This window comes from Rhipicephalus sanguineus, chromosome 2 (genome assembly GCF_013339695.2).
Source record: "Rhipicephalus sanguineus isolate Rsan-2018 chromosome 2, BIME_Rsan_1.4, whole genome shotgun sequence".
NCBI lineage: Eukaryota > Metazoa > Arthropoda > Arachnida > Ixodida > Ixodidae > Rhipicephalus > Rhipicephalus sanguineus.
In genome coordinates this window covers 147,257,069-147,329,157 of record NC_051177.1, presented here as the reverse complement: position 1 = coordinate 147,329,157, position 72,089 = coordinate 147,257,069, and the positions used below count along the sequence as shown (strand labels likewise).

General features: G+C 45.8%; 1 protein-coding gene across 1 annotated transcript; it reads left to right on the top strand.

Annotated features, from left to right (window-relative positions):
- The first annotated feature begins 40,638 nt into the window (after nt 1–40,638).
- On the top strand, nt 40,639–71,111 carry LOC119383781 (THAP domain-containing protein 5). The gene is made up of 12 exons (XM_037652081.2): nt 40,639–40,867; nt 45,248–45,400; nt 45,631–45,741; nt 45,822–45,908; nt 45,995–46,054; nt 46,164–46,292; nt 55,007–55,078; nt 55,156–55,236; nt 67,825–67,896; nt 67,988–68,068; nt 68,341–68,662; nt 69,886–71,111. Exons 1-12 carry the CDS (start codon nt 40,715–40,717, stop codon nt 69,945–69,947), a joined length of 1,383 nt encoding a protein of 460 aa, XP_037508009.1. The 5' UTR covers nt 40,639–40,714; the 3' UTR covers nt 69,948–71,111.
- The last annotated feature ends 978 nt before the right edge of the window (nt 71,112–72,089 follow it).

Below are 72,089 nucleotides of genomic sequence, written 5' to 3'. Positions count from 1 at the left end.
ACATCGCGAGCATGTCACCGAGGGTGCGGTTGAATCGTTCGGTGAGCCCGTTAGTCTGCGGATGGTATGCCGTGGTCCGTCGATGAACAACGTGGCATTCGGAAAGCAGAGCTTCGACGACTTCCGAGAGGAAGGCTCGACCTCTGTCACTAAGGAGTTCCCGAGGTGCGCCATGTCGAAGGATGAATCGGCGTAGGACGAAAGACGCTATGTCCCGCGCTGTGGCACTTGGCAGCGCAGCAGTTTCGGCGTAGCGTGTCAAATGGTCCACAGCGACTATGATCCACCGATTGCCATCCGGTGTCATCGGAAGTGGGCCATAGAGATCTATGCCGACGCGGTCGAAGGGGTTGGCAGGGCACGGAAGTGGCTGCAAGGCTCCAGACGCGCGTGAAGGCGGTGATTTGCGACGCTGACAGTCAGGGCAGCACTGAACAAATTTTCGTACAAAGTTGTACATGCCGCGCCAGTAGTAGCGATGGCGAATACGTTCATAGGTTTTGAAAACTCCGGCATGGCCACATTGTGGATCGTCGTGGAAGGCAGCACATATTTGTGATCTTAAGCTGCGGGGAATGACCAAGAGCCATTTACGGCCTGCGGGAGCGTAGTTCCGTCGGTGTAGCAGCCGATCACGAATGGCGAAATGGGCAGCTTGGCGTCGGAGAGATCGGGATGCAGGAGTGGTCGATGCTCCAGAAAGATAGCCGAAAAGAGAAGCGATCCATGGGTCACGGCGTTGTTCAGTAGCAACGGAGTCAATGTCGAGAGATGTCACTGAATTTGTGCAGTTCGTTGCGCAGGCCGAGTCTGGAGGTAGAGGCGAGCGGGACAAGGCGTCCGCGTCAGAGTGCTTGCGTCCGCTGCGATAGATGACGCGAATATCGTACTCCTGAATTCGGAGTGCCCAACGGGCTAGTCGGCCAGACGGATCTTTCAACGTGGCGAGCCAACAAAGGGCATGGTGATCCGTTACCAGGTCGAACGGGCGACCGTACAGATACGGGCGGAACTTGGTAAGCGCCCATACTAGAGCTAAGCACTCCTTTTCAGTGACGCTGTAATTGGTCTCTGCTTTTGTCAGCGTGCGACTCGCATAGGCGAGGACGTATTCGGAGTAGCCGGGCTTACGTTGGGCGAGGACAGCGCCAAGGCCGACCCCACTAGCGTCTGTATGCACTTCAGTTGCAGCTGTTGGGTCGAAATGGCGAAGGATGGGAGGAGAGGTGAGCAGACGACGGAGCGTAGCAAACGCGACGTCGCACTCAGGAGACCAGGAGGAGAGGTCTGTGTCACCGCGTAGGAGCTGGGTCAACGGCGACATGATGGACGCGAAATTTCGGACGAAGCGCCGGAAGTAGGAGCACAGTCCGACAAAACTTCGAAGCTCTTTAATGGTAACAGGCTTCGGGAACTCGGCGACGGCACGAAGTTTCGCAGGGTCGGGTAGAACACCGTGCTTAGATACTATGTGGCCTAAGATGGTCAGCTCTCTCGCGGCGAAGCGGCACTTCTTGAGGTTGAGTTGCAGTCCAGCATTGGTTAGACACGTCAAAAGCTGTCTGAGTCGATGTAGATGGGTAGGAAAATCGGGAGAGAAAACGACAATATCGTCGAGGTAGCATAAACACATAGACCACTTGAGGCCACGCAATGTGTTGTCCATGAGTCGTTCAAACGTGGCAGGTGCGTTACAAAGGCCAAAGGGCATCACGTTAAATTCGTACAACCCGTCAGGTGTAATAAAGGCAGTTTTCTCGCGATCAGCTTCAGCCATCGGAACCTGCCAATAGCCAGAACGTAAGTCTAAGGACGAGAAGAATTCTGCTCCTTGAAGGCTGTCAAGGGCGTCGTCGATGCGCGGCAAAGGATAGACGTCCTTTCGCGTCACCTTATTTAAGCGACGGTAGTCGACGCAAAAGCGAATAGACCCGTCCTTCTTGCGAACTAGCACGACAGGAGATGCCCAAGGACTGTGGGATGGTTGAATAACGCCACGGCGTAGCATATCTTCGACCTGGTCGTTGATGACGCGACGCTCTGCAGCAGAGACGCGGTACGGTCTTTGACGCAACGGCTGGTGCGAACCGGTGTCAATGTAGTGGTGGACTTCCGACGTGCGGCCCAACTGCGGCTGAGAAACATCGAACGAAGTCGAGAAGTGTTGGAGAAGTCGAAGAAGCGCGGCGCGTTCTTCGGCAGTCAGGGTATCGGCGATTGAACTCGTGAATAATTCACTCGACGAGCCCTCCGGTGTTGAAAGGGCAAGAAGGTCGCTCGAGTCAGTATGACACGATTCCTCTGGCATGTTCAGAAAGAACGAAGAGTCAAGCTCTTCCACTCGACCGAGACATTCGCCGACAAGCAACGTAACCGGTGCGGAGAGGGGATTGTAAACAAAAATATTGCTGTGGCCGGCAGCGATGTCAAGAGCAGCAAAAGGCAGTGGGACGGCTCTGCGGCTCAAGAAGGTGTCGGAAGGCGTGAACAAGACCGTAGCATCGTTGAGGCCACCGCAAAAGACAGGGACAACGGCAAGTGAGGCAGGCGGAATGTCGGTGTCCTCGCGCACGACGAGTTTAGGCAGCTGAACAAGAGCGTCGTGGAATGGCTCTGCACACAGCGGCGAAAATGCAACTTCAGCGCGTGCACAGTCGATGACGGCATTGTGACGTGATAGAAAATCCCACCCGAGGATGACGTCGTGCGAGCAAGCAGAAAGAACTATAAACTCCACGACGTACATAGTGCCTTGTATGAATACGCGGGCAGTACAGGCTGCGAGAGGTGTGATGTGCTGTGCGCTGGCCGTGCGTAGCGACAGTCCAGAGAGCGGTGTGGTCACTTTGCGTAGTGAAAGGCAGAGCTTGGCGGCTATAACAGAAACGGCTGCGCCGGTGTCTACAAGGGCAAACGAAGGAACACCATCGACAGATACGGCAACTACGTTAGCAGGAGAAGTGCGAGGACTTGGGCAGTTCGAAGATGGCGCAGTTCTTGCCTCTTGAACTGCGGCGTTTAGTTTTCCTGGTTCGAGGGTCCGGGTCGGCGACGCATTGGGGAGAGCGATCGCCGTCGAGGAGATGGTGAGCGGCGCGACGGAAAGGCAGGGAGGTCAGTGTAAGCATCCGGTGGTGAGGGTCGGGTAGGAGATGGGCGCATGGGATGAGCGCCGTATTGGAACGGCCGGATAGCGTCACTGGATGGTTGAAAGCGACGGCGACAATATCGCGCAACGTGCCCTGGAGTACCGCAGGCGTAACAAATGGGGCGATTGTCAGGAGTCCTCCAAGAAGTGCTCACTCGCGGCTCGGCCCAAGATGTAGGAAGAGGTGCAGATTGGTGGGAATATTGCTGCATAGGTGGGTAAGGCTGCTGGGGAGGCCTACGCACCACCTGGGCGTACGTGAGAGGTGAGGCCACGGATTGCATAGCCGGCGCATATGTAAGAGGCGCGGCCACGGACTGCTGATGGTGAGCGACGGGAACGGCTTGAGCGACCTCTTCGGCAATAACAGTGCGGAGCGTTGGCGGCAGACGAGAGGGCGGCTCCTGTGTGAAGGGGACCAAGGAAAGTTGGCGAGCAACTTCTTCGCGCACGAAGTCCTTGATCTCCTGAAGCGTCGGCGAGTGCTCGGGAACAGTACCAAGACTCGAGAGCGAGTCGGCGTGCGATGAAAATGGCCGAGTCAGGGCGCGCTGCTTCCTCAACTCGTCATAACTTTGACATAAGGTGACGACTTCCGAAACGGTGCGAGGATTCCTGGCAGCATCTGAAATGCGCCATCGTCGATCCCTTTGAGGATGTGCTGAATCTTGTCAGACTCAGGCATGGCGGCGTTGACACGGTTACAGAGATCGATGATGTCTTCAATGTAACTCGTGAACGTTTCGGCCGTCTTCTGTGGTCGAGTGCGCAAGCGTTGTTCGGCGCGAAATTTGCGGACAGCAGGTCGGCCAAACACTTCAGCGAAAGACGTCTTGAAGACTGACCATGTCGGGATGTCGCTTTTGTGGTTGTGATACCACATTTCGGCAACGTCAGTGAGATAAAATACAACATGGGTCAACTTGTCGGCGTCATCCCACTTGTTGTGCGCGCTCACCAGTTCGTAGTTAGTGAACCAGTCTTCTGCGTCGGTCTCATCGGCACCGCTGAAAACCTTGGGGTCCCTCAGCCGAGGAACTCCGGTGCCGCTGCCGGACTGGGCGGACGGGGCCGGTTGGTCGACGTTCGTTGTCATGACGGGCGGAAGTGTTCTGCTTCGCAGCTCCAGGTTCAGTTGACGGGGACCCTCAGCACCCTCCACCAATTGAGACGAGGTTTATTGGCGATGCGTTCCTGTGGTGACGCTTTGAACAAACACAGCGAGTCGGGGCAGAGCACCGTCCAGAAAGATGCCAGCGACCAGCAGCGCGCGGCGAGCGTTCGCGATACTGCTGACCGGCGGCGCGTCTTCTTCTTCACAAGTGTTATAAAATGATCTTATAGTTCTTTGATTTTTTACTGAACAATTGGCTGAATCTTTTACCACCTCGCCAACTTTAATTTGAAAGACATAACACAAACATACATGTCACAAACATAATAATAATTGTTGAGGTTTTACATGTCACAAACATAATAATTGTTGAGGTTTTACATGTCACAAACATAATAATAATTGTTGAGGTTTAACAAAACCACGATATGATTATGAAGAACACCCTAGTGGAGGGCTCCGGAAAGTTCGACCACCTGCGGTTCTTTAACGTGCACCTAAATCTAAGTACACGGGCCTCAAGCATTCTCGCCTCCATCTAATATGCGGCCGCAGCGGCCAGGGATTCGATCCCGCGACCTTCGGGTCAGCATTCGAGCCCCTTAATCACTAGACCACCGTGGCGGGTACATGCCACAACCAGTTAAATGTTTAATTAGCAAGGTAGCTGAAAAGCATTAGTTCCTTGTACATCATGAAAACAGCATGAAAAAAATAGTGCGGTTTTCACCACATTTGTTTGTGTTGTTTATTATCAGCTTAATCAATGCCAACAGTGCTTGTATGCAAAAGGAAATAAAAAAAGATCTTAAAACAAAGTTTACATATACAGAGCATAGAGGCGAGAAAAATGAGCTTAATATGAAAATACCACATCCCATCATTTACCAAACAGCACAACAGAGGGCACCAGCTACACCGATGCAAGAAAAGTAAAGTAACATTCCAGCTTTTTTACCGAATAAGTGGCTTGGTATTTTACGACCTCGCCAACTTTCATTTGAAGAGAAAGACGTAACACAAACATACATGAAGTTATATCACAATGTTCCAATGTGTTGTTTATCAAGGGGGCATTTGTTAATGACAAAATCACAAAACAAGATATGTGTGTAGTTGCAACTACAAATAAAAAAAGAGGATAATCAAGCTAAAAAACACAAGACACAGGTTATAATACTATGATGACCTAGATGCTTGCATTTGTCTGTGCACAATCTGAAGATTTGCAAAGAAGTATGGGGGTACCTAAACAATGTTTGAGATGTGTAAATGCTAGAGCACTACTTGTCACCAAAGTTAGTGTTGCGGTGAAATGTCACTGAACTCGTAGATAGTGATCACAGAGCCACATTGATCATGTCGTATTGTTTATTCGGTCTTGCAAGTCCTTTGCCCTCCAATTCCCCTACCCAACTACAGGGCAGCCATCTCAAGATCTCTGGTTAACCACACAGTCTTTGCCTTACTTTTCTCTTTCCGATAGGTTTTGGGTGGTGTGAGCGAGGTGACTAAAGAGCACACTGACACACTCTTTCCCATGTCGTGTGCGATCACCTCCTCTCTCCCCTGCATGGCAATGCTCACTGTTTTCATCCATTCATACGGTGTACTTTTCCTTCCCAAAGCTCTGCCCTCGCTTCTCATTCACTACTCGGGTGTGTGATGCAGGTGCACTCGCGTGCATTTAGTCGAGCTCCCACAGTGTACCGAGTGCAGGGTGCGATATGATCTATTCCTGTTTGGATCTTGTATCAAATACTACACCGACACTGAAATTCCACTTGCAGTGTCCCTATAATTGTTGTTGCAATAACACTTGTTCTTCCCGATTACCCAGAATGCCGTGAACAATGAAGCACAGATATATGGTTCCCCATTGATACCCGAAGTATACATAATTTACACCTGCACAGCTGGTGACCCACATGGTAGTGTTACAGTGCAACAACTTCACGTATCTTCGAGACTTGAATGTTGGGCAAGTTGGTGTTTCGACATTAAATTCATCATAAATAGTGCAACGAAATGGGACAACAGGATTTGCTTGTGTTCTTCCTTTCTGTTGTCTCATTTCGTGAGCTACTGACGATGAATTTAATGTGTTCGAGTGGCTTGCACAGAGGACTTGGAGTTGGTAATAGAGGTGTGATCGCGCATCAGCACAAATAAACCAAGTTTTTATTGAGCTCATAACACAAGAAATATCTGACTGCTCAAAAAAGAACGCCGTAAAGGAGCAATACAAAAGTAATCGAACAATACCACTACATTTTACTCCATGTATAACAATCCTCTACTGACAGCAACCAGTGCAATGTGCCTTTACAAGAAAACTCGAAAAGCACAGCTTGCACTTAAATGATCACTGACATTCAAGCTGATGCAAGTGTGTCTGGACATTTCCTTCACGCCTAAACATCCGAGTACATAAAGGTAAATGCTATGGTTGCCCGTCCGTACGGATGAGCAGGAGATTCTTCTATGTTACCCTTTATGAGAAGCTGTGTGGGCATAGGTGGCGCTTATAGCACTGCAGCACCTGTGTGAATGCGGAGGTGATCCTTCAATGTGGGCCTTTTGGACATAACTTCGCATCACCTTAGTGTATCTCAACAAACCAGGCAAATGTTCCTATAAAAAAAAAAGCTCGGACAGCAGAACATCCATGTAAATGGTCACTTGTGTTCATGTTGATGCATGTGTCTTCTGAGGCTGGAGTTATGCCCAAATGTATCTGGGCATAAAGGGCATTGATATGGTCGCTCGCCCGTGTGGGTGCGCAGATGAGCCTTCAATGTGGACCTTTTTGAGAAGCTCTGAGGGCAATGGTCGCATTTAAATGGACGCTCGCCCGTATGAATGCGCACATGTTCTCTTAACGTTTGCCTTGCTGAGAAGCTCTGGGAACAATGGTCGCATTTAAATGGCCGCTCGCCTGTGTGGGTGCGTATGTGTTCTGTTAACGAGCTCCTTGCTGAGAAGCTCCGTTGGCATTGGTTGCACTCATACGGCCGCTCGCCTGTGTGAACGCGCAAATGGTCCGTTAGTGAACACTTTACCGTGAAGCTCCGAGGGCATATGTGGCACTTAAATGGCCGCTCACCCGTGTGAGTGCGCAGGTGTTCAGTTAACGTTTGCCTTACCGTGAAGCTCTGAGGACATAAGTGGCACTTAAAGGGCCGCACGCCTGCGTGGATAAGCAGGTGTTTTGTTAATGAACGCTTCACCGAGAAGCTCTGAGGGCACTGGTTGCACTTATACAGCCGCTCGCCTGTGTGAACCCTGATGTGTGTCTGCAGATGGGATGATTTCAAAGTATTATATTCACAGAACTGACAGTGGTAGCGGTGTCCCGGATGTGGCTCCTCACCATCCGCAGCTGCTGGACTGCTGGAAGGTCCCAATGCTGCACAAACAAAACTATACAGGTTACTCAAATATTGCTTCTTATTTTATAAGAATTTAAACGATCTGGTGCAATGCGGAATTCTATACAAGTCGTGCTGTATAGCAGAAAAATGTGGATTAATTTATAACCGTCTTGGTTTTTCCAACATCTACCAAAATCCAAGTTCACAAGTGTTTCTGTATTTCGCTCTGATCAAAATGAAGCCATTGTGGCTGCAATATGCAATTCAAAAGATACGACACGAGACTAATTCTGATTAACACTAATCGAAACAGTTTTGACGACAGTTTTAAAAAATGCATAGGGGCTGTCAGTATTTTAGATTTGCTTGATAAACACACCTGATATAACTAAGGACCAGGTAAGCAAAATGCAGAGCTAAACTGTTACCAAGAAAATATATTTGCACACCAAGCAGCAGTCAAAGTGTTGGGGGTAAACACACTCGAGACAATACAAAGAAAGAACATGTCATTGGCCATTGGCCCATGACAGTGAATTCATGAACACCTGCATCTACATTCAAATAACTGTCACACAGCAATACGGTCAATAATGTTTGCCGGTTGGTTAACAAATGCACACAGAGGATGATATGTTTTGATGTTACAGAAGTGATGCCAAAAGTTTATAATCCTAACATAAATTTTCAGATGCCCTAATGTTCTCATCCCTGTCAATCACAATTCAACAATGCGCACCCAGGAAAGGACTCGCAATATTTTCCATAGCTGTTTGTTCAATAACAGGATTTCTGATGTGTAGACAAATCTTTGTGGGGAAAACATCATTAAAATTGTCAAGTAAGTGGAAGTGGTATGCAGAGCTATTGCATTTTGTCACTTTTGTCACTTTTGACGAGTCAAGTACGAAAGCCCATGTGTGTCGCAATATTTTTCAATGACAACATTTTTAAAAATAATTATGCACCGAATACAAACTGGAGAGAAGGAACTTAAATGTACCAATTTGGTGGCAAACGCACAGTATTCCTGTATCTGGCTTGTTTAACATATGTACAGAGTCCTTATTGCAGAAACTAGCATTTCTCGCCCACGTCAATATTTTCATTCAATTTAGTGGCATTCACAAAAGCGCATGCGACAGCGCAACAATAATAAACGAGAAGGTGATCTTATCAGAAGTGTGAAAGATCGAGTGTTGGCAGTGCAATACCAAAAAAGGCACTCTGTTGTCAAGCCTCCGATTAATTAAAATAGTTATTAGCGCCACAAGCGTATGCACACCAGATGTGCCCTATTTCAATCGACCATAAAAGAGCAAGTACAGGGTCGGGCAACTGAAACATGATACTCAGAGTGCGTAGCTCATGATGGTGAGGGTGAGAGCATTTGTGACGCATGCTGACTGCATCCAGTAGACGACCGTTTAGTCTGTAGTTCTTAGCGGCACCGGCGGAGTGCCGCTCGCTGCGGCTTCAAAACCCTGCGCTCATGTGCCGCATGGTGTGAAGCAGCTAGAACTAGCAAGCGAGCGTTATGAACAATTGCATCGATCTGCTGGCGCCACCAAGAACCACAGACTGAACGAATGTTTATTGGATGCAGTAACCATGCGTCACAAACGCTCTCGCTCTCACCGTTACCCTCACCGCCAGCAGCCACGCACACTAAGTATCATGTTTCAATCACCGAGCACATTACTTCTTTAATCTTAAAAGTGGTGCCAGCGGTCATAGACGATTGAAGTGCATTGTCCGCTGCTACCACTTACTTTCTTCCTCTGACAAGAACACCTTTGACAATGTGCTTCAGTGCCATAACACGTGAATAGCAAGTGCAACGTACCAACCATAGTGTTGTTGCCAAATGCACGTTTAGTGCAGGTGCAAAATGCATTTTACTCTAGACACTGGCTGAAATAAATGCAGATTTGTGCTTCGAAACACAGCTGCGCACGAGTACAATAAAAGGTCGTCTTTCAAAAATCCTGAATGTACAAGAGCACTTCTGTCGAAATTGCTTTTTTCAGCTTGCAACTGTCCGGACGTTTTCATGACTCCTTTCAGGCCCCTGTAATGCGTCCACATGTATACATGATCAAGTAAAAATTTCCGAATATTTATTTGTGCATAAAAGTCATGGGATCATAGAACCTGCCATTAGTGAGAACTTCTGCTCTTCAAATGAAATTTCTAAGTTCTCGTATGTCTGCATAAAGCTTCAAACAGAAAAAAACCACTAATAAGAGTGCCAGCAACAGCCAAAACCACAACTGAAAGTAATTATGGAATCAATAAGCCTACACAGATGACAGAATCTCTATAATAACAAATGCTGATGAAAGTTCATCCACTGGCAATAACCAAGGACACTATAGGGCTTATCAATCAACTTCCTTTGCAACATTAAGCATAATAATAAGCTATGATCTGATATACACTTTTTTTATTTAGTTAGCCGTACGGCATCAATACACTTTACACCAAATTATTTAAATAGTAACAATGCATAAAATCTCCGAAAAATACAGTAATTTATAAAGTGTGATGAAATATAAGTGACCAAGCAACAAATGGTTAAAAGCTGAATTGATGCAGTGCTTCAATACAACAGGACAATGAGAAAGCTAAAGCATAATAATAAAAGGCAATAGAAAAAAGAGCTCCTTAAAAACTCACACAAAACACAGAGGCAACAACAACATGAACATATGAAAAATATCATTCACGAAGCAACACTACCAAATGCACTAGTTACACAGATGAAGGAAAATATACGAAGATATAGATGAAAAGTAACATTCCACAGTCTTTCTGACCAAATAATTTGGTCCCTATTTAATCGCGAAACATTTAACTGCAGCTGGGATTTGATCGCACGAACAAAAGAAAGGTGAATAGCAGGGGTTCAGATGTAATGTTTCCCATTCACCTGTGACATCAGGGTCCTCTGATATCTGACGACATGCACCTAGGGAGAGAGAGAGAGGGAAACAAAATATTACCAACAACGAATAGAGGAAACAAGGTGACTTTAGGGCTCGTATTTCTTTGTTAGACACAATATTAATGAGAACTAACAGACAATAATTGTATGTTAGTTCTCATCAACAACAAATAGAATTACAAGCAAAATAATCAGGCCTACAAATATTGCTGGAATATAAAATGCAGTTTCGAACTGCACTTGAATTTTGAATCAGCTATAGTTGGGTACAACTTTAGAAGGCAACAGTATTTTTCACAGGAAAGCAGGTGTAACCCCTTTAGCACCAATGGGCAATCAACACTGGAATGACATCATGAGCATGATGCACAGTGCTGTCGAAGGCAAAAGGCCATTTTTATCCCTCTTTCTGCCATGTGCTATAGCTTTCCCATCAGTAGAGTTCCATGAAGCAGTCGTGAAGACAAAGTCTTATTTATTGGGGACAAATCCCACCCTGGAAAAGCTAGCACCTTCGTTGGCGTGATGTGCTAGGTAGGATCGCGTGGTCTACAGTGACTGCACCGCCTGCTTTCTTGGCTCGAAAGATGTAGGTTCTTCTTTTGAGGCCTGCCGAGTGACATACTTAATTTCTTCTCTCATCATTGTGACTTCATTAGGTTGAAATCTGCAATGTGAAAAGCACTGCTTCTTTGTAACTAAAGACAGCAAAAAAAACAAAAACCCTTTTCATTGGAAGTTGCAAGTCTAAATTTTTCAGTGCTCAGAATCTTGTACGTATTGATGACTAAACACCATGCTGGTGCTGCTGGAAAAACAGCCCAGTTGACATTTACTTACAAAATGCATAAACTTCATGCTAGGCAACTTGCACCCAATAATTACGCTCTTTTACATGCACTTCGGAGCATCCTATGCGTACCACACATGCGTATAAGCTTGTATAGACAGTAAATGCAAGTTATGCTTAGAAGTTCAACCAAAGGAAGGCATATGGGTGCCACCAACTTGGGCTGCTGAGTGAATGTTTCTTTATTTTTGTACATTGCAACGTAAATTTACAAGGTCATGAAAAGTCGAACGCACTAACCCAACCATTTTCATGCATGTGTGTCTACTGTAGCACTGTTCATTTAGTTCTTAGAAATACAAAACGGCATAGCTAACAGGCCAATATGGCGGCACCGTTACCCGCCCATAAAATATTCTATTGGGGGTGAAGAGTTATGGAGTTGCCCTCTATCAGACGCACCTCGATTGTGTGCTAGGTAGGATACCACCAGTGCACTCCCCGTAGGTTTTGCTGTTGGCGCTCTACAAAAACACCTCGCGGATGCCTTCCAGGACATTTATGAAAGTACTTTCGAAACAAAATATGTTCTCTACTGTCAAAATAATAATTTTCAACGAACAGAAAGCCCAAGATAGTTTACAGTTGCTGTCAGAAAACAGAGCACCCGCATCACGCGGTCACCGCAACGGAGGCCCCTAAACTGGCTTCTTGCGTGAAAGGTAGTTGGTCGCAGAGTGCAAACTATGCGAAATATCTTGTTAGAGTAGACTACCTGTACAACCAAGTGGAACGTAACAGAAAGAAGCCTCAAGCCAGCGATCCCACGGGTTCGCGGGGACCAACGGTGCTTCTGCATGTATCTGCATCTATGTCCAAACTGATGGTTTCGCTTTTGCTACGAGCACGTTTTGGCACCACGCTGTGATCTTTACACCACAAAATATGAGAATTTGTGAGTACACAAACAATGTCACAGATCGGCAAAATTTGTGACGTCATTTGACGTCGCATGACGACGTATTCACACGACATGGTCACTTTGCACTGCCTCTGTGATCAGCTCACCGATCATGGAGGCAGTACAAAACCATGTTAGGTGCAGAAAGCTTTTGAAGGGGAGGCAGGGGAGAATCAATACATCGACTGACAAGAAGATCGCTTTCGCCTTCCAGTCATCTAGGCGAATACATAAGGGACTCTCTGCGTTTTTTATAATCCAACATACTATCTAAACAATGACCTATGCATCTGCAGCCGATTTTCTGGACGCTGAGCACGGGGCCAATGATCAAGAGGCCACACGGGAAGGTAGTGTGATGGTATCGCACCTGGTAAAAGGTAGCGCTTTTTCCATCCTGCTGGAGATTAGCACTATTAGCCGGTGGCAAGCGCACGCAAACAATCGTCTCGGTGCGTGCTTTCTGCTTCTCACCATACATTGCAGCCCCGATGCAGTAGCGAAAGTCTTCGTCGTGGAAGTGCTTGTTGTACGCATGACTCGTAGCCAATGGATGCTTGCCGGTTCTTAGCTTCAGAACCCACACTACACGCAGTTTCTTGTCCCACGGGTACCGGTGCAGGCTGACACCGGGTTCCGTTGTGTAAGTCTGGCACTGTGGCACCGAGCAGTAGAGCACCATGTTCATTGCCTTCGGATAATAATAATATCTGGGGTCTAATGTCCCAAGACCACGATATGATTATGAGAGATGCCGTAGTGGAGGGCTACGGAAATTTCGACCACCTGGGGTTCTTTAATGTGCACCTAAATCTAAGTACATGGGCCTCAAACATTTTCGCCTCCATAAAAAATGCAGCCACTGCGGTCGGGCTGCGATCACGCGACCTTCAAGTCAGCAGTTGAGCGCTTGCCTTCGGAGGCAGCCACCCCTATTACAATTGATTAAATTGCGAAAACCTCCGCAATTGTGTTCAAAATGCGAGAAAATCTCCGCATTCGAACTGACTGCTGCATAGATGGAACTTGAAACTTGTTTTCAAAGCACGTGGCAGTGCTCCACAAGCAGCCGACGCAGCCGCTGAGACCATGTGATCCTGCCAAGCACGTCACGCCGATGGTGGCGCCGACGTTCCCAGTGTTGAGCCTCGCACATGTGTGACAGTGATGGGCCCTTCGACTAAGGCTCACAAGGACTCTGCCGAGCTAGTGCTGATCTCACCGACATGCTGGTATCCTCTTTAAGATTGCAGACTATTGCCTTGATTTTTCTCCAGGAGCCTGGTGCTGAGGCAAAGAAGAGCAAGGTTCCTGGCCTCAGTCCCAGAAGTCCTCCACCAATACGTCTCATAGTGAGCCTGGAATCATCAGCTGAAGACCATTTCACGACAACAAAGAGATGTCGGGCACACTTTCATGTACGCCGCACATGACCTGCAGTGGCAAAGAGAGCATAATTGAAAGTTGTTTTTTTGACGACAACAAACGTAATCACCCTATGGTTGTTGGGTGCAGAGGAACCTGTGGCACTGAACAATGGTGAGTTCTTATATTTAAGCTGAAAGCTGAGTGTGCAGCTAATAGAAATTTTAGTTCACATGTGGCATCAGCAGTGTGTCAGAACAGAATGAAAACAAAAAACTATCTTTTTGGCTGTAACAGAAATGTTATCACTTTGTTTCGGAGTCAGAGTGGAACCAAAATATTTTTTATCGGTTTTCGGTTCAAGGGAAACGTTCAAGGGCAATCCAGAACAACCGAGGTCATGCAACGTGAGCATTAACGCATACCTCAAGGAATAGTATCAGCGCATGTCTCAGGCAGGGATTCCAAAGATGTGTTGAAATTTTAGGAAGAATGAAAAGAGCGGCAACCAGTGCTGCACATGTTACGGCAAGTGGCAATTGGTGTGCTAGCCACAAGGGCAAGCGCTGAAGTTTGTTTTACCAGAATAGCGGTCTCGCCTATAAGAGAGTACACTTGACGTGTTTCTTCTGAGGTCATGCTCATTCCCTTGATGCAAAGCATTCAGCCTGCTCAGAGGATTCACAATTCATTTCTGAGGCAAAATAAATATTACGATTCTATCGTCACATTAACTTGAAATTGTTTTGTACGCAAATAAAGACCGCAATGAACTGCTATGGACTATTTTTCTTTTTCATTCTGAAATGTAAATGGGATGCAACTTTTTTCAGTAGAACGAAACTAAAACCAAAATGAAAAAAGTCACAATTATGTCGCAAAGGCGAAGCGATGAATGTGATAGCAACGAATTACAATTCACAAGAGGAACACCAAGCAGCTCGATACTTGCAGCGTGCCCATCAAGCGCAAAGGACTCACGAAAAGAACACACACAGGATGATCACGAACTAGCAACGGTACTCGCAGCGCGCTGCACTTCTCAAACACAACGAAGGACGCTCGAAAAGAATCCACAGGTATACACAGGACAAGCGCGAACTAATAACTGTCCCAGTTACTTATTCATGTTTGAGCGGCGTGCGACAACCCAACGCTCTTAGATATTTTTGTTTTCTTGAAAACTGTGGCGTGCGGAGTGGCCCCTCGCGCCTCCTGCCGCGCAGTGGCATTCAACGCATTGTTTACCAGGCATTCCACATCGCGTGTGGGTACAGAAATGGCCCACTTTTTAGTGTGCATCTCAAGGGCAGTTTTCAAACAGAAGCAAAATCTAGGATCGTAGCTTTAAAGCGCACCCTGCGGGCAATTCGCAGGTGATATTGCACACGCGGAAGCACCTCAGAGATCTACATACCGCCAGCGTTATATGGTGTATATAAATAGCTCGCCGTTAGTATTCTACACAACCGGTGGCACGTGGCCCAGTTGTTTAAAGCGGCAGGCTGAGGAGCCACGGGTCGCAGGTTCGAATCCCGGTGGCGCACTTCCGAAAAAAAATCTTCAGATTTATTTTTGTTTATTGGTTTTATTTATATATAAATACATATACATATCCGGGACACGGCGACGGCAAAAACCAGCTGAGAGTGTCTATATAATTGCTATCGCAACAAAACATTTCGCTCCGACACCCTGGGCCTCATTATTGTGGAGAGTACCATAGAGAAGCACAGACAACCATTGACGGTATTAAGAAATACCCAAGTAACTGAGTACATGATTAAAAGGGGCCACGTTTTGACTGTGCAGAATGTTAGAGGATGAAATGTCCAAAAATAATCTTCTCAAGTGGAAGTGGTATTGCAGCGAGGAAGGAAAGAAGGACTGGGATTGCCAGCCAGCATCTCCACCAAAATGTGACAAGGGAGGGAAGAGGTGGCAAACAAGGCCTGCATTTTGCTAATAAGGACACAAGACTGTAAAGAAGGACTGGGATTCGCAGCCAGCACCTACACCAAAATGTAACGAGGGAGGGAAGAGGTCGCAAACGAGGCTTGCATCTTGCTAATAAGGACAAAAGACTGTGCACTTTTAATTAATTGATTCGGCCCGCTCTAGAAGATACTTCAATTATATGGTATCCTCACCTCATAGGTCTAACGTGCTCAAAATGGTATAAAATGAAGCCGCTCGGTTCATCGCATCATCCTACTCATATTACACAAGTTTTCTATTACTAAAAGCAGAACTTAGCCTTGCTAAACTTGCCATGCGCAGGCGACATACTCAACTATCATTCTTTCACTCACTTTATCACAGCAACTCCTCCTTCACCCGGTCGTATATCTTTCCAACCACTCATACCTCAACCCACCTGGATCATGCACACAAGGTAACCTCTATTTTAGCGAGGATGCAAAAGTATCCAAATTCGCCATTATCACGCCAAAGCCAACATTACGCTTATGGGTGAGCTTGTGGTGCGCAACAATCTCATATATAAAGGGCAATGTCTGGTGATCCCCAAAGCTCAACCTGACTTGAAGGAGAAGCTACATATAACACATGGGCATTGACAGCACACTACGACGTGCACAAGATTGCATATACCGGACAGGCATCAACACTGAAATCAAATATCACATCGAATGATGTGAAATGCACCAAAAGCATGCCCCAACACAACAACAAAGCACACCTAAGTCTCATCCACGAGCAAATTTCCCCTGATCAATAGGTACCCTGGTAAAACAATGTGGGATTTGATCGCACAAGGTTCAAGTGGGTGACAGCACTATTAAGAATGAAAAAAGTGCACATTCGGAAAGTGCTTCAAACATTCGTGATAATGCACCTGCTAGTCCACACATCCGCCATCAGCAGACCGAGACACCAGAGGCCAGAGAATGCGTGGGGCAAGCTGCTGCGCTTACAGGAACACACAGGAGTTACAGCATCAGAAAGACCCCGCATCAAGTCCTTTGCGTCAAAGGCGGGTCACCACTCCACTGAAGAGGTTCAGGGACTTCATGGTCTATAACGCCGAATTTCAACCACACAGTGTTGCAACAATTTCTTTAAGCAACCCTCTCTCTAGGAGCCGCTCCCAGAGCTCTCGCATTGCCAGTGCTATACCAGTGCGCAGCTAGCCTCGTGGTCTCTAATTCAGGGACCATACTAATACCCTTTGTCTTCCCACACGAGCAACATATACCCCTTATTTTTTGTTTTTTTTTTTTTTGTCAATGCATACATTCTTGCTCTTGGTAGTACCATAGAATTCTGCCCTGTCAAAACATTCTGTTGTCCAGCCTGTTCAGGACATCACAAAACACACCATGTACAATCCCAACAGCCTCTTTAACAGCCTTTTTATGCATTGTTACCTCGTTGTTTTTGTCACCTTAAAGTAACTTCAACAAAGTTGCCCGCAGCACAGCAACGTCTTTTTTCGAGCGTGCTGCGAGCATCACGCTCGCTGCAGGTAGGGTGCCACCTGTCCGGTTTTAGACCAGCCTGGCTGGTTTTTTAAAGATAGCGGGCCAGTTGCCAGTCTGCACCGGCCACCACTGGCGGTTTTTTTCTCCATAATATCGCGATTATTTATTTTTTGGGGCGTTTTATAAGTGTCAGTTCAACAACTACCACGGTAAATATTTACTGTCAATCACCGGAACTCTTACGCTATTATTAGTCAAGCACTTTCTGGGATCCCTTCAAGTGTAGCGATCACTAGAATAGAGCATATTATTGTACGTGTATGGTACATGAATATCCATCATTTTTGTGGCATATGCACTCTATACATTTTAACATTCGTTTGTGTCTATAATGCCACTGGCCTGTTGGATTCAGATGCAATGAAGAGCTTTTTATGGGCGAAGTATTGCAGTTCCTTTTCAGTGCAGCATATTCACAGCAATAAGCGAAGCGTCATTTCAATCACGGGTATTTTTATGCCAGCAATTCGACTAGTCGGTTAGCACAGTGTGATGTTCTTGTTTGTGCATTAGGTTTATTTGGCTCAAGGAAAGCAATGTTACATTAAATGGCACTGCATGCCGAAGACTTGACACAGCATCTATTGTTCAACATTAATATAATCTCCTGTTAACCCATTCTTGTTTAGGGCCGGTTTTTTTTTGGGGTGGGGTGGGGGGGAAGGTGGCAACCCTAGCTGCAGGTGTCATTCGTGCAGGATGGCAAACCACTCCGTTTTTCGCTGGCTGCTTCCAGAATTTCATTCGCTGCTGTGTACAGACCTACGACATTGCCTTTTTTTTCAGTTACTAGTTTATTTATGATGTACCAGTGAAGAGAACTGCCATGTGCCCGTTTTGCCTTTCTGTACACTCTGTATGCCATGTTTGCCAAGCCCGGGGGTACGGACCCTGTCAAGCCTGATCTACGGCTTTTCTGCCTGTACCCACCAAGCTTCATTGAGCGTTTTTGAAGCTGAGAATAAATCTTGATTGATTGATTGAAAAAAAGAAAAGAATTGTTTTCCCCTTGTTGCACTTTTTCACACAACAACGTATTTCAAGATGCTGCGGGAAAAGCTTGGAAACGATTGGACGGCAGCCAGTCGCAATTTGTGCCGTCTACATTGGATTCCCCACAGTGATTCTCTCAGCAACTTTCGTGACGCATGCGCTTCAATGTGCCGGTTTCTCAATGCTCTTCTTGATAATAAACAGATCGCCCTTGAAAGCTCTCTTGCAGGCCCATTTACCGGACAATCGTGGCATCTTCGGAGTACACACCGAGGACACCGAACCAAACTGTGAGGCTTGGGCTACAATAACATGTGGCTCTTAGAGGCTTTGTAGTGGGTAATCAATATTCTGGCGTCGGTAAGAATGACGGGGCAGTTTTCAATCACCCGTAGCTTTGCGTAGCGTACTCTTCTAGGCTCTCGCCTGGGCCCAGTCTAATCTTTATAACGCGTTTCTGTCATTCAAAGGCGGCGCTCCACGTTTACCATGTCGGGTGATTATTTCCAAAAGCGAGGTGCCAATTTCAAACGGTGCCTCTGAGTTTGCTTGCTGCAATGAGGCGGGTGGTGGCCGTGCACCTCATGCGGCAACCTGCTGTACACGGCGGACGGGAATAATCAAAGCAGGCTTTCGATGAGGACAGGTCAGGCAGTGTGCTAATTGTAGTCGAGGGGCATGGGCATAGGCGTGCGCAGAGGGGGGGCAGGGGGGCGGCCGCCCCCCCTAATCATCTAAGAGGGGGGGGGGGCGCAGAATCTGCCCCATACATGGACTTTTTAGGGTGGGGGGGCGCTGCGATGAACCTTCGCCCCCCCCCCCCCTAATGAGGAACCCTGCGCACGCCTATGGGCATGGGAGCTGCTGGAGCACAAGTGTCAGGCTTTCGAGCCTCGCGGGATCAAAGGGCAAACCCGCGTTGCTGGCGACCGCGGTGCTATCGACGCTTGACCGCGGCGTTGCTTCACGACGTTGGCGAATGTCGGCCGTGTCGGCTTCGAGACGCTCAACGAGCCCTTGGAGGCGGTGCTGTCTAATTCGCGAAGGGTCAGTTCCTCACGGATAAGGTCGGCTCCGAAACTCAGCATGATCACTGAATCAAGCTCCCCCCAAATAATGCCAGGCATGATGCACCGTCAGGCGACGTTCGACGCACCCGTGGACGCACCAGACTAGGCGAGTGACAGGCTTCGAGCTTTGGGCTAGCTGCCAATATTAATTCATTGTGCATTTCTTCTGATGCGAAGTGAACAGCGAGTGACAGTAAAGACAAAAGTCCCTTCAGACTCGAGGACGCGTGGGTACAGGGGTGAACGCGCTTGAAAAGGCGAACTGACCGGCGTTTTTGCGCTGCCGTGGCTGGCTGGCTGGCTAGCGAGAGGTCCGGCTTGTCCGGCGCTGACGACTGTGCACGACCTCCTCTATGGAGGTCGTGCGACTGTGCTTATGTGTACCTCTCAGCCCTACAAATATCCCTAGATTCAACAAAAAAAAAAACAGATCTTTAAAATAGATAAAAAATCCTTAGATCTAGGGATAAATCCCTAGGGTTGGCACATAGCGAAACGCAGTTTCGCTATGTTTCGCAACTGGTGATTTCGCAACTGGTGATTCACCACATTCACCAGTTGCGAAACATAGCGAAACCATGGGTGTTCTCTGGCGAAACTGCGTTACACGCCCATGGCACCCATGGCCAATTCTGCCGGGATGATGATGATGAATTGTGGTCCTACAAATTGTCGCGTTATCTGGGTGCACTGCAGCAACACAAAACACTAAATTTGCCGTGCACGCCGTGCACCGTCAGTGCGTGCGCTCTTCGTAAGCTGCTCAACGCCGCACGCAGCGCTGGCGTCGTAGCGAGCGTTTATTCGTGGTTTATTGGTTTGTTCTTTCGTCAACAAATGACGCCACAATCAGCACACCCCCCGCGATTTCGGCCAATGGTAGTTCGGATTTTGATTCATTGTAACACATATAGTCACACTTCAGCTTCCGTGGCTGAACTGCCCACATTGCACTGCGATCTTGCGAGACGTATCGCGATACAGATACAGAATACCCAGACTATCTTAGATACCCATGAAACACAAAACCTCTATAAAACGTCTTTAAAACGTTTAGAACCTCTATAAAACGTTTTATAGAGGTTTCGTGGGTAGTATCTAAGATACACGCCCATCACTGCATGCATGGCAGTGGCGCAGGCAGAAATTTTTTTCGGGGGGGGGGGGGGGGGGTCACGGGCCCGGTGTGCCGGTGCCCCCCCCCCCCCCCCCCGAAGTAAAATGACACTCGACCACACTTACCTGCCCGGTCCCCACATAGGATCAAAGGCGAGCCCCCCCCCACCCCCCACCCCCCCCGCAAAAAAAATTTCTGCCTACGCCACTGCCATGCATACAGTGCTGGGCAGTATACGTGTATCTTAGATACTATCTAAGATAGTCTTTGTGTATTCAGTATTTGTATCGCGATACGTCTCGCAAGATGGATATCTGTATTTCCGATACATACAATAATGTATCGTGTATCTTAACCCTTTCAGACGCCACCTATGAAGAACTGCCTGTAAATGCGTCATGTCGACACAGTGTTATGTCAAGGCACTCAATATTATATTGCAACATAAATAATGTTGTAATACATTAATTTATGCATGTTATAGTAATCATTCCTAATTACTTTGTAATTAAATATCTAATTATGAAGCCATTCCTGCTCTGCTTTTGCATAAATATAGTGAAATCGCAGGCTAGAAATATAGTGCGAATTCGTTTTTGGTTATGTCCATGTTGAGCAAACAAAAAATATACTTTTGACATGGATTGCGGGAAGCGTCACGTCGAACGACCCGTCGAATATGGTAGTGCCTTCAGCAAAATGATCATATGCAGCAGTGCGCTGCAAAATGAAGTTAAATGAAGACAAATTTAAAGGGCCCCTCACAGCCGATTTTTTGTTTGTGACATTTATGTTGTAATAATTAGGTCTATGTCTTGTAATCATGGAATGACACCATAAATCCTCCAACGTGATGTATAATTAATCCTAGCAGCGTTAGTTATGGTCATTTTTAGTGTAGATTCAAAACGCGCGCCGAAAGAGGATAAGAAACTAGCGCCGCGCCGCGACGGTCACGCCTCGGGGCACGCGTGATGACGTGCGCTCAGTATTGGGTGACGTCAGCCACGCGCTTGTTGAACTGCCAGTTGGAGAACACACACACACGGAGAGCTCACGCTGCCTGCCGACACGTACCGAAGAAGGAGAAGGTGGGAGGAGCAAAGAGCAAACATGCTTCGCAATATACCACTATGGTGGCTAGCCACCATAATACCACAGTGCACCGCGCATATTTCTGTCTGTGACGTCGACAACACTTGCTTTACCTCTGCAACGTCACAAGGGGCCTACGTCTACGTCATACTAGTGGTTATGTTGATAGGAGTTCAAAATTCAGATGAGCACTCAGGCTCACTTTAAAACCAAATTAAAATATCTTAAAGGCAACGCTCGTCACTCATAATCGGTCAGAAGTGCCCCCGCATGCAGGACTATCAAACAACACAAGCATCTCGAGTTTCCAAATTCGGTGTCAGGGGTCCTTTAATATGCAGAAGGTTTATTTAATCCAAAGCTCAATATATCTTGCTCTTTCTTAGCCTCTAGTGGATACAAATAGCAAAAACAAATGATGTACACAATTCTGTACATAGCATCTCAAAGGGTTAAGATACAAGGTACTGCTATCGCAACACTACCGTGCGCAACAATAATCGCTGGCCAAACTCCGCTCCTCAAGCTGGCGCCACTAAGCCATCTGAATAAAACTAAGGGCTGTGATGTAATTTTAATCTTTCCACCAGAGCCTTCCAGTGAGGGCAAAAGATGAGCAGAGTCGCGGGCCCCCCTCCCCCTTTACCCCCCGCTGGCACCGCCCCTGCAAATGCTCCGTTTTTATCATGAGCGTCCCAATGAGCCGTCTCAGGAATTTTCCATAGGCACTGAATTTTCTATTGTCTCACCTTATCAAGTGAGTAGTTGATACTTCCTGCTTAATTGGCATAGCTATTAAGGGCACCGTCTGTATCATGTCTCTGCACTCATTCAATGTGAATGTTTGATACGAAACCACCTCTCTATTTTACTTATAGTATTTGTTTTCCTGTATTAAGCCTTCCTAAAATTTTTTACTATTACTAATCACTACGTAATCAGAGCTATACATGGCAAGAGCGTGAATAGCGGCGGTGTCCTGCGACGCTCTGTGCAACTATACAATACGTATGAGATGTTTCTGGGTTGCACAAGTTCTCTCGTTGAAGAGCACCGAACCCATCAATTGCAGAAATGACAAAGAACCGCTGTCAGTGAAATGTATACAGAGCTGTCCTGTTAAGAAAGTAAAACAAACCCCAATAAGTTGTTTCGGAGGGAAACTAATGTACTTCAAGAATGAAGGGCAAAACTTGACATACTAACAGACATTTCACTCAAATGAAATAAAGTTGATCACAGTTAAGAAATTTTCAAGAAGACATTTTCATGCATAGGCGTTCGCTACTACATTATATGGATCTAAATAACAAATTTGCTAATGTATTGAAGTATCTTAAGATACAACTGCCAAGTATCGTATCGGATACAATTATTGCGACAGTATCTGTATGTCAAATACTTCTTGCGCGATACAATGTCAAAGTATCTTTGCCCAGCCTTGGTCCCATGTATCAAAATCTACCATTGGCCAAAATCGCAGTCTGCGGATTGCCATCTGTTGACCAAAAAACAAACTAATGAACGCTTGTGATGACGGCAGCACTAAGCAGCTTACGAGAAGCGCACGCAGCGCAGTAATTGAATGTTTTGCATCGCTGCTTCCAGAAGGTGCAACAATTTGCAGGCCCTCGCAGGATCGGCTCTGGGCACGCTCGGGTTTCGGAACGCAGTTTTGCAACTGGTATGATTGAAGAACTGACTGCGAGAGTGTACACTTTAACCACTTCCGCCACAGCCCGCTTGACGTCACGGCTGTCGACGCGCTCGAAATACTCCAGAAATGCAGCCAACTGTTCAAAAATATGCGAAAAAACTGTTTATCGGAATAGTCGCGTCTTCCGAGTAGAATTTCCATGGTTTCGTCAGTTTTTTATATTTTAAACTAAATACAATAAAAGCTCGTTAAGTCAAACTCTGTGAAGTCGAACTTACAGTTAATTCAAACTGACGCCCTGGTCCCTGCACAGCCCTGTGTATTTCTATAAATGGAAAAATCCCGATAGTTCGAACGTGTCAGCATTCACAACGGTTAATTTGAACTGGGAGCGCCTGGTTTTCATTGCTCCTCGCAGAGGTGTGCCCAGAGTGATCACAATGTGTTGCAAAACCAAACCAAATCAAATTTACTAGAGATTCAAAACAACGAAACAGCAGCATTTCTCAGCAGATAAGAATTCGGATCCTGTGCTGGAGCTCTTGGGCAAGCTGCAAACAATGCTCATGGAGTTGAGACAGAATAAACGCAAGCAAATGAAGTCTTGATTGTGTTAACTCTGCCATGTAAATAGACACGTTTTGGAGCATAACTATCCGACATTAAGGCTCACTGTTCACATGAATGCATGTCAGTGCTTTTTCTGGCGTATCACTGACTGATCAATTAATGCTGTTCGCTGTTAGAGCTCCGTGAAATTAATTTGCAAAACGTCCAGCCACAAACGTGTAGTAGCACCTAATTCGCAATAACGAGTCCAGAGGTGGCGTCTTTGAGTTCTGCCTGCGCAGTGTGGCGCGATTTCCATTCATTCTAGCACCCTCCCACTAATTCGAACAATTTTATAGTCCCCTTCGAGATCGAATTAACAAGTTTTTACTGTAGTTGAAGCACCTACACAATTCTGCATCTGAAACAGGAAGCTCTGAAACATGGGCCAACTAATCAAATCAAATCATTTTTATTTCCCAGAAGAAATACAGATTCTGGAGGAGGTTCCTTGGCTAACAGCTGATATGGACAGCCTGACTAGGCCAAAGAACCCTTTACAAGCAAGCCAGATGGGACTATAACAAGTTTTACATGAAACATCATACAATATATATATATATATATATAGACGGGAGCACACAGGGTGTTTCAGCTAACCTGTGCCTAGTACTACTAAAACAAACACATGTGCTACACATGTCAAAGTGGCCCATTATTGTTCTGAGCCGTATGCAGCACGTCAGAATATTTTTTCCAATCTGCCAAGCTGGGTAATTAACAAAGGTTGCTTAATTAACCATTATATAGTAACTCTCACGGAAAATACTCAAAAGAAAAGTTGAAACATCTCGTCAGCAACGTCTCCGAGATAGATGCCGTTTAATTTTTTTCAGCTTTTGTTTCGAGTGCACGATATTAAGCATACTGGAACAAGATAGCTGAAACACCCTATAAGACTCTCGTTAAACGGAACTTGAAGGGACCAAGAAAATGTGTTCCATTTAACAGGAGTTCCGTTTACTGAGAGATGAACAGGAGTGCAGAATCCAAGTATGAAACCAATTATATTAGATGCAGTTGTTCCGTTTAAGCAGCAGTTCCGTTTAACAGATTTCCGTTTACTGAGAGTCTACTGTATATACATATATGCCTTGTTATTACTGTTACTGAGATATTATGACATGATATATTATTATTGTTACATTTTAAAATGTTATTTGTCTTAGAACATCACATACATTTTCGTGTTTTAAGAATAAACATGCATGTAGCGTAAAACTAGTCTACAGGAAAAGCAAAACTAATGTACAGAGTACAGAAAAAAAATCCTTGAGAACATGTCTTTCAAATGAAACATCAATGCTCTCTAGTGTATTCATAACCTTCTATATGAAAAAAAGAAATTCTAAGAGTGACTGTAGAACTGCCAAAAACACAGTTGGGACTAATGTGAGCATCAAAATGCAATATGCATCACAGTATTTCTGTACTAATGATTATTATCGATAAAAATTTGTCACTGCAATCACATTCGGTAGCCACAACAAATGAACACATCAGTCCCATGGTTCAATTTCCCTTGCAACATTAAGAATGATAAAATGCGAATGATTTCGCATACTTTTAGTACGAGCATTGCAGTACGAACAATGAATAGTATTTGCAAAATGGCAATTTGTTCAGTGTGATCAAACGCACTTATAGAAGTCATACTGCCACAAACAGTTAAATGCTTAATCAGCGAGGTAGCTGACTGGGTCAGTTGGTTATTCATACTAAAAATAAAGAGCATGGAAAAATAGTGCGCTTTTCACCCCCACGTATTATAGCGCTGTTCATTATCAGCTTAATTAGCGCAAAAGAGCTTGAATGCAAAAGAACAATAAAAAAAGATCCAAACAAGCTGAAGAGACCGCATCCCGTCATTCATCAAACAGTACTACGGAGGGCACCAGTTACACTGATGCAGGAAAAGCAAGGTTACATTCCAGCTTTTTAACCAAATAATTGGCTCAATCTTTTACCACCTCGCCAACTTTCGTTTGACGAGAGGGGCAAAACACAAATACACATGAAGTTATTCACGATGTTCCAATGTGTTCAAGAAGGGGGCATTTGACGAAATCACAAAATAAGATTTGTGGTGTAGTTGCAACTTCAAATTAAAAAAAAAAAGGATAATCAAGGTAAAAAAACACGAGACAGATTACAATACCGTGATGACCTTGATGCTTGCATTTGTCTCTGCACAATGTGAAGGTTCGCAAAGAACTATGGAGGTACCTTCTTCTGATGTGTAAATGCTAGAGCATTACTTGTCGCTGAAATTAGTGTTGCAGTGAAATGTTGCCGAGCTTGTAGATGGTGTTCGCAGAGCCACGTTGGTCGTGTCGTATCGATTATTCAGTCTTGCAAGTCCTTTGCCCTCTTGCACTCTCATTCATGCCTTCCCAACCACAGGGCAGCCATCTCAAAATCTCCTCTGGTTAACCACACCTTACCTTTCTCTTTCCGATTGGTTTTCGGTGGTGTGAGCGAGGTGACTAAACAGCCCACTGACATACTCTTCCCCATGTCATGTGTGTGATTGCCCCCTCCCTCCCCTGCATGGCAATGCTCACTTTTTTCGTCCATTCATACTGTGCACTTTTCATTTCCAAAGCTCTGCCCTTGCTTCTCATTCGCTACTCGGGCGTGTGATGAAGGTGCACTCGCATGCTTTTGGTTGAGCTCTCACAGTGTACCGAGTGCAGTGTGTGAGAATCAATTCGTACTTGGATCTTATATCAAATGCCACACTGACACTGAAATTCCACTTCAATAACACTTGTTCTTTCCAATTATCCAGAATGCCATGAACAATGAAGCACAGATATGTAATTCCCCATTGATATCCCAGGTATACATAATTTGCGCCTGCACAACTGGTGACCCACTTGGTGGTGTTAGTGCTACGTTGTGACGTGTCTTCCAGAGTTGAACATTAGGCAAGTTGGTGTTTCAACGTTCAATTTATCGTAAACAGCGCAACAAAGTGGGACAACAGAATTTGCGTGTGTTCTCCTTCCTTTCTGTTGTCTCATTTCGTTGCACTATTTAAGATGAATTTAATGTGTTCAAGTTGCTTGCACAAAGGATTTGGAGTTGGTGATAGAGGTGTGGTCGCGCATCAGTACAAACAAACCAAGTTTTCATTGAGCTTATAAGACAAGGAATATTTGACTGGTCAAAGAAGAACACTGTAGAGGAGCAATACAAAAGTAACTGAACAATGCTGTTACATTTTACTCCATCTATAATAATCCTCTAGTGACAACAACCAGCGGAATGTGCCTTTAACAGAAAATTGAGAGAGCAGAACGTGCACTTAACCCTTTGCCGTCTGTTGTCAGGCCCTGCCTGACAATGCTACACGACTGCAGCGTTGCGTGGCTGGGCACTGTCGGACAAGTTTTTTCACGGTTAATTCACATGCCTTTCTCATTACATTATGCACCACTTCTGAAAGATTAAGTAAGCTCCCTTAACTTGAGCTGTGAGTCCTTTAGTTTTAAAGTGCAACGAATGGAAGGTGGGAAAACATTTTGGACCACAAAGGGTGAAATGGTCACTGACGTCGAAGCTGATGCAGGTGTGTCTGGACATTTCCTTCATGCCTAACCGTCTGAGCACATAAAGGGAATTGCTATGGTCGCTCGTCTGTATGAATGAGCAGCTCATTCTTCAGTGTTACCCTTTGTGAGAAGCTCTGCGGGCAAAAGTGGCATTTATAGGACCATATGAATGGGGAGGTGATCCTTCAATGAGGGTCTTTGTGAACATAACTTGGCATCACCACAGTGCTCCCAAAAAACCAGGCAAATGTTCCTTTAAAAAAAAGAGCTATGAAAGCAGAACTTCCCCGTAAATGGTCACTCGCGTTCATGCTGAAGCAGGTGTCTTCTGAGGCTGGAGTTATGCACAAATGTATCTGGGCATAAAGGGCACTGATATGGTCGCTCGCCCGTGTGGGTGCGCAGATGATCCTTCAATGTGGACCTTTTTGAGAAGCTCTGAGGGCAATGGTCGCATTTAAACGGACGCTCGCCCGTATGAATGCGCAGGTGTTCTGTTAACGTTTGCTTTGCTGAGAAGCTCTGGGAACAATATTCGCATTTAAACGGCCTCTCGCCTGTGTGGGTGCGCATGTGTTCTGTTAACGAGCGCCTTGCAGAGAAGCTCCGTTGGCATTGGTTGCACTCATACGGCCGCTCGCCTGTGTGAATGCGCAAATGGTCCGTTAGTGAACACTTTACCGTGAAGCTCCGAGGGCATATATGGCACTTAAATGGCCGCTCACCCGTGTGAGTGCGCAGGTGTTCTGTTAACGTTTGTCTTGCCGCGAAGCTCTGAGGACATATGTGGCACTTATAGGGCCGCACGCCCGCGTGGATGAGCAGGTGTTTTGTTAACGAACACTTTACCGAGAAGCTCTGAGGGCACTGGTTGCACTTATATGGCCGCTCGCCAGTGTGAACCCTGATGTGTGTCTGGAGATGGGAGAACTTCAAAGTCTTATAGTCACAGAACTGACAGTGGTAGCCGTTTCCCAGATGTGGCTCCTCACCATCTGTAGCTGCAGGACTGCTGGAAAATCCCAATGCTGCACAAACAAAACCAGACAAATTATTCAAATATTGCTTACTTTATAAGAAGAATTTAAAGTATATGGTGCTATGCGGCATTCTATCAGAGTCGTGCGGCATAGCAGGAAAATGTGGATTAATTTATAACCCCCTTGGTTTCTCTTAACATCTACTAAAATTCAAGTTCACAAGTGTTTCGGTATTTCACTCTGATCAAAATGAAGCCACTGTGGCTGTAATACGAAATTCAAAAAAAGATACGACACGAGACTAATTCTGATTAACACTAATTAATTGAAACGGTTTTGACGACAGTTTTAAAAAATGCATAGTGGTCAGTTTTTTAGATTTGTTTGATAAACCATATGAGACAGCTAAGGGCCAGGCAGGCGAAATGCACAGCTAAATTGTTTCTATGAAAATATATTTGCACACCAAGCAACAGTTTCAGGGCTGGGGGCAAACACACTAGACTCAATAGAATAAATAGTCATTGGTAGGGGTGCGCGAATAGTGAAACTTAGAACCAAATCAAATATGAATCGAATATCGATCAAGCCGAATTGAACACGAATACGTATAGAATACTACTCGAATAGTTTTCGAATAGTGAGGCAGCAAATTTTCAAGACATGCCTAGAATTCTACAACTTTTTATTTCAAACAAATATTCACAAACTTTAACAAAGTAACATTACTGTTACATTTAACCCACATAAGATACCACAATGACGCAAACTGAGGTAAGCTCGTACGCAGTAGCGACTAGAGCCTTTGAGGTATTATTTAATTGTAGGGTGAATACAGCAGTTACTTCAGTATTCGAGAGGGTACTTTGTCGCCAGCTTTTAAATAACACTAAGACCTAAAAGTTAAATAATATTTCATGAATGAACATCAAGCCCCTCATGCTAATGATAGTGGATTGAAGATGCATTCGCTTTGGCGACACTGGAGTTTAAAGCAAAAATTCCTTCATCTGATGAGGAGTAAAGCTTCAATAGTCCCGTAAAGGCTTGACCTGCATGCATCTTGATAATTCATTAATTAAAATAACAAGAAAGATCCTTCGCCCTTCTAATGTGTTCCTTTAGGGTTTTCCCGCCGGTGCTGACTATTCGAAAAATATTCGGTAGTTCGAACATGCGCTATTCCATTCGAGTACTGAATCGAATAGAATGCTATTCGATTCGTTCTTTGAAATTTTCGAACATTCGCTCACCCCTAGTCAGGGGCTCATGATTAAATTCATTACACCTGCATTTACATTCAAAGTACTGTCACACAGTATATAGTCCATAATGGTAGCCGTTTGGTTAACAAATGCACACAGGGGATGATATCGTGTTTTGATATTGCAGAAGTCAAAAGTCTATAATCCTAACATGCGTTTTTAGATGCCTAATGTTCCCATCCCTGTCAATCACAGTTTGACAATGTGCACCCTTGAAAGGACTCACAATATTTTCCATAGCCGTTTGCCTAAGAACTGGATTTCTGATGCATACGCAAATATTTGTGGGAAAAACATCATTCCAATTGTGAAAAACCGCAAAGTAAGTGGAAGTGGTGCGTAGCATTATTGCATTTTGTCACATAAGTCATGTACGATAGCGCATGTGTGAAGTAATATTTCAATGACAATATTTTTTCAATAATTATTCACCGAATGCAATCTGGAGATAAAGAAATTAAGGGCATCAATTTGGTGCCAAACACACGCAATATTTCTATATCATACTGGTTTACCTTTTGCACAGAGACCTTATTACAGAAGCTAGCATTTCTGGTACAAGCCAATATTTTCATTCAGTTTAGTGGCATTCACAATAGTGTATGCCACTGTGCAACAATACTAAAGAAGAAAGTCATCTCATCAGAAGTGTGAGACATCTAGCGCTGGCAGTGCAATACTAAAAAAGGCACTCTGTTGGGCAAGCCTCTGATTAACAGTTATTGGTGCCACAAGCGTATGCGCATAAGAAGTGCCCTATTTTAATTGACCATAAAAGAGCAAGTACAGTGTTGGACGACTGAAACATAATACTCATAGTGTGTAGCTCATGGCGATGAGGGTGAGAGCGACGGTGACGCATGCTGACTGCATCCAGTAGACGACAGTTTAGTCTGTAGTTCTTGGCGGCGCCGGCGGAGTGTTGCTCGCCATGGCTTCAAAACCCTGTGCTCACGTGCCGCTGGCGTGAAGCAGCTAGAGCTGGCAAGCATGCGTTATGAAGGATTGCATCGCTCTGCTGGTGCCACCAAGAACAACAGACAGAACGACTGTTTATCGGATGCAGTACCCACGCGCCACAAACACTCTTGCCCTCACCGTTACCTTCACCGCCAGCAGCCACATGCACCGAGTATCACATTTCAATTGCCAAGCACTGTCCTTTTTTCATCTGAAAAGTGGTACCATTGATCACAGACAATTTAAGTGCCCTGTCTGCTACTATCACTTACTTTCTTCCTTTGACAAGAACACCTTTGACAATGTGCTTAAGAGCCATAAGGCATGTATAGCAAGTGCAACGTACCACCGATACTGCTGTCGTCAAATGCATGTGCAGGTGCTAAATGCATTTTACTCTAAAACACTGGTTGAAATAAATGCAAATTTGCGCTTTGAAACACAGATGCACACGAGTGCAGTAACAGCTTGTCTTACAAAACTCTTGAATATACAAAAGCACTTGTGTTGAAATTGCTTTTTTCAGCTTTCAACTGTCCTGACATTTTCACGACTCCTTTCAGGCCTTTGTAATGTGTCCACAAGTATAAGTGATCAAGTGAAAGTTTCTCTATGTTTATTTGTGCATAAAAATGATGGAATCATAGAACCTGCAACTAGTGAGAAAATCTGTCCTTCAAATGAAATTTATAAGTTCTCATATGTCTGCATAAACCTTCATGTAGAAAAAAAACATTAAGATAGATAGCAGTACAGCTAAAACCACAGTTGGTGGAATCAATAAACCTAGACGGATGACAGAATCTCTCTAAGAACAAATACTGATGAAAGTTCATCCACAGGCACTAACCAAGGACACTATCAGGCCCATCACTCAACTTTCTTTGCCACATTAAGCAAATAAAAAGGTATGATCTGATACACACTATTTTTAAAATTTAGTTACCCCTAAAGTGTATTGATGCCCTATGGCATCAATACACTTTACACAAAATTGTGCAGTAGTGTTTCCTCTGATTGCAAGCATTCAAATAGCAACAATGTAAAAATGTTTGGAAAACACAGTAATTTATAAAGTGTGATGAAATGTAACTGATCAACAAATGAATGGTTAAAAGCTGAACTGATGCAAAGTGCTTCAATGCAAAAGGAAAATGAGAAAGCTAAAGCATAGTAATAAAAGGCAATAGAAAACAAGGGCTCCATAAAAGCTCACACATACATAACACAGAGGCAACAACAACATGAACATAATATGAAAAGACAACATCATATCATTCACGAAGCAACACTACCAAATGCACTAGTGACACAGACGAAGGAAAAGTAAGACGAAGGAAGAGATATAGTCCTTAATGAAAAGTAACATTCCACATTCTTTTTGACTAAATGATTGGGTCACTATTTCATCACACAACTTTTAACCACGGCTGGGATTCGATCCTGCGACCAAAATGAAGGTAAATAGCAGGGGTTCAGATGTAATGTTCCCCATCCAACTGTGACATCAGAGTCCTCTGATATCTGATGACACGCACCTAGGGAGCGAGAGAAGGGAACAAAATGTTATCAACTGTGAACAGAACTACAGGCAAAATAATCAGGCCTACAAATACTGCTGGTATATAAAGCACAGTTCTGAACTGCATTTGAATATTGAATCAGCTATTGTAAAGTGCCACATCAGAAGGCACCAGTATTTTGCGCATGAAAGGCAGGTGTACCCACATTAGCACTAATGGGCACTCAACACTGGGATGACATCACGAGCATGATGCGCAGAGCTGTCAAAGGCATGGGTTTATTTTTCTCCCATTTACGGCATGTGCTGTAGCTTTCCCATCAGTAGAGCTATACAAACCAGTTATCAAGATATGAAATCTTATTTATTGGGAGCAAGGCTGCAAAAGCTGGCACCTCCATTGAAGTGACATACTATAAGGGATCATGTGGTCATAGTGACTGCATCGTCTGCTTTGGGAGAACCCAAGCAAGCTGTAAATGAAATTTTTTTAGTGCCACCTGCGCTGCTGTTCTGATCAAGTGGGAATGTTTTTGTACTTTAGGTAGGCATTTGACAACACTTGAAAGAACTACAATGCGTAATCACTGCATTTGAAGGCGTCCTAAATTGTAGGCCACTGATCTGCGCCGCAGTGCTGGACATATGCAACGAAGCTGGACATATACAATGAAAAGAAGGTTTTTCTTGGCTCGAAAGATGTAGCTTCTTCTTTTCAGGCTTGCCGAGTGAATAATCGAGAGCTGAGCTAGTTGGCACGTATTCATGCTAAAAGACTGGGCGTGCAAACACGGACACAAGTGAGAAGTCGAGACACCACAAACGGCATTTGCGGTGTTATGACTTTCTTTCTTGTGTCCGTGTTTGCATGCCCAGTCCTTTTGCTGAGCGACATACTTAATTTCTTCTCTCATCATGGTGACTTCATTAGTTTGAATTAAGCGATGTGAAAAGCACAGTTTCTTTGCAACTAGAGATAGCAAAAAAAGAAGAAAAAGAAATTATGGCACCTTCGCACCAGCGGTGCCAACCCTGAAGGAAGAGCGCAGCTGGGTGGCCTTCATTGTTTCTCTTTCTTTCTTTCTCTAGCTATTTCTTTGTCTTTCTCACTCTTTTTATCTTTATTTCTCTTTCTTCCCTATCTTTCTCTCCCCCTCTGCTTCTTTCCCTTTCTGTCTTGCTCTCTTCTTTTTCTCTTTTTCCTGTCTGTTTCTTTCTATCTCTATCTTTCTCTCTCTTCCTTTGCTTCTTTTTCTCTTTCAGTTTGCTCTCTGTCTTTTCTATCTCTGTTTCTGTGTCTATTTCTCTCTCTCGCCTTCCATGTCTATCTTTTTATGTCTCTATTGTATTTCTTTCTATTGCTTTATTTCTCTGTCTCTCTCTCTATTTTCTCTTTGTTTCTCTCTCTATCTTTCATGTGTTTCAAACGCCCCCCACTTCACCGAGCAAAGTTTTCATTTTACGCTCCCACCTGCTGTACACAGTTGTGGGACTTGCACAATTCCTGCGGCGCATACCCACCTGTGGTTTTCTGCGGACACCAAAAGTTTTTACAGCTGCCTTAAACAGCTCCGCTTTTAAAAAAGCTTATCGCTGGAAATTTCAAGTCTACATTTTTTGGTGCTCAGAGTCTCGTACACATATATGAAAAATTAAACGCCATGCTGGTGCTGCTGAAAAAGCAGTGGTTGACATTAATTAACAAAACACATAAACTTCATGCTTGGCAACTTTCACCCAATTATTACATTCTTTTATATGCCTTTTGGAACATCCTTTGCATGGTGTCCACACACGGGTAAACTTGTGTAGACAGTAAATTGAGGTTATGCTTAGGAGTTCAATCAAGGGAAAGCTGCTATATGCAGCAGATGTGTGACAGTGATGGGTCCTTCGACTAAGGCTTGCAAGGCCTCTGTTGAGCAGGCGCTGATCTCACCACCATGCTGGCATCCTCTCTGAGAAGATTGCAGACTATTGCCTTGATTTTTCTCCAGGAGCCTGGTGCTGAGGCAAAGAAGAGCAAGGTTCCTGGGCCTGGTCCCAGAAGTCCTGCACTTGGTCTTATAGCGAGCCTGGAACCATCAGCTGTAGACCATTTCGCGACAACAAAGAGATGTCAAGCATACTTTCGTGTAAACCGCACGACTTGCTGGGAGAAAGAGAGCGTTATTGAAAGCTTTTCTTTTTTTATGAAGACAAAGTTATCGCCCTATGGGCGTTGGGTGAACAATAGACAATAGAACAATAGAAGCTACCTTTCCTGCAATGCAGTTTGCCCAACTAATGGTCACTTTTTTATAGTCACTTCTGCAAACAGCATGTTCAAGCACAGTTTGCTTGCACTATGACGCGGAAAATGTAGCCACAGCTTTCTTGATATAAATACGTATAATAGACAAGCCCCAGCACATGAAACTATGACCTCCTCTCCCCTTGAAGCACAACAGGTGCCACCATTAGTTGGGCGAATGTGTAGCACAGGGAAGCGCACTTGCGGTTTATGAAAAGGGTCTATAGTGAGTTGTATTTAAGCTGAAAGCTGAATGTGCATGAATGTGCAGCTAGTAGAAATTTTTGTTGACATACGGCATCAGCAGTGTGTCGGAACGAAACGAAAAAAAAAAACCAATGTATTTTACTGCATCAGAAACGTTATCTCTTATCTCGTTTCACAGTGAAACAGAAATATTTTTTCATTGTTTTTCGGTTCAAGAGAAAAGTAGGCAGTCCAGAACAACTGATGTTGTGCAACGTGAGCATTACTGCATATCTCAGGAAACAGTATTAGAGCGCGCCTCAGGCAAGGATTCCAAAGATGTGTTGAAATTTTAGGAAGAATGAAAAGAGTGGCAACCAGTGCTACACATATTGCCGCAATTGGAGCTTGGTGTGCTAGTCGCACAGGCCAGCGCTGAAGTTTGTTTTACTAGAACAGCGGTCTCGCATATCAGAGAGTACATTTGATGACATGCTTCTTCTGAGATCGTGCTCACTCCCTTGACGCAAAACATTAAGCCTGCTCAGAGAATTGTCAAATCATTTGTGAGGAAAAATAAATGCTAGGTTTTTTTCGTTACTTTAATTAGAAATTTTTGTATGCAAATAAAAACCACAACAAACCGTTATGGACCATTTCTCTTGTTTTTTGTTTCAGAACAGAACTTTTTTTCAGTTGAACGAAACTAAAACCAAACTGAAAAACATTTCGTTCAGACAGCCGGGGAATCAGCAACATAGGCGTGTGCAGGGTTCCCCATCAAGGGGGCGGCAAAGGTTCATCGCAGCACCCCCCACCCTACCAGGTCAATGTATGGGGCAAATTTTATGCCCCCCCCCCCCTCTTAGGTGACTAGAAGGGTCAATGTACGGGGCAGATTTTGCACCCCCCCTCTTAGGTGATTAGGGAGGGCGGCTGCCCTCCCCCCCCCCCTGTGCGCACACCTATGATCAGCAATGTTGAGAGGAGTACCATGAAGAAGCACAGACAATATTGGAGACATTAAGAAATACTCAAGTAACTGAGCATGTGATTAAAAGGTACTATGTTTTGACTGTGCAGAATGTTAGAGGATGAAATGTCCAAAACCATCTGCTCAAGTGGAAGTGGTATTGTGGGGAGGAAGGAAAGAACGACTTGAATTGGCACCTAGCACTCCTACCAGTGCCGTTGACTTATGTGTATGTGCCAGTTTTAGGGGCGAAGCTCCTTAAAGCGGCACCCGTTCGTCCCCGTCGTAGTGCGTAACCAGTTTTAACGCTAGTACCAGATCTTGACCTCCAAGGTGGTGCCGGTGGGAGATTTCTCCTGTGCGTTGTTGAACAATAAAAAATTCACAGCGTGCGCGTTAACTAAAAGCCGACTTCTTCTGTCTCTCATTCCCCATTAGCAGCCATTGGCATGTTCCAGTAGGAAACGTTAGTAGAAGTAGAAGTGTAAGTGTTAGCTAAAAGCCGACTTCTTCTATCTCTCATTCCCCATTAGCAGCCATTGTTTACCTCCAAGGTAGTGCCTGGTGAGATTTCTCCTGTGCGTGATTAAACAATAAAAATTCACAGAGTACATGTAAAATTAAAGTGAGCTGCAAGTCGCCATGACTCTTATCGACCCTTTAGTATAAACCGGCCCGATCTCACGTCATCGATGATGTACTGGGCGTGAAGCTGCGCGATGCCGCCGCCAAGATCCTGCCGTACGAGAGCTTCGCCCCACTCATTATCATTCACCCCGTGGATATGCAGTGGAATTTTTTTAAAAGAAATACACATGGGAGACAGCGATTGACACTTTTACATGGATATAAATGTAATTCAATGTTGTTCCGCAGAAACTACTTGCTGAGCAATGCCATGCCAGTGAATATGGATCGGGAGCTACACTCCTACAAAAGGGTCAGCCAATAGCATTTGCAAGCAGAGCACTCACACGTACTGAAGTGCAATATGCAGATTGAGAAAGAGATGCATCCTATTGTCTACTTGTTATCCAAATTCCATCAGTATACCTTTGGGAGACACACAACCGTGTTGGCGGACCACAAGCTACTGCAAACAATCATGAGAAAACAGCTCGATGAATTACCCAAGAAGTTGCAAGGGATACTCTTGCAAACACAGCATTACAGCATTGACATTCAGAACTGACCAGGCAAGGAGCTTCTTCTGGCCAACATCACGTCTCAGAATAAGCAAAGGACATAAATGTTGTGCAGTGCTTCCCAGTCTGCAAAGATACGGTTGAAAAGATACGCGCTGCAACAGTGATGGATGGCTCTCTGCAGAACATTTGTGGCCATCTTGACAGAATAATAGTCTTCTTATTCTGTCGGGATGGCTAAAAACAAAACGTCAATGCCTCCGGAAGCCAAAGCCCACTTTCCGTTCAGAGATGAGCTTGTAGTTCTCGACAGTTTCATATACAAAGAGCAATGTCTAGCGATTCCCAAAGCTCTTCAATCTGACTTGAAGGAGAAGCTACAGCACACTATGACATGCACAAGATTGCATATACTGGACAGGCACGAACATTGAAATGAAAGATCATGTCGAATCACGTGAAGTGCGCCAAAAGCATGCACCAACGCGACCCGAGGCCAGAAAATACGTGGAGCAAGCTGCTAAGGTGGCCACTCCGCTTACAGGCATACACGAGTTACAGCAGCGGACAGACCCAGAGCACCGTGCGTCCGAGGCGGGTCACCACTCTGCCGAAGAGGTTCAATGGCTTTATGGTCTATAACGCTAAATTTCGACCACGCGGCGTTGCAAACCCTCTCACTACGAGCCGCTCTTAGCGCTCTCGCATTACCAGTGCTGGGCCAGTGTTGGAGGAAGAATCTCGGATTACCAAGGCGGCATCGCGGTAGAAGTCTTTCTCTAAAACCCTTTGTCTTCCCGCACGAGCGACATATACCACCTCTTTTCTTTCTTCCTTTTTGTAAACGTGTATTTTCTTGCTCTCGTCAGAGCCATTGAATTCTACCATGTCAACACGTTCTGTGTCCAGCCTGTTCAGGAAATCACAAAACACACCTCGCACAACGCAGCAGCCTCTTGAACGGGTTTTTTGTGCGATGTTACCTCATTGTAGTTTCTGTCACCTTTAAGTAACTTCAATAACGTTGCCCGCAGTGCTGCAACGTCGTTTTTCGAGCGTCCTGCGAGCATCGCACTGGTTGCAGCACGACCTCCTCTGCAGGTGCCATTGATGCAGGATGCCAAACCGCTTCGGTTTTCGATGGTTGCTTCCAAAATTGTTCTTTCCCTGTTGCAACTTTTCACACACGACAACGTATTTCAATGTGTTGAGGGGAAAATCTCGAAAACTATTTTGGACGGTAGCCAGTCGTACTCGTGTCTTCTTCTTCATCAGATTCCCCACCGATTCTCTCACCAAGTTTCGTGACGCTCGCACGCTCGCGCTTCACCGTGCCGGTTTCTCACTGGTCTTCTTGATAGTAAACACAGATCACCTTTCACAGCTCTCTTCCAGGCCCACTTGCTGGATGATCGTGGTATCCTCGAAGTAGACATAGACACCGTGGGCACGGCACCATCAACCATAAACAAAAAAACGAAACCTTGAGGCGAAAACAGCAAGAGCGCTACTAGCGGCACCTTTACGATAAAAAATATATTTTAACAATAAATAATACTTTAATACACATTCGTTACAAGTCACACAATAAGAAAGAGAAATGAATAAACTGGCCGCTGGCCGCTTTTTGTCATTTTTAACCGCCAGGATTCGCGGCGCACTACGGCGCGATATTTAAAGCGCTTTGAGAAGACGCTCAAGGTTGCGGTGGTTGCGATTCTGCGGGATTGGTCTAGAGAGTGCAGGCAGTGCAGGGGCGCAGGAATAAATTCGCCTTCTCTACAATAGGTAGCGTCTTCTCTCGTTCAGAAAGAACTCCCGTGCGGCATGCTGGCGGCGAGATTAACAGGCACTTTTAAAATGGCAATTTTACGAAATCGTCAAGTGGCTTTTCTGCAAGAACTAGTGCCTAGCCAGTATATTCTAGGAACTATACTATAACTTGTTCACAGAATGACTTTCTCGTCTTACGTGTCTTTCAAAAGTTACTGCTGGAATGTCACTCCTCACATCAAAGCTTTGCGTTGGGGGAGGGGGGTTAAACGAAAGATAGGATCGATAGACAGGGTGAGTATTTAATTGAAATAATAGTTTATTTTCATAGTCTGCGATCGAGGTCATTGTTCAGAAAATAATTAAGGCAGCTTCGCACAGTGCAGCCGAGCCTGAAAGAACAGCTTGTTTTTCCATATGAACCCTACGTGACAAGGCGAAGCACATGCATAACGCACGAGCTTTTTACTTTCGGCCTTACTAATATTAGCTTAATTAGATCGACCTTAGTTAGTCTAGGCTTAATTAGCTTGGTCTGAATTCGTATTGGCTTAATTATATGGACCTAATTAGAATTAGCTTAATAAACTTGGTCTTAATTAGCTATATATAGTCGGTTGAGGCCCGGCCCAGACGACTGAAGCGCGGCAGCCGATCGCTTACGCGACGAAAGAAATAGTTTCTCATTCTTCGCATGCACTCGCCACTCAGCAAATGTTCTCCGAAGGCGGGGTCACCGGCCGTCTGCGGCTCATGATCGACGTCAGTCTGCAGCTGCGCGCGCATTGGTGCCGGCTTGCGTTATTCCGCCTTTGAGGAGGAAATGACGCAGACTTCTAAAGTTGTATCCAACTGCAGATCTAGGGATTTTCTATCTCTTTCAGGGATTTGGCGTTTTTTAGATGTGAAGCATCTTATAGCGGAGTTCAATCCGGTGGTGGTGGTACATGCAGTGTGTACACTGTAATGGTGGTGTGCGGCGTGACCACCCTTACTGCGCATGCGCAAGCCTTCTCCACACACCTCCTCACCCCTCTCCACTTACCCCCTCCCCTCTCCCCCTATGAAACGCGGGCTTTGCCGAAACGCTGCTTCGCATCGCCTCAGGTCCCCTTTAGCGGGAGATGGTGTGATTTTTTTTTTTACTGAATTTAGTAGGGTTTTATGGAAGGCTCTTGAAATGTTAGATTACGTGGCCTAATATGATAGGCGTTACGAGTGATCACAAATTTACAACTAACTAAGCTAGGCTATAAAAGACGATAATTTTCGCTATTTGCTGTTTTTTGTGTTCTGCTGGGTTGAGTGAAGGCGCGTTTAGCTGTCCTTTAACGCGAAATTGCTTAACGAGGGCAAATGAAACTTTGTCGTCGTAATTGTGAATTGGCATGCACGCACGCATCATGAGTGCGCCCTGGGTGATTGCTGCTCTGTGAAACAAAGAATAATTAATAATTGTTGGGACGTTTCACGTCTCAAAACCACGATGCGATTATGAGGGACGCTCCCGAAATTTTGACCACGTGGGGTTCTTTAACGTGCACCTAAATCTAAGTACACGGCCGACGCCTCAAGCAAATTTCGAAAATGCGGCCGCCGCGCTGTGAAACAAAGAGAAATTCTGTCTTGTAGTACGCGTGAAAAAGCAACAAGTTCACGCTCGCCGCGTGCCTTCACCGCGCAAGGTCTCCATGTCGTCTAGGAGACTTTAAGAGAATTAAAGAAAACGAAAGTAGAACTGACAATGGGTTGAGAATTGGTATATGTTTGGATTCATTGTTATGCAAACGGCAAAAGAGACGAAAAGGCTGTTCGTGTGTTTTCAGTCTCCGTCGCGCCGTTTTCATAAGAGCAAAACTAGTGACAAAAATATTTGACAAAATGTAGAAAATTAGCAACTGACCGCCACCTCGCAAGCTGCGAGCACAAACCTCCACAGACTTGCAACTAACCCGAACAATCGCATAGACTTAACAAATATGTGTGTATCTGTAGCAAATAAAACCATCTGCAAGCCCTTTATCTGCAGCTTCACAGAAAATGCAGAAAAAAAAAAAGACCTTCAGGGACTCAACATTTAATAACATTCGGAATTGGGCCAGAGACCTTTTTGTTATAGAAATAACGGCATTAAAAAGTCAATCTAGGGTTTTACTGGCAATCTAAGGAAATTTCGGGGGTCAATTTAGGGATAAAACGTTGTCCTAAGTCAAAAGGCGTTGCCTAGGTTGGCACAGTTGGCATCACTGACGCCATATTTACGCCACCGGTGAGCAGCGCGCGACCGACGCGTTCGCGCGTGAATTTGTTGCGTGCAATGGGCTGTTGCTGCGCGGTTGGCTGCTCAAACCGTAACACGAAAGGTTTCCGTCTTTTTAAGCTTCCCAAGGAAAAGAACCGAAGACTCCTCTGGATTAGAAACATTAGGCGCAGCAAATGGATCCCGACCGACCGCTCCGAGCTATGCGAGGTACGTATCCGCGTATTTCGCTGTTGTCGGATTCCCGTATTGAACGCTTTGTAATTGTCCATTGCGTTTACATGGTTTATCGTACGTTCTAACAACAATTTTGATTTCGTAAAATACGTCCTTTCGGTCTGTTAATGAGCGAGAGCTTGAGATGTTGCTGTGATGTTGTAGGAGGCCGATAGATTTCGATATCAAAAGCTATAGACCTTTGTAAACAGCGGTAGGCTCCGCCCAGCCGACCCAGCTCGAAGCTCGCTACCGCCCTCTATGATCACGTGACAACTGGCGCAGCAGGTGCAAAAGATGCCTCCGAGAACCGCGCGCCGGGGCGCCTCCCGCATGTTTTTACCAGCGGCGGCCGCAACAGAGAAAGTTGCACTGGCTGTAAGAGGGGCTCTAAAATGAACATATAACAGCCATGTTGACCTGTATCTCTAGCTCTGAGAACAACATCAAAACATGCGGTATCTTACTAACGGCGGGAATGCGACTCATTTGCGAAATATCGCCGTTGTGGCAGTCTAGGTCACATGTGTACGTTTTAATTTCTTAACTAATGCAAGAACGACCGATCCAGCTCAGCAAGAGGCTCTTGGGTACGATATGCAAATGCGTGGAGTAAAAATATATATACGAAGCGTTACGGTAAATCCTCGCATATAACAAATTGCCGGGGAAGTTATTGATGCAAACGACAAGGGTGATCTCGGCGACACTTTCATCCGTGATACGCTTGCCATAATGCTTCAACAACATGCTGTGGACAAGGCGGTTATGTACCTGTCAGGTCCGCTCCGTACGCTCTAGTCGAGACCGCAAAATGCGTACGTCCCGTAAACTGACTTGGCAGGTTTCCCGAGTGTTGTTTTTTTGTGAATTCCAACAGACATGGAAATATCGTTAAGCGCACCGCAGCCAGAACAGCCCTCTACGGTACACTTGTGTTAGGTGTGTCATCGCAGCCGCATACGATTTGGAAAAGCATAGTCGAAGTCATCCTTTCGTTCGCTGCTGCGCTAATGAACCGTGCTCACACAGGAAGAAACGCATGCACCATGACTGACCCACACCTTTAGTTCACGCGAGTACAATGAAATCCTTTTGACACGTCTAAGAGTTCTGCAGTTACATCAACAATGGCAGCTGTGAAGAATTCTCTGCATATGGCAATGATATCCACAACGTTAACGTGCTTTGAGGTAAACGTGCTCACTATGCCTCCACACAAGGCTTATGCCAAAAAATGCGGTGCGGCACATAGCAATGACAAACGCTTGGCAAAGCTATAATCCTTTCTGGTGGGTAAGCTGCCCCAAAACATCACCGATGAGCCGGTGTCGCAGACAAGTTCTTGCATTTTACAGCTGTGGCTAATTTCTTGCGACGGTCTTCGTAAACAGCCACTAAAGAAATAAAAAAACTTATTCCATTTTTCTGGTGTCTTCCTGTGCAAATAACCGTGACACTGCTAGTCAGTACACCGTTTTTTTCTTCTTTGCACGACGAACAGCGCACACACCAGTGAAAACACAGCAGCAACTGAGATGGGCACAGCGGCTTTTGCCTACCGCGCGAAGCTAAATGCCTGGCGACAGCGCCACCGCATTTTCGTGACGTAGGGGTGATGGAATACGTCTATAGATGGTTCCAGCGGTGTGCCTGCTGTGCTTCGTTTGTTGCTCTACTATTTCTGGCGCATTCCTTCAAATGTGTTTGGAGCGATGTCTAGGGACTCTATGAAGGGGCTCGATGGCGTTGCACGGAGGAGGTACAAGCCAAAACTGCAGTGGCGAGAAGAGTTGCCTGATACTCTGGATAGGGAAGTTGTGCAGTTCAGCTTTTTGACTGTAGCTAGAAACTTGTCTCAGTCGTGGACATATTTATGTAGTTTGGTCTAGGCACACAACATCACGATAAAATCATTACTGCGCTTGTGTCACACTGGGCACTTTTGAGAGAGATCGGCGCCTATCGGAATCGATCGTGATCCAAAATTAAGTCTTCGGTATGACTGAGAAAATATAAAATGTACTGATTATGTGATGGTGCCAGGTGAGGCTGAGTCACGCTAACTACTGTGGTTTACTCACGAGTACATTATTCATGTATCAAGCTTTCAAGTTAACCCGCCTATATCTACAGTCCACGCTCCAACCAAAAGGTAAATTAGCTATAGTGCGATGGTGTCCATTGGCGGCAACATGACAGACGATGAGTCATTTGCTCGCACCGATGTGAACCGACTCGCAGGCATTGCTCTCACAAAAAGCAAATGCAATGGCGTCACTGCAATTGGCAATAAAATGTGTGCACCGCGACGTGCACTGTGCGGCGATTCATGTTGAGTGGCAGCTGCTTTGGTGTCCCGAGTGTTGCTTCGAACAGTTTTAGCCAGCTTTCACATTTTGCTATCCACTTTAGGCATCAGTGCAGCTATCTGTCATGGGTGGAAGATGACAGCGTCCAGTGTGTTCCTTATAATTGGAGACCTTCGACTAACGTCTGAGTATGCATTGAACTTTACTTGCCTTGATGAAGTGGGCAGAACAAATCTATGCACTCTTTGTGCGAATCCAGTCTTTGTCACCTGATCGCTACAATCCAGGTGCTCTTTCTGCCTTCATCTGTCGCGAAACAGAACGTTTTGACTTGCGATAGCAAATCAGTTACGGATCGCAGACTGCAGCTTGGTACTACACATCAGTGCCCGAGTTGCGAGTGCTTCATCGGAATAATTATATCCGCAGAAAAGATCTAAACACAAGCAGTCGTGGCCAGCAATGCAGGCCTAAACCACGCTGAAACAAGGTAAACAAAGCTTTCAAGGGAGCGTTTCCGGTGAACGCACAATGTTGCCAGAGAACGGCAAGCGCTGGCAAAACCGTCTATGGTGCCGCTGCGCGTGAGCTGCGGCAGTTATGTGGCATGCGCATATGTTACGTGGCTTGCGTGTCTAAATGTCAGCCTATGGTGTATTCACCACTGTGTTGCCGCTTATGTACATACATGTTGCCAGTTTCACGCTTGATTCATGCATGTAAACTATTCCATGCCTATTTGCAAAGCGAATGTGCGTCATGCTTTTTAGTCATGCACATGTAGCGCACGGTGTCTGTGCTCGTGCAGGAAGCTCTTCTACAGTAGCAACGGGCCCACATGTACTTGCTGAAACTTTGTGATTAGGAAGGATGGAGCATGCGGATGTCGTGCGGAAAAAAATGTGCGCAGTTTGCATTACTGTACTGCAAGGCTGGAACCAACAGCGGAGCTTGTGTTCTGACTCCTGAGGAAGAAGCTGCCCTCCCAAGCCCGTGTCCCTGTCCCGCTTAACGACATGAGTTTGACGGGAACATGTCATGTGACAAATGCTACATGATTTCTTTTGCAGGAACATGTCGCGTGACTAGTGTTACATCACTTTATGTCACGTAGCAGTAGTCACGTAATGTGGCTTGGGGTCCCCGGCACTGCTTTAGCGCTGGGGACCCCGAGCCGCTTACGTTTTCGCGCTGTTACATTCCTTTGTACTCCAAGCTGCATCCATGGAGAATACAAGGGAATGCAAGGGCTTACGCAAGTCGCTTTGGGCCCCTGGCGCTAAAACTATCTATTTACCTGTGCACTACACGTAAAGCGAGAAATACATTCTGTGAACATGAGTTCTAGGTTGTAAAAGTTCTTGCAGAAAAGCCTAATTGACCATTTCACAAATTGTCAATTCTTCCTGAAAAGGGTTAGCAGACAACACGGCCAGCTTTATTTCTTAACGGGAGAAGAGGCTGCCGATCGTAGAGAGGATGAAACTGCGCCGTTTTCCTTTTCCTGCCCTTTCTGTTTCATAGACAGAAAATGCGACCTTTCTTCTCTGCGACAGCCTTGAATACTTATCTTTGTGGGAAAATTAAATGCCACATTCCATGCCGGATTAACGATACTGAAAGGAAGGAAAACAGACATGCTCTAACGGCTTGATCAATGTGCCAGGGCACTTCCAACTTACCGTCCAGGATGATCTGTCCAGAAATGACATGGTGCGAGGTGTCAGCAGTGTGTTTGTGGACTTCTTTCGCAATGTCGTGTGCAGGTGGGCTTCGAGGCGCTTCTCCGAATACAAACACATGTGCTGCTATGCTTTCACCTAAAACTCCCTATGCATTAATATGTGTGTTCTTAAGTTCCCGTCGAGTAACTGTTGACTCATCACTGCTGTGACACCTTGGGTATATTAACGCCACTGAGATCTATGTCTAACACGAGTTCTTTCAGTTCAGCGAGAAGTTTCTTGGGGCCTTAAAACCATTTCATGCGCGGGTATCTCTGTTCTTTTTTTACCGTTTACTTTGACTAGCCTTAATTTAATAACTAGCATTATTCATGCAGGCACACTTTGAGCCATCGCAGTTTGAGCAAGGCCGGCAGGATGGATGGAAGAAACTCAAGGCTAATGCCATTCCCACCATATTTGCTTACAATCAGGAAGAAAGAAAGGAGCCACAGATAGAGCCACCAAAAGATGAAGAAATATCACCTGAGGTAGGCATTGTATTTTCCAGTGTTTCCATGCCTTTCTTGTGAAGCCAAGGTGGTTAACAATGTCAGGCATGCCTTTGTAAATAATGTTGAAATTTGCTGCCTGCACCATGATATTTAGGCATATTTAAATAACATGATATTTAAGCATTTGTTATTTTCATTTGGTTTCATTAACTTTATATATTATGTTGGCAAAACTGTGTCCCTGACTATATTTTTCCCCACAACAGCAATTATACGATTCAGAGCCACCAGAAGAGGATCCATCAACAAGCCATGTGAGCTTGCAACAAGACAATCCACATGTCACCCCTTCTGTGTTGCAACCATACATCATCCTTGTAAGTGCACTGTGTGACTACTTGTGAATTTACATACACTCGTATGAGCAGTGTAGTATATAGCTGTAATTCATTTTCAGGTACATGAACTGGACGTGAAAGTAGAAGCAGACCAGTCAGGTGACCATGCCTGCCCAAATTCAAGCACAACAGAGAAAAGTGCAAGTGTGAGCTTTTCATTTCATTACAGTGGTCTTTTGAGTACGAACGATGACACGTGTTGTTTACTAGTCAGTTTTTTATGCAACTCTAGTCACCAACCTCAAATGCCAGTGATAGAACAGCAGATACTAATATACTGAATACTCGCCAGGTAGGCACGCAACTGAGAACTGCAGCCCAAGTACACCATATGTTTCATCATTATTTGATCACACTAAATAAATTAAGGCTACAATTTGGATTGTTTCTGCCATTTGCAGTACCAGAGCTCTAGCGCCAATGAAGCATTGTCGAAAGAATCACTTGAAGATTATGGCAGCTCAGAACTGCACACTTCAGTCAAAACTCTTGCCTGTGCCTTTCCAGACCAAAGATCAAGTTCTACAGATGTAAGTCCTTTCCACTGCTCTTGTCCATACTTGTATGCTGAGATCACAATCTGTTTTCTCTGTTGCTTGCTTTTCCTACACCTTTGCCATAATTTTGATCTAAAAGTAGGGGTGTGCGAATATTCGAAAGTTTCGAATATTCGTCGAATATTACATTCGAAATATTCGTATTCGATTCGAAAATTGTGTATTCGAAAAGTTTCGAATATTTGATAACTTCGAATATTCGAAAAATTCGAATATGCGATTTTATTATCATGCATAAAATAAATCGTCTTCCACATTTCTGCTGCATTCGTATAGCTAAAAACGTTGCCGAGAGGAGCGATAAACATCGTAAGTACACGGAGGCACATTATCTGCCTGCGACGAGCGCCCTAATACGTATGATGTATTGCTGGTGCATCTCCGACGTGCAGCGCTGTTGGCGATCATGTAACCATACATTTTCAATATTATGCGGCCGTAACGTGCCGCACTACCACTCGTTCACTATGCGGGACCACTTCTGAAGAAAGACAGTGACCCACGTGACTGGTGGCGGACTGTAGGCACCTTCAGATACCCCAGTCTGGCAAAGCTTTGCCCCATGTACCTCCCTATACCAGCCACTTCTGTTCCAAGCGAGCGTGCCTTTTCAGTGGCGGTGGGGGGGGTGTCTCTGTTAGAAGGGAGCGCCTTCTGCCTGATCATGTGGAGCAACTCATATTTCTTCATGATAACATCTAGTCATTACTTTCATTGTGCCGTGATATTTGCTTCTGTTGTGATGTGCATTGTGCTAGCCTGGACATTGTGTTCTGGAGATAGCAGTGTATGTTGTGTTGCCGGTCAGGCTGTTAATGTTTTTTTTTTCAAATAGCTACATGTTAAATAAAATATTGCTACTGTGGAGGCATTTTTCCTTTGATATTCGATATTCGATTCGATATTCGAAGGTGGATATTCGTATTCGATTCGTATTCGAAAATTTTGATATTCGCACACCCCTATCTAAAAGCAGTCATAGAGCTCACTTAGCAATGGTGAAGCTATGAATGCCATGACATTGTGACGCCAGCTTAAAGGCTGGAAGTTTTGTTCAGATAAATTAAGTTTGTTTTGTTGTGTTATTGTGTACATTACTTAAGGTGCCAGTAATAAATGCACTTACTGGAAACAATTCCAGCTGCAGCGTGTGAACAGGTCCATTTGCAGCCAGAATTACAGTAATTTATACAGAGGTAAATCATCACCATGGGATTCACACATATTTGCAACATTCATCGGACTTTAAATCATTGCAGAAACCATAGCGTAAAAGCAAACTGGGGACGAGATGAAGACAGGACCAACAAACAAGGGACATCTCATCCTCTGTTCATTTTTGCACTGTGGTTTCTACAGCACGATGGACTATCAATGTGCGCTTTCAATGGACTATCAATACGCCCTTCCTGCCTTTCAGATTATTCTCTAACTGTTAGTGTCTACTTGCAGTCGCAATGCCCCCCGGATCCCTTCAGCGGTCATGTTGGCTGGTCATCTTGTAGCACCATGTTCAGGCCGCTTCTTCTCTACATGCAGATACACCTGTGCGGTGCAACAGCAAGGGCCAGCGCACATCAAGATGCAACGAGCTTTGTCAGCGAAGCGCATAATTCTACTTGTGTCGTTGCACATGCATCACTTATCATCGACGAAGGTTGGGCAATGCTGCTTCGAGCACCATCAACGTCACCTCAAGTCGATCCCTTCAGTGGGCATTGGCTGGTCATCTCGTAGCAACGTGTTCAAGCCGCTTTTCTATGTGCAGGTTCTACGTGCAGGTTAACAAATTATTGTATTGGGCAGTGTGCTTTGTGTCCGCGGTAAAAGACGAAGAGACCATAGGCGTGCGCAGGTTAAGTCAGTGCAAGACAGACTTTGCCCCCCCCCCCCCTCATAGGTGACTGGGGGGGGGGGGGGGCAGCTACCCCCCTGCCCCCCATATGCACGCCTATGGAAGAGACCGACAAGCTCGGACAGCATGGCTGTGACATCAATTTAGTCACCTGGCTAATAAATGTTTGTTTGTTTTGGGCCTTCTGTTCCCACAAGTTGGTGACCTCGGACGTCTCCCACATCGCAACTGTACAAGTCCCGAAGCTTCTCTTCGACGCCGTGGCACCGAACTCCCAAGAAAATGCGACGCCACGCTCAAGCTTCCCGAGTTCTGGCCCGCAGACTGTGAGCTCTGGTTTATCCACATCGAGGCGCAGTTCCGCTGCCACCGCATCACATTGCAGATTGCCAAGTACGGCCATGTCGTGAGTGCGCTCAGCTCGACCACCACAGCTTTGATCTGCGATGTTTTGCTAGCTCCACCACCCAATGACCCGTGTGACACCCTAAAATGGGAATTACTATGGCGCACCACCGACCCCGAGTCTTGACGCATTCACCAGCTCCTTTCATCGAAAGAACTTGGCGACAAAAAACTGACCGAGCTGCTTCGCCGCATGACGCAGCTACTCAGAACCAATCCATCATCAACGAACTCGAAAATCATTCGTGAAATAGCTTCCTGCAGCGTCTGCTGAATCAGATACGAATGATTTTATGTGCCTTACCTGCGACGAAGTCCATTGAAGACCTAGCAACAATAGCAGACCAGATCATGGATACTTTCTGTATCTGCCATAAACTGTTGTAATGCGCCAGTCTTGAATCAATCACAGTTACAGCAGCGCTTTGACAACCTCAGCACCTCAGACGCACAGCATGCTGCGCAAGTGGACCAACTACTGAGCTAGCTACATTACGCTTCTGTGCAAATAGAAACCAGTTGCGTAATTGCTCGCCAAGCCAAAGCAAATCCCGCTATCCGTGTGCCTTTATTTGTTGGTATCACGCCAGATATGGCACTCGTGCGTGTCAGTGCCGTCCACCGCGCAACTTTTCGCGAAATGGTTGGGCCAGTCACTGATGACGGCAAGTGCTATCGGCCCTATGTCCAGCCGTCTTTTCTATGTCACCAACCGCGTAACAAAAGCTCGCTACCTTGTAAACACTGGTGCAGAAATTTGTGTGCTTCCCCCTACCTTTGAAGACCGCAAACGACATCACCATGACACGTACTTTCTGACCGCCGTCATCAATTCCAACATTAAAACGTATGGCCAGGAATCGGTAACTCTTCATCTTGGACTGCAGCGCCCTTTTCGATGGCTCTTCATTGTCGCCAACATCTGCGGGATGGTCATCGGTGCCGATTTTTTGTGATAGTTTGATCTTGTTCTTGACCTACGCCATTGCTGCCTTCTGACTCCACGACCAACCTGTCGGTGCAAGGCATCACCACTTCTGCTCTGCCCTTGCGTCTCATATAAGCACACACCCGGGTATCGGCACATCGGTTCACCATCCTACAAGAATTTCCAGAGCTATTCCAACCCCCATCGCCAGATTGTCCAATAGTCACGCGCCACATTACAATGAAAGGACCACCGGTACACCATCAGTATATGCCTGACCTCGCTGCTTTGCACCAGACCGACTGAAAATTGCACAGCGAGAATTTGATCACATGCTCGAGTTGGGCTTCGTTCGTCCTTCTGCTAGCCCTTGGGCATCCACTTTACACGTGGTTCCAAAGAAGATAGGCAATTGGACACCATGCGGAGATTACTTTGCGTTAAACAAAGTGATGATCACCGACAGCTATCCTATTCCTCACATTCACGACTTTACCGCATTGCTTCACGGTTGCTGCATATTCAGCAAAGTGGATCTAGTAAAAGCTTACCACCAGATCCCTGTGGAGCCTTCCGACATTCCTAAAACTGCAATCATCACACCATTCGGCTTGTTTGAATACGTGCACATGTCCTTCGGTCTCCCAAATGCTGCTCAAACGTTTCAGTGGTTCGTTGATCAAATGCTACTTGGCCTGACCTGTTGTTTCGTCTATTTAGACGACATTCTTGTTTTCAGTCGATCTGCTGCGGAACACGAATCAGACCTAAGTAAGGTCTTCGAATGTCTCCGTCAATATGACCTTGTTATCCATGTCTCGAAGAGTGAGTTTCTGTCCGTGTTTAACCCGTTGTGCTGTCAATTATTTTACCTCGAAGAGTGAGTTTGGCATCGAGTAGACCAGCGCGGCATCCAGGCCGTCTCAGTCCGCATTCAAATTTCCCACAGCCGTCGACCACAAAGAAATTGCGGGAATTTCTGGGCCTCATCAGTTACTACTGCCGTTTCATTCCTCGTTGTGCTTCCACCTTGCAGCTGCTGCACAGTCTGCTCACGAGCAAACACGTCTAATTGCTATGTTCCAGTGGCATTGCGATCAAGGAGACGAAGAGAAGGACGACAAAAGATAGACTGGCACGAACTGTTGTGTCGGCAGTGCTGCTCGCCTAACCAGTTGTAAATACATCTATACATATTCAAGTCTGTGTCTTTCCCGTAACATATTTGGTGGAGCACTGCGATCCCTGTCCTTGCCACGGAATTCTGCAGTGATCGTTCACTCGCAGCTTTCAACGTGACCTCTCAGGACTCGACTACACCCACTCTGGTCGTCGCGCCTCCTGCCCTGCCTGCCACCCCACTGGTCGCAACAACTTGTGTCACGGCTCCCATCTTGAAAGACCCTGGCGTGTTCTCAGGCCTTGATGGTTGTGACGTCGACCAATGGCTGTGCCTGTACGAACGCGTCAGTGCCAGTTACAGATGGGACCCTACACACATGCTCACGAATGTAATCTTTTACCCCGACAGAACCCCCCGTGTCTGGTTTGACACCCACGAGCATGATATTACAAGCTGGGACAGCTTCAAGGAGAAGATCCGTGAGCTTTTTGAAAACCCTTTTGGGTGTTGACTAGCCGCAAAAAATGAATTAACTCGCGCGCAAACTTCCACTGAGTCCTACATTGGTTATATTCAAAATGTCCTAGCACTCAGCGGCAAAGCCGACGAAAACATGTCCTAGCCAGAAAAAGTTGTGCGCATCCTCAAGGATATCACCGCTGACGCGTTTAACTTGCTGGCGTTCAATAACGTTTCGTCTGTTGATGTGATAATTCAAGAATGTCGCCGCCTGGAGGAACAGGCTAAAAGCAGGTGCATCACACATCAGACGCCTGCGATAACATAACACGACTCGTCAGGCATGAACTTGAAGTGGTTGCTCCTGCTACAGTTACAAAAAAGCTAAAGATCATTAATATAACGTTGCCCTGGAAAACTTCTTACTTTCGTCCCCATTGAAGTTCTGGCAGCATTCTGGCAAAATTCGCGCCACGACATCAGTTGGTCCTCACAGTTCTGGTACCACGTACGTGCTCTGTCCTCCAAATAGAAGTACACACGTCGTAGTTTGGCAGCGTCGTCCCATTTCTTCAAGGCAGCCACACGCTTGAAGTCGACTAACCAGTCTTCAACGTCTTGGTGCACAGTGCCATGGAACGGCGTCGGAACCCGCGGGCTCTCAAGTGTGTACCGCTTCACCATCGTGCTTTCCGTGCCGGTTGGAGTGGTTTGAACGGAAGTGCTGGTCATACCGGTTGAAGTGGTTCAAGGCATAATGTCGGCGTCGGGAGGTAATCCCCTGATCCTGTGGCTGGCCCGATGCACGGGAGTGTTGACTGGCACTGGGCTTGTGGGGCGGCTTCCAGGAGGGGTCTGCAACATCCGCGAAGTTGCCCAGCACCTCCACCACTTGTCACGTCGCTTCAGAGGTCCAGGCGGGGTTTATTGGTCGTAGAGCAGCAGGGCTCTTGGTAAACGCGTCGGTTAAGCTCGCTTTCCAGAGGGATAGCGCGCGGACTTCTTTCTTTCATGACCTGTGCCTCCCTCCGCCCATGCATTTCACCCACTACTACAGGTGGCAATATTTCTCCTAGAAAGAAGTGTTTTCATAATATATGGGCAAATGTGGCTATTGTTACTAACAACGAAACAATTCCAGAATCATTTAATACATTCTTTTGCTCAGTGCTTACTGATGATGAGAGTAGAAGGCCATGTTCAAAAACAGGTCATGCCATCCCACCAATAAGCAACATTGCAATATCCGACAAAGAAATCTTGTCACTGCTCCTTCACATTGATCCCAAAAAGTCGCCTGGTATTAATGGCATACCTAACGTGTTCTTTGTGAGATGTGATGAATGGCGCTGAAAGTGCTTGTGCATTATTTTTCTGAAATCATTGTGGCAGCGCAAGCTTCCAAGTGACTGACAATTTGCAAAGATTATTCCTATACCCAAATCATCTAACACTTCTCTCGTTTCTGCCTATAGACTGATTTTTCTGCTGTGTTCATGCGCAAAGGTGTTAGAACACATTATATTCAAGCACCTCTCAATTTTTCTCGAGGAACACAATCTAATTGATGACCGGCAACACGGCTTTCGAAAAGGATTTTCAGCGGTCACACAACTGCTGGAAACTGTTCATGAGTTGCAGCTATTATAGATAAGCAAGGTCAAATTGACATGATTTTCCTAGACTTCGAAAAAGCATTTGATCGTGTGTCTCACGCAAAACTTCTGGCAAACCTAAACCTACACTGAAAAAAAATACCTTAGTTTCATGGATTGAGGCCTACCCTTCTTATCGAAGTCAAATAGTTACTATCGATAATTTGTACTTCGATCCACGGCCAGTGAAGTTTAGAATCCCTCAAGGTTCAGTGCTGGCCACTCCTTTTAAAAATTTTTATACGTTACATAGCCCATGATATCCAGGTTACTATTATGTTATTTGCAGATGACTGCATGCTTTACTAGGAAATACGTAGTACAGGTGGCCAGGTCCTTTTAAATGCAGCTTTAAAGGGACACTAAAGAGCAAAACGATTTTTCTCGCATTAGTAAAGTAGTCTTCCACGATACCAAAAACACCACGCTTTCTGCGCGAAGAAGCTTAATAAGCGAGAAAACGCGCAAAAAGAAAATACAGGTGGCGACGCCACCTTGGAATTCCCGCACCATTTGCCGTGACGTCACATATTTTTGACGGCGCCTGCTTGGGCCTACGTAGTTCCTAATCGGTTAAATCGAAGTACATTGTCCTCTGAGGGGGCCAGAGACTTGACATAACGAGTTTGTGGAAATTTCGTCGAACCAGTGGCGCCAAAATACGTTAAATGCTCTTTGAAGTCTTTTACGTCACGAATTACAAAGTTCAGTGCGAAATTTAAGAATGAAACTTTGAACTTGGTTTTCTCCTCTAATAATAAACCTATGGTGGTGAAATAAACTTCACAAGAGTTATCCGAGCACACTTTATCAATCTAAACCAATTCATTGTTTCTCTTTAGTGTCCCTTTAACAAAAATATCGTGGTGTGCAGTGTGGCAAATAAATGTTAATGCAATGAAAACAGTGGCTATGACTGTAACACGTAAATGGCGTTCCTTGCAATACTTATACTATATCAGTGATTAAAAATTATAGTTTGTTAATACTTACAAACACTTGGGTGCTGTATCAAGTGCAGATTTTAAGTGGAATGAGCATGTTGCCTACATTGAAAAGAAAGCTATGCAGAAATGAGGATTTCTAAGACTGTGTTTGTGTAAATCCATCCCAAAAATTGAAATTAATTTTACACAAAACTTTCATCCGTCCAATTCTCAAGTACTCGTCCATGGTTTGGAATCCCCATGGCCAAGTAAATACATTAAAAAACTTGAAATGATTCAAAGAAAAGCAATCCGGTTTGTTTACAATTGCTACAGTTCCTTTACTTCACCCAGCAAATTGCTAAAAAAAAAAAGCTGCCTTATATACACTGCAGGCAAGACAACAGCATGATCGATTGAAGTATATGTTTTTACTTTAGCACGACAAGCTGCACATAAAGAAGAATGCGCACATAGAATCAGTTCATCGCCGATCAACTCGTGAGCGTCCAAAAAACTGAAGGAGTATTCTTGTACGACAAAAGCTTTTAAAAACTCAGTTTTTCCATGCACCGTCATTACTTTGAATGCTGTATCTGCAGATCTGAAAAACTGCGCAACTGTTCAGTCGTTCATGGCAAAACTTAGACAACAGTAACACCTGACTTTCCGCTTCCCCTCCACTCCCCTATTAATTTGCCTCGCATAATGCATGTGTAACAGGCTTCAATTTATGTTGCACTTTCTAGTACTTTTTCATATACTTAAAATATTTTCATGGCATCCATTGCACTTATGCATGTCTCAAGGCATTCTATTTTGAAACGTTACTGGTCTTGCCCTTTTTATAACGTGTTTGTTTTTTAGATGCTATGTGATTAACAGATGTTTATCAAGAGATGTTTTTTATCTTGTTTTCTTCTTTTCTTCTTGTGTGCATATGGAAAAAACTTATGAATTGTATACGTGCTGCGTTTCACTTTGATGCAGATGGTGAATGAAGTTCTGCGGGATATTTGTTTTTCTCTTGTAGTTCCATATCTGCTTTCTTTTATGTGTCACCCATCCCTGCTTAAGGCTTCATATGAGAGGCCAGCAGTACTTCTGAAATAAATAAATAAATAAATAAATAAATAAATAAATAAATAAATAAATAAATAAATAAATAAACGCTCAAATGACACTGAAACGCTAGCTGAGGCAGCCAGTACCAATCATGCCCCCTCAGGTGCAGAGATTGCTGCGGGGTCAACGATGCTGTCTTCTGACAGTGTAGTTTGTGGCACACAAATGTAGCTGTTTTAGCTAAGGCTCTCTATTCGTGCTACATCCACAGAGGTTATCTGCAAGTGAAACAGAAGCCAATAACATTACCATAAAGGAGGAAGGTGCCGTGACCGGTGTGAACGTAAGTGCTTTGTTTTCACTATGCTTAGGTAGTGCAGCTAATCTTCAATGTCGGTGTGCATTCGTATTGCATTGCAGGATTCAAGCTTCACTGAAACAGCAGGTAACCTAAACGAGGTTTTGGGGACAGAGTTTAATGCTTCGACAGATCCTACAAATGTAAGTAGATGTGTGCGTTCATACTTTGTTACAGAAATAATGATACTAAATCTTGTGTCATTGTTTTCTTACTTTGATTGAAACCAATAACTGTATGGAAATGTGCTACAGCCAAAAAGGCATTGACATTGCGTCATGTTCACGTAGAGAAAGAAAAGTGCAAGAATCCGATAAGGATTCTGGGCTATAAATTCTATCGCTTAGAATTAGAAAGCTCAACAAAACGGAAATATGAGCGCTTGCAAACTGGATTGAAAAGAATTTTCAGTGATGACCAAATCCAAGCCTTGTCCCGTGAGAGCAACAGAGGATGCAAATGGTCAGAACAGACAATTAAGGAGAGCCTGGAGCTTTATTTTGCCTGTGGCACAACAGGGTATGACCTGCTCTGCTCCAAGTCATTGGAGCAGAGCAGGTCATTTGGCGGTATTCAGTAGGAGCGGGCGCAGCGCTATCAGTAGGCAAGGTGTCCCGGAGGGCCTGGTGCAGCTCGTCCTTAATAACAGTTGTGATAGAGCTGAGCGTAGGATGGGGCGTTACGCGGGCCTTTTGCAACTCTTCACGCACTACAGAACGGATGAGTTCTCGTAGGCAGTCATTGATGGATTAGTGGCGGTGAAAATGTCAGCAGCGGACATGCTATTGACATGCCTCTCGAACAGGTTGGATCGCTGTTGCAGCATTTTTGCCATGGTCACAGCCTCGGACAAGAACTCCGCGACCAACATTGGAGGGTTCCGCACGAGGCTGGCAAAGAGCTGCTCCTTGACCCCGCACATCAGATAACGCAACTTCTAGTCCTCCGCCGTTCTTGGGTCAGCTCGTCTGAAGAGGCATGTCATGTCTTCGACGTATGTGGTCGCAGTTTCGTTTGGCAACTGGACGCGGGCCTGGATCGCTCGTTCTGCTTGTTCTGGCGATCAGCGCTGGTGTAGGTCTCCAGAAGCCTACGACAGAATTCGCGCCACAATGTCAGTTGCTCCTCACGGTTCTGGTACCATGTACGCGCCCCGTCCACGAGGTAGAAATAGACACGTCCCAGTATTGCCGCATCGTCCCATTGGTTCAAGGTTGCTACGCACTCGAAGGCGACCATCCAATCTTCGACGTCTTTGAGCGCCGTGCGATGGAACGTCGTCCGGACCCGTGGGCTCTCAAGTGTATTCTGGTTCGACATTGTGCTTTCCGTGCTGGTTGGAGTGGTTTGCACAGAAGCGCTGGTCATACCTGTCGAAGAGGTGGAAATCGTATCGGCGACTTCCGGAGGCAATCCCCTGATTCGGTGGCTGGCCCGATGCTCGGGGGTGTTGACTGGCACTGGGCTTGTAGGGCGGCTCTCTGGAGGGGTCTGCAACATCCGTGAGGGATACCCAGCTCCTCCACCAGTTTGTCACGAGACTTTAGACGTACTGGGGTCCTTTAATAACCCAACGAGTAGCAGGCTCCTGAAAAGCGTGACCGTCGGGGCTGGCACTCGAGCACGGAAGAAGCGCATGGTCTCCTTTCTTTCTCGGCTGAGAGCCGCTCGTGCCCTCGATCCATTACGTGCAGGTGGCAATATTCAAGTCTGAGTCTTTCCCGTAACATATTTGGTGTAGTGTTGCGATCCCCGTCCTCGTCACAGAACTCCGCAGCGATCGTTCACTCGCGGCTTTCAACGTGACCTCTCAGGACTCGACTACACCCACTCCGGTTGTCACGTCTCCTGCCCTGCCTGCCACACCACTGGTCACAACAACTTTCGTCACACTTCCCGTCTTGAAAGACTCTGGCACGTTCTAGGGCCTTGATGGTTGTGACGTCGACCGATGGCTGCGCCTGTACAAGCACGTCAGTGCCAGTTACAGGTGGGACCACACCCATGCTCGCGAATGTTATCTCTTACATCGATGGAACCCCTCGTGTCTGGTTTGACACCCACGAGCATGATATTACAAGCTGGGACAGCTTCAAGAAAAAGATCCGTGAGCTTTTTGGAAACCCTTTGGTTGTCAACTAGCCGCAAAGAATGAATTATCTACTTGTGCACAAACTTCCACTGAGTCCTGCATTAGTTATATTCAGAATGTCCTAGCACTCTGCTGCAAAGCTGAGGAAAACATGTCCGAGCCAGAAAAAGTTGCGCACATCCTCAAGGATTTTGCTGCCGATGCGTTTAACTTGCTGGTGTTAAATAACGTTTCGTCTGTTGATGCGATGATTCAAGAATGTCGCTGCCTGGAACAGGCTAAAAGCAGGCGCATCACACATCAGTTCCAGTGCCTTCCAAATACTGCAGAGAGGTCATCTTGCCTCGACACATCGTCCAGCAGACGCCTGCGATACCACGACTCTTCAGGCGTGAACTTCAAGTGGCCGCTCCTGCTACAGTGGCACCAACGTCCCCTGGCCCCCCTCCTTCAACCCCCTTACCCCTAACTGAAGCAGTCGTACGACAGGGAATCGCAAGCATGGGTATTTGCTCCATTCCTACGCCTCCCCGTACCGACTTCCAGCCACAATTCATGACTGCACGTCGAATACCGCCTGGCTCTCCATCAGCGTTCCGCAATCCGTCTGCATGGAGAACTCATGATGTAAAACCCACATGCTTATCCTGTCTCCATGTTGGACACATTTCTCGCCATTACAGAAGTTGCTGGGGTCCTACTGCACAAACTTTCCATGTTCGTCCAATGCTCATCCCGTTTATCATCATGAGACAATATTGCTACGCTAATGCGACAGGCAGGACGAAAAGAAGAGGAGGACGAAGAGCGCTGGTCTTGCGAGTGTATCGGTGCCAGGCGGCAGCCATTCAGCCCATCTTCAAATAAACATCTTTCATCATAACAGTTTGGTGGAGGTGCGGGGTACGATAACGGCGCTCCCTACGAACGACGACGCACCGACTGAAGAGACGCAGTACGTCGTGATTCGCCGAAGTAGACGAATTGCTGGTCTGCCGCCAGAGATGGATTCCGAAACGGACAACGAGCATCTGGCACCCGCTTCCGGTCTCTCGACACCGGCCGCCTCAGGTCACCCATGGCAACCCTACATCGAGCCACGAACCTTCGCAGGAAAAGCCGATGAGGATGTGGACGCTTGGCTGAGCTTCTACCAACGGGCAAGTCGGTTCAATGGTTGGAATGCCACCGGTCAGCTTACCAATGTCGGCCTCTTCCTTAAGGGAACCGCGTCTGTGTGGTATGAAAACCACGAGGAGAGCTTGACAACGTGGCCGAAGTTCGTCGAAGAGATTAGGAAGTGCTTCGGAGATCCAGCGGCCAAAAAGAAGCGTGCCGAGCAAACGCTGATGCAACGCGCTCAGGTTCCTGGGGAAACCTGCACAACGTACATTGAGGAAGTGCTCAAGTTGTGCAAGGTCCTAGACCCTCGGATGACCGAAGAGGACAAAGTGGGTCACCTTCTGAAAGGAATTGCAGAGGACGTCTACCAGTACCTCATCGCGAAGGAGAATCTAGAGTCCGTGAGTGACGTCATCCTTCACTGCCGCACATTTGAAGCATTGAGAGCTCGGCGCATCACACCGAAGTTCGGCCGCTTGGCCAACGTAACGACTGTCGCCAGCGTTGACGTCGCTCCAGCCCCGTCTGACCTCGCGTCAATTATCCGCCAAGCGGTGCGGGAAGAGCTCGACCGACGTGAAGCGGCGTCTGTTCCATCTCCTCAGGCTCGGGAGCCTCTTCCTTCGTGCGATCCGAGTGTGACGTCCATCAACGCTGCTTCCGTTGATGCATACAACTTCGCACCGCGTCCAATGGTACCAAGCCCTGCAGTGAACGCCCATCTCGGTTACGAGGGCCACGACGGCTTCGTACGCGGCCAATCTGCAGTTTCTCAAACGTGGGACGGCCGCGCCATGTATCCTCCCGCTGGCAATTTCAGCATGTCTCGTGAGCGCCCCATTTGCTTCCAATGTGGCGTCCGCGGCCACGTCGCCCGATTTTGTCCCCAGCGACGTCGCATGTCAGCCCCATCAACTGAGCGACCACGCACTTTCTATCGGCGCAACAATCACCCTGGTGACAGAGCCAACTGGCCTCCCGGCCCTGATAGCAGGACGCCCTATCGTCTGAATTACCGCAGCGACTCGCCAGCTTCCGTGCGGAGCTTGACGCCACCGCCTGGACGGCAACACAGGTCTCCATCTCCTCTACGACGTCTCACGTCCCCACCGCCGGGAAACTAGGCGGCGCGACCGATGGAGGTGAGGTCGCCGGTCATCTTCAGCCACATTCCCCTATGCCTCCGCCAGTCACCATGCATCACAACAAGATTAGTGTTTTAGTGGACAATGTTGCTACGTCAGCCTTAGTAGACACGGGAGCGAGTGTATCTGTCATCAGTCTGGATTTCAAAACCAAACTCGGTCGTAAAGTAATGTTTCACTGGGACAACGCTAACACATTTCGTGCTGTAAGTGGACAATTGCTCCGACCCCTTGGTGTGTGCACAGTGAACGTTTATTTCTCCGACAAGTTATATCAAGCCGAATTTGCAGTTCTTGCTCAGTCTACACATGATGTAATTCTTGGCCTCGACTTCTTACAGCAGTGCGGTGCCACGCTTGACTGTGGGACCGGCGAGCTTTTCCTGCCCCCTCTTGCCGACCGACCTTCTACCTGTTCGCGCACCCTCGCCGTCCTTGAAGATGTCGTCCTCCCGGCACATTCCGTATCCAGAGTTCGAGTAGCTGCTGATAGTGTTGACATTGATGCACTTGCTGCTATTGCCGAACCGGTGTCTTCGATCATAACGAAGAAAGGTGCGTTCATACCTCGATGCGTCATCTCTTTGGCCCGCGGAACAACCACACTTTGGGTGTCAAATGTATCTGACGAGTCTGTTGTGCTACCCAAGGGTATGAGGCTTGCATCGTTTGAAGTGGATACCAGCATCGATATAGCAGCTTTAAATAATGACACATCGCACGAAGAAGCCCGAGCAACTGATATTAGCCCTGGTGTTCCTCAAGACTCATCACTTTTCCTGAATATGGTTAACAAGTCACTGACCTCCGAGAAGCGTCAAGTGCTGGTCAGTGTCCTCAGGAAGCATGCATCGCTGTTTGATTTCAGCCAGGAAGCTAAGGAAGTGCGCATTCCCAACACACGGGCTCGTCACAGGATCGACACCGGGTTAGCGCATCCAATAAGGCAGAAGCCTTACCGCGTGTCCGCGTCGGAGCGTAAGGTTATCGCTGACCAGGTGGATGACATGCTGGCCAAGGGCGTCATTCAAGATTCTTCTAGCCCTTGGGCTGCACCGGTCATACTTGTGAGAAAGAAAGACGGATCCTGGAGGTTTTGCGTCGACTACCGGCGCCTCAATTCCGTGACGAAAAAGGATGTGTATCCGCTTCCCCGTATCGACGACGTCATTGACTGTCTCCACTCGGCGTCCTACTTTTCATCTGTGGACCTCCGATCGGGCTATTGGCAAATACCGATGCATTCCACTGACAAAGAGAAAACAGCTTTTGTGACACCAGACGGCTTGTTTGAATTCAACGTTATGCCGTTTGGTTTGTGCAACGCGCCCGCGACGTTCGAAAGGTTCATGGACACGGTTCTGCGCGGCCTAAAATGGGAGATTTGTTTATGCTATCTAGATGACATCGTAATTTTCGGTCGCACTTTTGCAGAACACAACCAGCGACTTGACGTTGTTTTGACGTGCCTCGAACAGGCTGCCCTTACCCTCAACTCAAAGAAATGCCAGTTTGGCCAACGAGAGGCGCTAGTACTCGGACATCTAGTGGACAAGCACGGCGTACGGCCAGACCCACAGAAGGTTGCCGCAGTGAGCAATTTTAAGCAACCGCAGTCGCAACGCGAGTTAAGAAGTTTCTTAGGTCTTTGCTCGTACTTTCGACGTTTTGTGCCCAATTTTGCCGAAACTGCGTACCCTCTGACCTCATTGCTACGCAAGGACACGCCTTTCACCTGGACAACGGATTGCGACTCTTCGTTTCGGCAGCTAAAGTTCCTGCTCTCTTCCGGACCCATACTCCACCATTTTGACCCTTCTGCCGCAACGGAAGTGCACACCGACGCAAGTGGAATTGGCCTCGGTGCCGTCCTCATCCAGCGTTTTGGTGACGCCGAGCATGCCATTGCGTACGCCAGCCGTTCGTTGAGCAAGGCCGAACAGAATTACACCGTAACGGAGCAAGAGTGTCTCGCTGTAGTTTTTGCTGTCCAGAAGTTCCGCCCGTATCTCTACGGCCATCACTTCACGATTGTTACCGATCATCATTCGCTATGTTGGTTAGTTGGTCTCCGTGACCCGTCTAGTCGCCTTGCTCGGTGGGCGCTACGCTTGCAGGAATTTGACTTTACGGTCCGTTACAAGAGTGGCCGCCAGCATGCCGACGCCGACTGTCTTTCGCGGCTCCCGCTACCCACAACTGCTTGTGACGCCGACAATTTTGATGAATTCCTAGCCGCCATTGACGATACACGTTTTCCCGACCTCGCCACCTTCAGGAAAGAACAACGTGACGACCGGCACTTGGATGCCCTTTTCGACTCAGCTGCTCAGCCGACAAACAACAATGGCTTTGTTATGCAAGATGACCTGCTCTATAAAAAGGATTACGCGGCTGATGGTGCACGCTTACTATTAGTGGTCCCCACAAAGTTGCGACGAGACGTGCTCCGCGCTATGCACGATGACGGGACCGCTGGCCACATGGGTTTCGCCAAAACGTATCACCGCGTTCAAGGTAGATTCTACTGGCCTAGAATGAGAAGGACTATAGAAAAGTATGTGGCCAGTTGTGACAAATGCCAACAATTCAAGCGCCCGAACACTGCCCCGGTCGGACTCCTTCACCCTTTGACACCACCCTCAACACCTTTCGAAATGGTCGGAGTGGACCTTGTCGGCCCTTTCCCGCGCTCATCAAACAACAACCGTTGGGTCATCGTTTGTGTTGACCACCTGACGCGTTATGCGGAGACCGCAGCAATACCAACAGCCACGGCAATCGATGTTTCGAGTTTCCTCCTGTCTACAGTCATACTTCGCCATGGACCACCTCGCATTATTGTGAGTGATCGTGGACGCCAGTTCGTTGCCGACGTGGTCGAAGAACTCTTGCGTCTCTGTGATTGTCGATTTCGCCACGCGACCCCTTATCACCCGCAGACAAATGGTCTCGTCGAGCGCACGAACAGAACGCTCACCAATATGATTTCTATGTACGTCAATTCAAGGCATAAGAATTGGGATGACATCCTCCCCTTTATTACGTACGCCTACAACACGGCGAGGCATGAAGCCACTGCCTACAGCCCCTTCTATCTTCTTTACGTTCGACCACCTCGACTCTTCCTTGACACCATTCTGCCATTTCATACTCATGTGGACCTTTCTATTGCCCAGACTCTCTGCCGCGCAGAGGAGGCACGGCGTGTAGCTCAGCTTCGTACGCTGGCATCCCAGGACCGTTCCAAGATCACCTACGATTCACGGCACAAGGACGTATCTTACGACAAAGGCGACATAGTTTGGCTCTGGACGCCGCTTCGCAAGCGTGGCCTGTGTCAAAAGTTTCTGGCACGTTACACCGGCCCCTTCGTCATCGTCGATCGCCTCAGTGACCTCACGTACTCGATAGCTCGTCTCCTAAACCACGGCTACCGTTCTCGGCAGACGCAGCTTGTTCACGTCGCGCGCCTAAAGCGCTGTCGTCCGCGCGACTCCGCGTTCACGTAGCCGTTACTCGCCCGGCGGGCTTCGTCTGTGGAGGGAGGAGTGCTACGCTAATTACAATTACAATACATCTTTATTTCCAGAAATACATACATTCTGGGGGATACCATTGGCTAAAAGCTGTTTAATAACAGCTTGACTGGGCCGATGGTCCGTTACAAGGCATACGTGGCGGTTGCACGAAAAATGCGACAGGCAGGACGAAAAGAAGAGGAGGACGAAGAGCGCTGGTCTTGCGAGTGTATCGGTGCCAGGCGGCAGCCATTCAGCCCATCTTCAAATAAACATCTTTCATCATAACAATATTATGGACAAATGCTGCGGAATGGGCTTTTACCACTGCCAAAAAAATGCTCTCGCTTCCGCTACTCTTCTTGCATACCTGGAACCAGACGCACCAATATCCATTATGGTAGATGCCTTTGACATAGCTGTTGGCGCTGTTCTTCAACAGCTAGTTGACGTTACATGGGAGCCTATTCGCCTTTTCGGTCGGCTTCAAGATTGCGATAGCAGCAGCATGTGTTGTACCCCAAGAAACTTCCGGTCACTTCAATTATCACTCTCTACCACTGAGGCAGAAAGCGTGTTTTTTAAGTTGTGCCAGAGTAAGGAAAGACTCTTTCAGGTAAAAGGAAGGTGCTTAAAGTTAAGGACTTAACTCTTATAATGTTGCATGTAGCTTAGAAGAATACTTATTTGAAATATTTGGCCAGACACAGGGAGAAAAGTGTTGAAAATGTGCGGGCTACTCGCTAAGGCTTTTGTTCTCCGCCATGCTATACCAGGCTACGCCGCACAAAACTGGAAGCAATGCAGCACCCGTGTTTGTAAACAGCGAAAGAGTCTATATCTTTCTTCTCAAGGAAGTTGACATTGCAAGAAACCCGCTACAGCACTTCCGGACGTGGACTGCTGCAATCTCCCTCACAGTCTGCCACTTCTGTCACAACGTCGAAGCTCACCAGTTCTTTCTTCTCACCAATCACAAGCCACTAATTCAAGCTATTACTTCCAACAGTTTGTTGCACACGCCACGTGAAATTTGCCAGCTGGCCTATATTTCCAAGTTCACTACTGACATTTGACATGTTAGTGGTGCCAACAATCCAGTTGCTGACGCCCTGTCACAGGTTCACATCAACACAAGCCAAGTAACTCGTTCCGGTATTGACTTTGTTTGCCTAGCTACTGCTCAGTGCACAGACACTGAATTTCCAACAGTTCGAACTACAAACAACTCCCTGCGCTTCGAAGATGTCTTACTACCTGGCTGCGACTTCACTGTCATTTGCCACGTGTCTACAGGTCGGCCTTGACTGTATGTCCCACACCAATTTTGACAAGTTTTCGACGCTCTACACTCCTTATTGAACCCAGGACTGCGAGCAACACAACGTCTCGTCACCTCCTGCTACCTGTGGAAGTGTATTAATATTGACGTTCGTTGCAGGGCATGGGCGTGTATCCAGTGCCAGCGTGCCAAGGTCAACAGGCACACCATGCATGCGCCTGGTCATTTTCCACCACCAGATGTCCGTTTTGGCCATGTTCATGTCGACATTGTGGGTCCGCTACTACCATCTGCGAACCAACGCGGATACTCACTTCACTACTCACTAGTTCCTGAAACGTTGTTCCGTTCAACACTGGGCGTAACGCACATATGAACCACAGCATACCACGCAAGTTCGAATGGCATGGTAGAACGCTTCTACTGTCAATAGGTGACAGGCAAAAGAGCGAGGGATTGTGGGATGCGTCGTCTGCTGTCAGTTTCCGGTTCGAGACAAGCAGATGGTGAACGGGTGAACTGCTCCGCTGTAGGCCTCTGATTGTTCGGCATTCTCGCACGCGGCATTATCGCCTTGCAAAACCATGGTCGGCTGCTCCAACTCGAGCGTTGAAGGCAAACGTAAATAGCAAGCTTATGCATGTATTTTCTGCGAATATTATACCGAGAACTGAATTCTCGTGCCGGCGCACCTAGCAAAGACGTTGATCTTTTTTTTTCCAGCGTGACACTTTTTTGCATTTTTTTGTTGTTTACACCCAGGTTTCTCTCTTCTTTTTTGGTTTGGTTCTTTTCTTCGGCGTATATATATGTTTGTGCATTTCGAATAAATTTTAGTTGGAAGAATGCGCTGTGTTCTTGTCCTCTCGCTCATCTTTTGTCTAGTGTTTGCGCTCAGTACCATTCTGAATTTTATGTTCCAACTTGTCCAACTAGCAACGTTGTTAAGATCTTTAAAATTATGTTTCTCACGTGCAGCAACATATTATGCGATAAAAACTGTTCTCTGTATCGACTGATCTGCTAGCAAAGCAGTTACAGTACCCGCGAGCAGCAGAAAAGCATTGCATATCGTTTGTGTGCAGCAAAAATATCCTTACCTTTCATGGCTTGTGGGGCTTGTCATTACAGTCATGTCTAACCAAAACACAAAATCATCTTCTAAACTGCTGACATCACTTAAACGGGGACGGAGAGGTAGACTTTGCGAAAAAAATATCGCCTCCATCGAAATGTGACCGCGGCGGCCGGGATCGAACCCGCAACCTTCGAGTCAGGAGCCGAGCACCACTGCTGCGGACGGAGCGGAAAAAGAAAACTTGTGCATGCCGCTGCTCATCCGCGTGGTGTGTCGAACTGGAAGCCGCCACGTCACGTAGTTCCCTGCGATTGCGGATATTACGGGTCACCTATTGAGAGCATCACTACGTGTGCAACACTCAACAATTCGATGGATAGAGCGCCTGCCTTTGGCTCTACTAGGTCTTCGCACTGCTGTGAAACAAGATACACAGTGCTCATCACCAGAGCTAGTTTTTGGCACGACACTTTGCGTACCCGGCGAGTTCTTTGTCTTGGAATTGACATCTACAGAGGTACAGTCTTACGCCAACCGCCTGCGAACTACTATGGCTACTGTTGTACCACCGCCGCTTCATCATGATCACAAGACCGTTTATATGAGCCCATCATTACTCCATACCAGCCCTATATTCATCCCTCGCGGTGCTACCTGCACTCTATTACAAACGCCTTACGATGGTCCTTTCAAAGTCCTCAAAAGCATTCCTAAGTACTTCACACTCCTTGTTAATGGACACGAAGAGACAATTTCTATGGACCGTTTGAAGCCAGCTCATGTAGACGCTGGCAACACCATCTCAACAACATAAACCACTCAACGGCCGTGCCTTCATCGCTAGTGGGGAGCCATTTAGTGGGCAGTGTGCCTTGCGTCCGCGGTAAAAGAAGAGACAGACAAGCTCAGACATTATGGCTGTGACATCAATTTAGTCACCCGGCGAATAAATGTTTGTTTGTTTTGGGCCTTCTGTTCCCACTGTGGCTATGACTCACCGTAACAGTGGCTATGACCGTAACACATAAATGGCGTTCCTTACAATACTCATACTCTCTCAGTTATTAAGAACTATCGTTTGTTAATACTTACAAACACATGGGTGCTGTATTAAGTGCACTTTTTAAGTGGAATGAGCATGTTGCCTACATTGAAAAGAAAGCTATGCAGAAATTAGGATTTCTAAGACGGTCTTTGTGTAAATCCACCCCAAAAATTGAAATTAATTGCTCACAAAACTATCCGTTCAATACTCGAGTACTCATCCATGGTTTGGGATCCCCATGGTCAAATAAATATTAAAAAATTTCAAACAATTCAAAGGAAAGCAATCTGGTTTGTTTATAATCGCTACAGTTCCTTTACGTCACCCAGCGAATTGCTAAAAAAAGCTGCCTTAGATACACTGCAGGCAAGATGACAGCATGATCGATTGAAGTATATGTTTTTACTTTACCACGACAAGCTGCAAATAAAGAAGAATGTGCACATAGAATCAGTTCATCGCCGATCAACACGTTGCGAGTGTAAAAAAAAACTGAAGGAGTATTCTTATATGACAAAACCTTTTAAAAACTCATATTTTCCATGCACCGTCATTACTTTGAATGCTGTATCTGCAGATCTGGTAAACTGCGCAACTGTTCAATCGTTCATGGCAAAACTTAGACAACAGTAACACCTGACTTTCCTCTTCCTTTGATGCTCCCCCTATTAATTTGCCTCACATAATGCATGTGTAGCAGGCTTCAATTTATGTTGCACTTTCTAGTACTTTTTCATATAGTACTTAAAATATTTTCATGGTATCATTGCATTTACCATGCGTGTCGTCAAGGCGTTATATTTTGAAACGTTACTGACCTTGCCCTTTTTATAAGATTTTTTTTTAGATGCTGCGCGTTTAACAGATATTTATCAAGAGATGCTTGTTGTCACTGTCAGATGTATAGCGGGGTGAGAACGTAGTCACGCAGACTGTCGCTTTTATTCTCACCCCCTCCATCGACCTTGTATTGGTGGAAGTAAGCGTTATTATTATTATTATTATTATTATTATTATTATTATTATTATTGTTCTTTTATGTTGTTTACCTATTTTCTTATTTTCTTCTGTGCATGTACGGCAAAAACTTATACAGTTCATAAGTGCTAGAGTTTCACTTTGATGCACTAGTTCTCGATGGTGAATGAACTTCCGTGATATTTGTTACCTTGTAGTTCCATATCTCCTTTCTTTTATGTATCTCCCACCACTTCCTAAGGCCTCGTATGAGAGGCCGGCAGTACTTCTGAAATAAGTAAGTAAATAAATAAATAAATAACGCTCAAATGACACTGAAACGCTAGCTGAGGCAGCCAGTACCAATCATGCCCCCTCAGGTGCAGAGATTGCTGCGGGGGTCAACGATGCTGTCTTATGACGGTGTAGTTTGTGGCACACAAATGTAACTGCTTTAGCTAAGGCTATCTTTTCGTGCTACATTCACAGAGGTTATCTGCAAGTGAAACAGAAGCCAATAACATTACCATAAAGGAGGAAGGTGCCGTGACAGATGTAAACGTAAGTGGTTTATTTTCTTTGCTTTGTTTACGCTATGCTTCGGTAGTGCAGCTAATCTTCAATGTCGGTGTGCATTGGTATTGCATTGCAGGATTCGAGCTTCACTGAAACAGCAGGTAACCTAAACGAGGTTTTGAGGACAGAGGTTAATGCTTCGACAGGTCCTACAAATGTAAGAAGATGTGTGCATTCATACTTTGTTACAGAGATAATGATACTATATCTTGTGCCATCGTTTTCTTACTTTGATTGAAACCAGTAACTCTATGGAAATGTGCTACAGCCAAAGAGGCATTGACATTGCGTCATGTTCACGTAGAGAAAGAAAAGTGCACGAATCCCATAAGGATTCTAGGCTATAAATTCTATCTCTTAGAATTAGATGTTTTTGTATACATAGAATCCATATCACTGCACTAAAGGTACTGAATATAATATTTACAGGATTCACAGATGCCACAAGAGCTGTATTCGAAGTTATTGCAAAGAATACAACACCTTGAGCAACGAAATAACATCCTGAGATGTAGAGAAAGCTCAACAAAACGGAAGTATGAGCGCTTGCAAACTGGATTGAAAAAGATTTTCAATGATGACCAAATCCAAGCCTTGTCCCGCGAGAGCAACAGAGGATGCAAATGGTCAGAACAGACAATTAAGGAGAGCCTGGAGCTTTATTTTGCCTGTGGCACAACAGGGTATGACCTGCTCTGCTCCAAGTCATTGCCACTGCCTTCGGCGAGAAGCTTGCGTGAGAGAATTCAAGGTAAGCACTAATACCTAACACATTATTTTTCTGATGTCATGTTTGTTCCTTATAATGGTGTTTAAACACCAGGAAGTTGTTTCAAACCCCATACTAGGGTTCTTGACATGCTGATGTGAAGCTTAATTTGTGTAGACTATAAAAAGAGAATGCAGTTATAACTAATAATGCAAAAACTTCAATAGAACCGAGCTTTTATGTGACAGTGAGAGCGCAAGTAGCCCTCTAATTTCTATACAAGGGCTTCTTTGATGTCTGGCAAATGTGTGGGCTTTCGTTCTAAGCACTGGGTCAATCTTCTGTTTTTTTTCTGTAGGCCCTAAGTTTTCTGGTGTATTGGATAAAGTCTTCACGTTGATGGACTGAGGCAGCTAATTTGGATGAGGAGGAAAATGATGTTTGTCCTCATGATTGATGAAATGGCTACTGTAACAAAGCTCGAGTATGATTCAAATACCTGGTCAGTGCTTGTTCAGTGCTCACTTCACGACCCTCTCGGTGCCTGGTGTAAAGGACTCGACTTTGGCCACTCATGCCTTAGTAATGATGATAAGCTGGAAGTGTCCTCATGCTGGAAGCAAGTTGTTGGTTTCCATTACACAGATTTGTATACACAGTAAGCTTTCCGTTAATGGAATTGCCAGTGCGTGCTTAGAATAACGTATTTTTGTATATTCCAGGGAATTCATTTCATAGGGATGACGCAGCAAAGATGACCACTGCAATCATTAAAAAATATGGTCAGATTGGCCTTCATGTCATTTCCATCACTACAGGCATGGGATCAGGAAACCGGGCCATGTGGAAAACATTCGGCATTAATAGAAGGAATTATAGCAGAGTGTCACACAGGTTCAACCACCCCTAGTGGAAAAATGCTCAGATTGTTGTGTTGGCAGATGTTCCACACATTGCAAAAAACTCTGTGGACATCTCCTGCGGCAACAAATTATTACATTAAACAGTGAAGTTGTCACCGCAAATAACTTGCTTTCATATACGCTAAGCATTCAGCCAGTGATCAAGTTGATAGAATTTCAGGAGCAACTGACATTCAAACTGGCAGCAAACCTTCACAAAGAACTCTTAGAGCTGAATCACTTTGATAAAATGAAGGTATCGAGTGCATCTGCACTGTGACAAATTTTGCTGTTTCAAAATACTATATAGTTGAACTTTTTTTCGTCATAACTAGAACTTATTTTTCTTTTCTTTATTTGCAGGTCAGCAACGCACTAAAAAGGCTAAACTGCACCACTGCAATTGCTCTTCGTTTCATGGTTGATAATTATGGCTGGGGAAAAGAAATCCCCACCATGTCATGGTTTCTCAAACAGGCCAATGTGTGGTTCGAACTCATGAGTAGTAGGTATCCAACCATGGCACTTAGCCTCTCCAATAAGGACAAGCATTCTGAGGACATACATTTCCTTAAGAAACTCATAGATATATTGCAATCACTGAAGATCGACAGTGGAACTTTTAAACCGGTGCAAGCAGGAGTGATCTTGTCAACGTTGTCCATTCTATATCTTCAGGGCTTCCTTTTTAATGAAGAAAAGTACAGTTTTGTTCTTACTTCAAGGTTTATGCAAGATAGCTTAGAAAAATTATATTCAATGTTTTGCCACCGTGACCCAATTAGAAAACCAGTAGAGTTCAAAATGGTGTTAAAAATCATAACTCTGTCCTAATACCTGAAGCCAGCATCCATGGGTTCCTATGAGCTTTATGATGATGCTTTTTATTTGGTTGATCTTGGCAACATCCAGGAAGTGGCAAGTGAAGAGCATGCTGAAAATTTTGAAAATGTACCAGAAATGAATGACCTGTCAGAACAGAACTCCTTTTTCTATTATTGTGCTACATAGTGTCAGAGGTTATAAAAAATGATGTAATTTGTGAAAGTTGTGTGCATGCCGCGAGGGCAACTAAAAGTGGTGGGCCTATGAGTCAACTAACAAACCTGAAGGCATATAAGGAGGGGTCCTCAGCATCTAAGAAAGTGCCTTTCAACTGCTTCCAATGTGTGAAAGAGCATTCAGTGCACACATAAATTCATTAACGTCATCTAGGAACATATTTAACATTCTAATTAGGCACATGGGGGGTGCCTTCAGAGCGATCTTTCGCAATGTCACTGCATTTCTCAGATCATTAGCCGCTATTGTCAATCAAGAGGCAGGCTCTATATAAAAGAGCTTTCAAGGAAAGAATTCCAGAAAAAGATTGTGAGAGCTGATCGGTCTAGTAAATGAATGGCAGCACTAAGACGGCGGTGATGTTTGAAGCCCTCATGTTATTTTTGTTTTTCTTTATCATTTGAATGCTTTAAAGCAGCAGTGCATGGATGTTAAACAAGTCGTGGATGTTAAATAATAATTTTGCATTGTCATCAGATGCCTCTGTATGCATTTACATTTTACAATAAAAATGTATTGTGACATCATGCCAGTGTAGTGTCATGCATACTTTAATTAATATACGACGTTTCAGGTTATAATTATCACAAGATGCACAATTTCAAGCTTGTAGTTTTCACCCTGCTGCTCTTACAGTGCTTCCAGGAAAGTTAATTGCCAATAAGACAAACCTTGACGTCTCATATCTTGTCCCTCCTCTAAAAATCTACATTAGACGCAGTTTTATTGGCGAGTCTGCTATGAAAAGACGACACAAACCATTTTTCAGAGACGCGAAAACTAGACTAATTGGTAATTATCACAATTATCATAGGCGTGTGCACGGGGGGCAATGGGGCAGTGCGACTTCCTGTCACTCTGGCGGTAGATTCTTGGCCGTCACGTAGGCCAATTTTTGCTTTCTGCTTTTTTCATGTTTTGGTTTTTGGCTTCATTGTTTTACGTGATCAGCGCATGTGCAGTGGTTCTTCTGGGAGTCGCTGTCGGCTAATAAAGCACAGTTGCTAGTCCAGTCGTTGTGTGTGCCACTTCTCCTTGTCCAGCGTCTTTTTTGACTGGTTTTTGCCTCAGCGACATATAAGGCCAGTGGTGTAAATCATGGGAGGGGGGGGGGGGGGGGCAGGGGATCCCGATTCCCCCTTTTGTTCAAGCTCGTGGCGACACCCCTTACAAGTGTCCCCACCACTTTGAGATTTGTCTTTCAAACAGGAAGGAAACTTCTACCAGTATCTCATGTCACGCGAAACAACGCAGCATTCATGGCTAACGCATCACGACATATACGTCTTAACAGAATTCAAAACGAAATTATTGATCGAATCGGTAATGTCATCCAAAAGGTACTGTGCAGCAGCATTCCAAGCGACAACTACGCCATCATCATAGGTGGCACGCGGGATATTGCTGGCATCGAACAGAACATATGTGCGCGTTACTTTGCTGAAGACCTGCGCCCAGTTGATGTTTTTCTAGGTCTCGGTGCTCTGCCGAGTACAAAGGGAGCG

Coding starts and splice junctions, on each gene's coding strand:
- LOC119383781 (XM_037652081.2), top strand. CDS start 40,715: ATGGGCTGTTGCTGCGCGGTTGGCTGCTCAAACCGTAACACGAAAGGT. Junction 40,868..45,247: donor ACCGCTCCGAGCTATGCGAG/GTACGTATCCGC, acceptor TTATTCATGCAG/GCACACTTTGAGCCATCGCA. Junction 67,897..67,987: donor GTGCCGTGACAGATGTAAAC/GTAAGTGGTTTA, acceptor ATTGCATTGCAG/GATTCGAGCTTCACTGAAAC.